Source organism: Macaca mulatta, chromosome 16 (assembly GCF_049350105.2).
Source record: "Macaca mulatta isolate MMU2019108-1 chromosome 16, T2T-MMU8v2.0, whole genome shotgun sequence".
In the NCBI taxonomy this organism is placed as follows: domain Eukaryota; kingdom Metazoa; phylum Chordata; class Mammalia; order Primates; family Cercopithecidae; genus Macaca; species Macaca mulatta.
In genome coordinates this window covers 22,412,545-22,484,633 of record NC_133421.1, presented here as the reverse complement: position 1 = coordinate 22,484,633, position 72,089 = coordinate 22,412,545, and the positions used below count along the sequence as shown (strand labels likewise).

Below are 72,089 nucleotides of genomic sequence, written 5' to 3'. Positions count from 1 at the left end.
GGTTTCAGGCTTCAGGTCAACAGTAGTTAAGTTTTGGGAGAGTCAAAGATTAAACCTGAATTTTCAACTGCATGGGAGTAGGTGTCCCTAACTCACATGTTGTTCAAAGGTCAACTGTATTTAGTTTTAACATATGAAATCTTATTAGATAATATGAACAGGAGATAGCTTAAAAGCCCTTGTATTCTGAAAGCTACATGGATTTGATGTGCCATTTTAATAATAGGTAAATTGAATGTTTTGGATTTCTGTCTCTAAAACAAAACCAATGCAACTAGTAGTTGAGATGCTTTGTATTTGCATATGGCCCTTGACAGACCCCCCAACCCCTCATCCCCAGACACACTCCTCAGAAGTTGACCCTAATCGAAGTTCTCACCCTATTTTAGGGCACATGTCTATGCAGTGTGTACTATGAGAGCGCACTTAGTGCAGTTAGATTATGTAGTCTTCTGGGACAGTTTGGCCATTCCAAGGGGCTTTGCCATACAATAAAAACCATTAGCACTGAACTTCAAAGACATTAGATGAAGTGAAAGAAGCCAGACACAAAAGACTATTGTATGATTCCATTTGTATAAAATGCCCAGAAAAGGCATATCTATACAGACAGAAGGTAAATTAGTGGTTACCTGGGGTGGGAGAGAGAAATAACTGCAAATGGACACTGCAGGGTTTTGGTGGGGTGAGGGGATAGAAATGTTCTAAAATTAGATTATTCCTATTGTGGCACAATTCTATAAATAGATTCAAAAACTATCCAATTGTACTGGTAAAACAGATGCATTCATTGATATGTAAATTATACCTCAATAAAGCTACTTAAAAATAGCAAATAACCAAAAAATTAGCACTAAATATTTCTCCACCTTAAAATAAGCTCTTTCACCCTCATCCTTTTCCAGTAATATCCGGTGAAGAGGAAGGAGCAAAATGGTTTTAACGCAGACTCACTTATTTAAGAAAAGTATATATTCCCATTGCCGGTGGTGGTCGTTACCATTTTTATTTGCTTTCGAGTATTCTGAGGTCTGGCAAGGCAAGGAAAGGAGGGAGAGGGGGGAAAAGGAGGAAAATTTGAAAAGAAATAAAAGCTATCGGACTTTTTTTGTTTGTTTGTTTGTTTTTGAGACGGAGTTTCGCTCTTGAATCTGGGAGGCGGACATTTTTAAAACAGCTGCCTGGGGAAGCGGCCGGACGCAGGGGAAGGCAGCGCTGCTGGAAGGTGTTAACCCCACGGGCGCAGACATCTGGCGGGAGCGAGGGCTTTGGCAGAGCCCGGGCCGCCCTTACTAGTCTGTACAGGGGAGCTGTCCCACCTGCTGATTTATCATTCCCTAATGTCACGGGGATGGGATGTTGAAATTGTGGCTAGAATGTGAAATACGAAAACCACGAAGACTATAGTTTAGCGTCTGGGGAAGATCAGCTTTAACCTGCAGAACATCTTGTAAACGGGAGGCATCCTTGGCCCTCGCCTGTAGGTTTTTTACTCCAACACTCAAGCTGGGGATCTGGGCGGGCAGAACGTTCTTGGGTTAGAGCAGACAGAGGCAAGAGTGGAATTAATAAAAGCAAAACCACTTCTGTGCTGCTATGGGGATAGTGCGAGCGAGCGCCGGGAGGACCAAAGTAAATTTTAATTAAACAGAGACCTGATGTTGAAGGATAAATAAAACAACGTGGGGTGTAAACAGCTTAAATCAGGGATTCAAATGACACCTGCGGGTGACTAGACACGAGGTGGATCCTGATAATTTGTAGTCTCGGAGAAGATGCAGATGAGTAGGATAATATCCACAAATTTTGCTCCTTAAAAGAAATAATAGCTTGAATTTTAAGGAGGTACTAAATAAGAGAACTAAGTGGGAGAATGATTTTAACAGTTATCTGTGGAGGAAAAGGTAAGTTAGCAAAGGAAACACAAAACTACATGTGTGTAAATCTTGCATCAAAAAAAGTAAAAGATCAATGCTTTGTGTGATTTCTTTCTTTCCTCCTAGGATTTACATAGTGTGTTGAAGTTTTTCCTTTTCTTTTTCTTTTTTTCTTTTTTATATTTCCACCATTCAGCATGCTCCTATTTACAGGGAAAAATGCAGTTTCCACATTGTTTGTTGGGTTATCAAAATAAGCGTTGACCACCGTTCCCGCAATGCTTACGGTTTGTTTTAATTACTTCCTGTCATACCAAATGCATCTACCATATGGATTTTAAGAATTGGCCTCAAGATATGGGCGTGCTGTGTTGAAAAATAGGACAACTTGACTACTGAATCTTCAGGTTCATTCATTTGTTCATTTATTCATTCATCCAGAAAAACGACCGCCCCTGGCACTGTACAGAAATGAACAAGTCTGCCTGCCTTCACATAGCACGCTATCTGCTCAATGGGATGATACAAAAAGTGTGTGTGTGTGTGTGTGTGTGTGTGCGTGCGTGTGTAGCTGGTACCCAGCTAGAGTACGGAGTCCATTTTGCAACAGTAGGCGGAAATATATATAAAGGAGTTCTTTTTCTGTCCAGCAATATCAGGCAGTGGAACTTTGCCAGAAGTCAGTAGTTCAGGTAACTGAAGGTAATCATTCTTAAGAACCAATTAAAAAATTGTAAAAGAATGTTTGCTGGGAATCACTCTAAAATATAGCACTTACTCCTTTGCCTTCCTTTCATTTGGTCATGATGACCCTTGATTACAGTTGCTTTAATACAGGGAGTCAGGGGCCTGGGAGGTTTTTGTTTACTTGTGTGTTTATTATATGTCACAGTTTCATCCTTATTGCTGTGTGATTTGGGGCCATTAACCTCACTAGTTGTGCTTCTTCATCTGTAAAAGGAGGGGATGGACCTCACTAGAAGTTCTTTAAAGGCCTGTTCTAGTTTTGATGTTCGTTGCTTACGTTGTGCCATTAGAAAAGTCCCAGTGCCTTTACACCATGGACGGTAGCACGCCCCTTTGGAAAATGCCCGTAGTATGTGAGGACTTGGGACGCTTGTTAGGATCAAGGCTGTGCTTGTTAGAATTGTGTCCAAGGTACCTGTGAACATGTTCTGAGGGAGGCTATGTGAAGCTCTTGGAGGTTTCAGGTCATGAACTTGACAGCCTTTGTGAACTTGTCAGGATGCTCACAGGTTTCTTTTTGTTTTATTTCTCTCTTATTCCTATTTATTTATTTGGCTTGTTTCTGCTTTCAGTCATAGTCTGGAAAATTGAGGGCACTTTAAACCTTATCTCTAGATAAATGGAGTATAACTACACATATACACCTTCCAATTGTGCTATTTCAAGGCAGAGGGAAATTTTTCCTACTGTGCATCTCTAAATTTCCAGAACAATGGCACAAAATACATTCCACTTTTCTGTGCATCAACTTAAGTTAGCTTCTTCTCTGAAACTGCTATCAAGGAATTTAGCAAACATTTAGTAAATAGGCACCTTCTCTGCTCCAGCCCTGGGAGAGTTGCTGAAAACAGAGAGATGAAAAGCCTGATCCCTAACAGGGTGAAGTTCCCTGGTATATGTAGCTCACTGGCATAATGTCATGACACAGCCCTGCATGGCCCGCAGGTCTCACCACACTCTCTCATGGGTTTGTAATTCAGATGCATTTGTATGTTTTGCCCCAGATAAAGACCTAAAAAGTGCAAGTGAAATCCCACTGTTCTGTTAAAATAGAAAACATGTTTGATGTTGCCTATATTTATGCCTTCTCCACATATTTGATAATTAAAGGGTTATTTTCTATCCTAACAATCGATGTAATACATGATTATTATGGAAATCTTAGAAAATACAGAAAACTTGGAAAAAGGGAATAAAAATCTGCATGAGTTGCTCCACTTAGAGGCAACTACTGGCAACACTCTGGCCTATTTCCTTCAGGTCTATATTCTTACTTACTGACACTTTGCCAGGCACTGTGCTAGTGACACTATAATCAATGACTGCATCCTCCCCTCAGAGCTCACGGCTTAGAGACCTTGTGTTAAGTGTGATGACCTGGAAGTACAAAAAGAAAGTAGGAGGGGCTTGACCTCAGGGCACTTCCATGGACTCTGGGTTTAGGAAAGGGTTTCCAGAGGGAGAGGCATTTAAGTTGAGACCTTGGGGCACTTGCATGGACTCTGGGTTTAGGGAAGGGTTTCCAGAGGGAGAGATATTTAAGTTGAGACCTAACGAATCAAGGGAAGTGGTCCAGGAGATGGGAAGGGTGGCAATGGGGGGAAGTTGTGAGTGAAACATGGCACTGGGGTGACTGGAGGGCAGAGGGCTGAGGCCTCCAGGAGGAGGAGAGATAAGAGATGGTGCTGCAGAGGTAAGCCAGGCCCCAGGCAGGGAGCTCATCAACCCAGTTATTACTATTCTGTAGCAACAACTTTGGGTCCTGAGTCTTTCTGGTTTTATTTCATTTTAGATTCTGCACTAAATACCGTAGCATAATCTTGTTTTATATTAATATAAATTATTTTAATGGATATATAATATTCCCCCAATGGATGAGGCATCATTGACTTAACTGTGCCCCTTTTGTTGAAGATGAATCTAACAAGAATTTAAAACAAAAAAGAGACTTTTTTTTCTTCATATTCCACTCCCCTGTAGTTCTCCAGTCTCCAGATAATGGTAAAACTGGAACATTCTAAACAAGGTAGATATATTCATGCTTTTTTACCCCAAATCAGAGCTTGAACCATCAACTAGAATCCACTGCCTCAGGACTCCTGGCAGCAGCTGTTAAATTCCCTTCCAGAAGCAGAATCAACACAGCTTTTATTTCTTCCTCTAAGCAGCCTACTCCTGCATCCAAAGAAAGATCAATGCACAGAACCAGTTTCTAGGTAATACCAAATCCCCTCTTCCTTCCTCCACTCGTCTCCCCCTCCTCCCCCTACTCTGAAGAAACTAGGATCAGAATCAGTTGACAAAAATATCAACCTTTTATTACAGAAAACACTTTAGAAGGAAGAATCATCACAGACAAAAATCGTGTATGACAAAACACACCCTTTCATCCCTCTTAACCCAGGAAAGTTACGAGCACTCATTCGTACCTTCATTCATTGGTTTATTCAACAAGTACTTATTTGGTGTTAGGCCACCCTCTGAGTATAGAGTAAGGGCCAAAACCAACCTGGCTGCTGCCTTGCAGCTGAGAAAAGAGTCTGACATCACCTGTTATCATTGGCCCCTGAAATTCTCTGCTGGAGTCTCCAGAGACACTTCCTCTTTCCAGACTTTGCCATGTTCTTTAGTAACTCTAGGCCTTCATCTGTTCATTTATTCATTGATTCATTTGCTCATATGTTCAGTTAGTATGTGTCATTGGTGGGCAGGACTATTTGGTTTTCACAGAAAAAAAAAAGTCAGTACATCAACAAACAGTGGCCGGTGAAATAGGGACTGTGCTGGGACAGGGGAACAAATACCTAATCCATGGGGTCAAAAAAGACCTCCCTGAAGAGGAGCCATTTAAACTGAGATCTGAAGAATGTGTAGGCATCAGCCAGGTGAAAAGAATCAGAAGGATGTTTTACCAGAAGAGGCAGGATGTACGAAATCCTGGGAGTGAAAGCCGCTGTGATGAAGCTCGAAAAACCAAAATGAGTGCAGCAAAACTTGAGTAGAAAATGCCAAGGAAGAACAGTAACAACTGAGGCTTCAGAGGTGGGTAGGGCCAGGCCCTAGAGCCTTGTAAGCCATCCTGCGCAGTTTCAGAAGCTATTGAAGAGCATTCGGTGGAGGGGATTGACACAGATTTGCATATTAGAAACATCATTCAGACTTGTAGGGAATATGTATTGGAGGAGGAGAAGGAAGAGGAGGACAAACAATGGAATAGGGAGACTTGAGACATCTGGAAGCTGATATAATATTCTAGGTGCAGTGGCTCACACCTGTAATCCCAGCACTTTGGGAGGCCTAGGTGGGCGGATCACGAGGTCAGGAGTTCGAGAGCAGTCTGGTCAACATGGCGAAACCCTGTCTCTACTAAAAATACAAAAATTAGCCAGGTGCGATGGCACACGCCTTAGTCCCAGCACTCCGGAGGCTGAGGCAGGAGAATCACTTGAACCCGGGAGGCGGAGGTTGCAGTGAGCCAAGACCGCGCCATTGCACTCCAGCCTGGGTGACAAAGTGAGACTCTGTCTAAACAAAAAAGAAAAAATTCTAGCCAAGAGATAATGGAACCCTGGGAGATATGGATAAATTTTAGAGCTATTTAGTAGGAGACATACAAAAACTCAATGAATGATTAGATGTGGAGGGTTGGGGTCAGCCAGGAACATTTCTAGGTTTCTGGTTTAGGCAACTGGCTGAAGAGTGAGTCTCTTGCTACTGTGGTGTTCACTGTTTATTCCCAGAGAATGGGAACTATCTATTAAATGAATCAATGAATGAATGGAAGAATACAGACAATCATTTTAAAAGGAGATGAAATGATACGTTCTGTTTTGGACGTGGTGGGCTTAAGGCATCTGTGGGATATCTGAGTGGAGAAATGTCCATGAGACCGTTGTATCTGCAGGTCTGAGCTCCAGAGAGAGGTTTTGGGCACAGCCTTTGCAGTGCTATGCCCTGTGTAGAGTGGGAATAACAGCCCCTCCTCTGCTTCAGATCACCATGAGAATCAAATGAGGGAAGACAACAGTGGTGCTCTGAAAATAGTCATATATTGGAGGAAAGGGATTAGGTTTCCAACCAGCCAAACCTGATTTTAATCTGTACTTACCTCTTTATGAGCTGTGCATTCTTGGGTAAGTCAATTAATGTCTCTGAGCCTTGGGTTTTCATCCACAAAATGGAGTAGATATCACCTCTCTCCTAAGGTTACCATGAAGCTTAGGTTAACTAAGCTTCCTTCAAATCTGGTGCTATATAAAGGCTCAAAATGGTGTCATCACCATTATTGTTTCACAATGTGTAGTAATGTCCTTAGTCCTGTCCTTTTTAATTATTTTGAGGAGCTGTAACTTTGAGTCTATCTACCCTCCACCCACTCAAAATGTCACACACACCTGTTTCATGAATCTTCTTACCTTTCTCCATCACATTGTAGCTCTACACTGTGTCTTCCTCCATAGGCCAACTAGACCAAAAATGGTAACATGTATGTGAGCTTCATACTGATACCCCCATGAGGAAGAGATACAAAGCTTAGGTTCTAAAATAAAAAGAACTTGCTTCAAACACCCAACTTCACCACTTGTAGGTGGGTGACCTTGGGCACATCATTTAAACTCTCTAAAACTCGGTTTCCTTGTCTGTAAAATGAAAATAATAATAGTGCTTACCTCACAGCTCATAGGAAGAAACAGAGAAAACTGAGAAAGTGGCTCACCAAGGAGTCTCAACTCACTGAGGGTGAATATTGTTTTATCTGTATTAGCCTGGTCTCATACTGCTAATAAAGACATACCTGAGACTAGGTAACTTATAAAGGGAAAAGGTTTAATTGACTCACAGTTCCACATGGCTAGGGAGTCCTCAAAATCATAGTGGAAGGCAGAGGAGCAAAGTCACATCTTGAATGGCAGCAGGCAAGCAAGAGAGAGTATGTGCAGGGGAACTCCCCTTTATAAAACCATCAGATCACGTGAGACTTATTCACTATAACAGGAACAGCAGGAAAAGACCCGCCCTCATGATCCAATTACCTCCCACCGAGTCCCTCCCATGACACGTGGGAATTATGGGAGCTACAGTTCGATATTTGGGTGGGGACACAGCCAAAGCACATATCAGTATCTAAAACCTGCCACTAATTATGTTCCATCAAACCTCCTTTCCTGTTAGATAGTAGCACCCTTAATGGTATTTCATTCTGGTTCTATAACTCGCTTGGCCATTTTTTGTTTTCTCATTTTTATTGTTGTTTTTGTTGTTGTTTTAAGTAGCTTTATTTCAATCCTTTGGATTAATTCTTATTCAGTGAAAACCTACAGATTCTGAAAGCTGGCTGCCTGGATTGGAATCCCAGCTCTGCCACTTACTAACTGAGAGCTTTGGGCATGTTACTCAACCTCTGTGCCCCAGTTTCCTCATCTGTAAAATGGGGATAATGATAGTAGCTACCTCATAGGAAAATTGCCAGGGTTAAATGAGTCAATATGATTAAGGTGCTTAGAAGAGTGCCAGGCACAGGAAGTAAGTGCTATGAAAGTTTTGCTATTAGTATACCAAACTCGAAGTCCTCATCCTCTTCACCAGGCAAGATTAGACCTGAGCTTTGTCTCCTTACAGTTCTGGTGTTCACTTCCATCATCCTTTCTTCTCCCTCAATATTACCAGAATGAGACCAGTATTGGGGTCTGAGGAAGAAGTAAAAGACAGTTGTTGTCCCATTTGACCCAGCAAGGAGACATTCTCTCCTATCCAGCAGTAATGCACTATGCATGGGCTTGATGCTGACCAGTGGTGCTTCCATAGGCCCTCTAAGGAGAGCCCCCTCCTGTGTACCTCCCATAGCCATTGATTGTCCTTTCAGACTCTTGGCTTGTATCTTCCTGCCCCAGCTCACAGCATCCTGCTACATGCCTCAGATGTTCCATTCAGCAGTGGTCACAGGCTCCTGAACTCACCTATTTTTGGTAGCAAACTATTAGGACCATGGGCCTATGCAGAATCAATTTTATGTCCCAGCTGGGACTGAAACTCCAGGTCAGGGGACACGAAGATGGGTCTTGCCCTCTCTCTACCCACAGCCCTCACCAAGTAGCTCACCCCAGGGCTGTTCACCGACACCCTGGACACTGCGGCATCCAACTGAATTAAAGGGCTCACTGGTTCTTAAACAAGCCAGGAGCTTATAGAGCCCACATCCTGCCACCTCGACAAGGGTTTCCCAGAGGCCTGCCTCCCTTGGCTTGAAAAAGGGAAGCAGCTCCCTCGGCTCCCACAACAGGCCAGATTGGTCTTCCTCTAGGCCTTTCCTTATAGCCAGCATTGTGGGGTTGGGGCTGGAGGAGAGATGCCCACACATTCTGAAAAAGTGGTTCCCCCAGTAGCCCCATGCCACAGTTCCCTGACGCTAGAAAGTAGGGTTCTTGACCAGGTGCGGTTGCTCATGCCTGTTATTCCGGGACTTTGGGAGGCTGAGGCGGGGGGATCACCTGAGGTCAGAAGTTCCAGACCAGCCTGGCCAACATGGTAAACCCCATCTCTACAAATAATATAAAAAGTAGCTGGGCGTGGTGGTGACACATGCCTGTAATCCCAGCTACTTGGGAGGCTGAGGCAAGAGAATCACTTGAACCAGGAAGGCAGAGGTTGCAGTGAGCCAAAATTGTGCCATTGCACTCCAGCCTGCAAGACAAGAGTGAAATTCCATCTCAAAAGGAATGAGAGAAAGAAAGAAAGAAAGAAAGAAAGAAGGAAGGAAAGAAAGAAAGAAAGAAAGAAAGAAAGAAAGAAAGAAAGAAAGAAAGAAAGAAAGAAAGAAAGAAAGAAAGAAAGAAGAAGAGAAGAGAAGAGAAGAGAAGAGAAGAGAAGAGAAGAGAAGAGAAGAGAAGAGAAGAAAAGAAAAGAGAAAAGAAAAGAAAAGGAAAAGGAAGGGTCCTTGATCCCTTTCTTAGCTGCAGGCTTTGGTTACCAATTTATGTACATGACATACAACACCATCCTGTGACATATAATTTTTTTTAAAAAAAAGAATTTGCACATTGTTTTCAAAGCATATTTGAATGAGTAAATGAATGAAAACCAGTCATATTATAAACCCATATTATAAATATAATAATAAACTCATCAATTAAGTGACAACAATAATAAACTATAATATTATAAATATGATCATTGTATAATAATATTTAAAGGCCAGGTGTGTTGGCTCATGCCTGTAATCCCAGCACTTTAGGAGGCCAAAGTGGGCAGATCACAAGGTCAAGGGATGGAGACCATCCTGGCCAACATGGTAAAACCCTGTCTCTACTAAAAATACAAAAATTAACTGGGCATGGTGGCACACACCTATCATCCCAGCTACTTGGGAGGCTGAGGCAAGAGAATCGCTTGAACCTGGGGGGCGGAGGTTGCACTGTGCCAAGACTGTGTCACTGCACTCCAGCCAGTGCCACAGAGTGAGACTCCATCTCAAAAAAAAAGAAAAAGGAAAAACAACATACAAATTGTGTGACTAATGAATATGAACATATTTCTTTCTTTTTATAAAATGTTTTGAATCTTGGTGTTTGATTATGAAATATTCTATTTATGTACATACTTCTTATACAAACTTGAATACAATTTTCATTAAAATGTTTCCGTTACTTCTGCCTTTTTTTCATCTTCCTTCTGCTTGTCCATGACTTCATGTTTTCCAGAGGAACTTACGAGTCCTCAGTAAATGACATCTTAAACATATTTTTGGATTTTTCTGTCTATCGTCTGCATTATAATCCTGTTGAAAGTAAGATCCATGTTTTATTTTTCTGATCAGTAGTTTGAGAACTCATGAGATGCTGTTAAATCTATGAATTTTTTGTGTGGAAATATTGACCAGTTCTTTTTTCTTTTCTTTTCTTTCTTTTTATTTTTTTCTTTGAGACATAGTCTCGTTCTGTCACCCAGGCTGGAGTGCAGTGGTGCAATCTGGGCTCACTACAACCTCCATCTCCTGGGTTCAAGTGATTCTCCTGCCGCAGCCTCTTAGGTAGCTGGGACTACAGGCATGAGCCACCACACCTGCTAATTTTTTGTATTTTTAGTTGAGACGGGGTTTCGCCATGTTGGCCAGGCTGGTCTCAAACTCTTGGCCCCAAAGTGCTGGGATTACAGGTGTGAGCCACCATGCCCAGCCATTCAATTATTATTTCATATGAACATCTTTAAGCATAAGAAGTGCTGAAAGAGCAGTAAAACAATCTCTTATGTACCCATCATGTGGATACAATAATTAATATTTTGCCATGCTTTTATATGTCCGTATCCATGCGTTTATTTTTTGTGCTGAGACATCATGATGTTTCACTCCTAAGAAATTAAATATGTATTTTCTACCAAAAAAAGGAGCTCCCGGTCAGGCGTAGTGTCTCATGCCTCTAATCCCAGAACCTTGTGAGGTGGAGGAGGGCAGATCACCAGATGTCAGGAGTTGGAGACAAGCCTGGCCAACATAGTGAAACCCCGTCTCTACTAAAAATACAAACATTAGTCAGGTGTGGTGGCGCATGCCTGTAATGCCAGCTACTTGGGAGGCTGAGGCAGGAGAATCACTTGAATCCAGGGGTCAAGGTTGCAGTGAGTTGAGATCGCAGCACTGCACTCCAGCTTGGGCAACAGAGCGAGACTCTGTCTCAAAAAGAAAAAAAAAAAAAAAAGGTGCTCCCCGTATAACGAAATGCCATTATCACACCTTAGAAGATTAACCATATTGTCCTAATATTATAGATGATCCAGTCTTTGTTCACGTGTTTCCAATTGTCCCCAGAATGCCTTTCATCATTTTTAAAATTCCAGGATATAATCAAGTTTCAAGCTTTGCATCTGGTTGCTATATCTTAAAAATCTAAACTTTTCTTTCTGGTCAGGTGTGGTGGCTCACACTTGTAATCTCAGCACTTTGAGAGGTCAAGGCGGGCAGATCATCAGAGGTCAGGAGTTCAAGACCACCCTGGCCAACATGGCAAAACCCCATCTCTACTAAAAATACAAAAATTGGCTGGCCGGGGTGACATGCACCTGTAATCCCAGCTACTTGGGAGACTGAGGCAGGAGAATCACCTGATCCTGGGAGGTGGAGGTTGCAGTGAGCTGAAATGGTGCCACTGCATTCCAGCCTGGGGGACAGAGCAAGACTCCATCTCTGAAATAAAGAGAGCACATTCTGGGAGCCACTTCCAGGAAGATGTATAGATTCTAAAAATGTTAAAAGATAAGCACCAGGTATATCAGCTCACACCTGAAATCCCAGCATTTAGGTAGATGGGGAGGTAGGAGGATTGCTTGATTTGAGGTTGGGAGTTGGAGACTAGCCTGGGTCACATAATGAGACCCCCATCTATACGAAAAGTTTTTAAAAATAGTAGGGTGTGGTGGCCTATGCCTATGTTCCTAGCTACTCAGGAACCTGGGGTAGAAGTATCACTTTGAGCCCAGGAATTCAATGCTATACTGAGCTATGACTGTGCCACTGTGCTCCAACCTGGGCAACAGTGAGACCCTGTCTCTTAAAAAGTAAATTAAAAAAATCATAGGAGGGGGTCAGGCTAAGCCAAAGAAGGACATGAAGGACATCATATTTGATAAGTATCAGTGTCACTGAGGCTCAGCAGGATCTTCTTCTGGGCCTGTGAATTTGTTTAATTTCTACTTAGAAAGTTTTTCCTCCAGGCCACGTGTGGTGGCTCACACCTGTAATCCCAGCACTTTGGGAGGCCAAGGCGGATGGATACCTGAGGTCAGGAGCTCGAGACCAGCCTGACCAACATGGTGAAATCCCATCTCTACTAAAAATACAAAAGTACCTGGGCGTGGTGGCATACGCCCGTAATCCCAACAACTCAGGAGAGTAGCTGAGACAGGAGAATCGCTTGAACCCGGTGGTGTGTGCCTGTAATCCCGGTTACTTGAGAGAGTAGCTGAGGCAGGAGAATCACTTGAACCCGGGAGGTGGAGGTTGCGATGAGCCAAGATGGTGCTATTGTACTACAGCCTGGGCAACAAGAGCAAAATTCTGTCAAAAAAAAAAAAAAAAGAAAGAGAGAGAGAGAGAGAGAAAGAAAGAAAGAAAGAAGAAAGAAAGAAAGAAAGAAAGAAAGAAAGAAAGAAAGAAAGAAAGAAAGAAAGAAAGAAAGAAAGAAAGAAAGAAAGAAAGAAAAAGAAAGAAAGAAAGAAGACAAAAGAAAGTTCTCTCCCCATATACCTGTAAGGATCATTATCTTAATTTCATTATCTTAATGTCTTGACATGATTCTTGCCTTGTCAGAGATCATCCTATCTGAAATTGAAACTATTTACCACTTCCCTAATTTTTTTTCCATAGCACTTAAAACTTTTTTTTTTTTTATTTGAAATGGAGTCTCACTCTGTCACCCAGGCTGGAGTGCACTGGTGTGATCTCAGCTCACTGCAACCTCCCCCTCCAGGGTTCAAGTGATTCTCCTGCCTTAGCCTCCCAGGTAGCTGGGATTACAGGCACCTGCCACAAAGACCAGCTTTTTTTTTTTTTTTTTTTTAGTAGAGATGGGGTTCACCATGTTGGCCAGGCTGGTCTTGAACTCCTTACCTCAGGTGATCCGCCCACCTCAGCCTCCCAAAGCATTGGGATTACAGGCACGAGCACCGCACCTTGCCATGGCTAATTTTTTATTTTTAGTGGAGACAGGGTTTCACTACGTTGGCCTGGCTGGTCTCAAACTCCTGACCTCAAGTGATCTGTCTGCTTCATCTTCCCAAAGTGTTGGGATTAGATGCGGGAGCCACTATACCTGGATTGCTTTTTAACAAACCATCTCTATTCTTATTTCCACTAGAATGTAAACTTGATGACAGCAGAAGATACCAATGTTGTTCAATACTGTTTATCCCTAGAGCCTAGAACTGTGCTATGCACATGGTAAGGAGACGAGTATTTGCTGAATGAATATTTTGAGCAGCTGTTCTTAGACTGTTTGGTCTCAGAAACTCTACTTTTTTTTTCTGTAGAGATGGGGTCTCACTATGTTGTCAAGCCTGGTCTTAAATTCCTGGGCTCAAGAGATTCTCCCACCTTGGCCTCCAAAAGTGTTGGGATTGCAGGTGTGAGCCACCATGTCCAGCCTTGTTCTTTCTTTCTGAGAACATTTATAACCTCCATATTTTCTGTTTTGAAATGTATGGTAATGTGTCTAGGTATGGGTCTTATTCTCACTCAAGTGGGCCCTTTGACTTACAGTAGAGGCAGTTTTTTTGTTCTTTGAATATTTCCTCCAATGAGTTTTCTTTTCTTTGTTTTTTTTGTTTTGTTTTGTGTTTTGGAACTTCTTTTACTCAGCTTTTTGTTTCCTTGGTGTATCCTCTGAATTTGTCATTGAAACTTCTACCATAAATGACACTTATCATTTGTGATCCTATTTTATTGGCCAAGTGAGCACCTAGCCATGACTGAGTTTGCTAGGGTGAGGCAGGCTATGCCTTCTGGAACAAGGTGCCTTCTTATTGGTGAATGTGGATACGCTCCACTTTATCTTTTTTTTTTTTTTTTTTTTTTTTTTTTTGTCCCTCTCTCACAGTCTTAATTTCTAAGGGAGCTTTCCTTTCCATTTCTTGCTTACAAAATCCTGTTATTGTTTAACTGACAAAATATCTTTTACCTATTCCTGATTGGTTTTAGTGTTGTTTGCTGGGCCTTGCCTTTATTTCCTCATAGTTTTCTTCTCTTGATTTTGATGTCTTTCATGTTAGTGGAATTAGTGGAATATTTGTTAACAGCTCACTAAAAGGTGATCATAAGCTCTTTCGTACCTGGATGCTCATATCTGGTAGGCTTCAGTGACTGAAAAGTGAAATGCTTAGTGAACCATTTGTCTCTGGAACAAGAAGGCACCTTGTTCCAGAAGGCATAGCCTGCCTCACCCTAGCAAACTCAGTCATGGCTAGGTGCTCGCTTGGCCAATAAAATAGGATCACAAATGAAAAGTGTCATTTCATGGTAGAAGTTTCAATGACAAATTCAGAGGATACACCAAGGAAACAAAAAGCTGAGTAAAAGAAGTTCTAAAAACAAAACAAAAAATAAAACAAAGAAAAGAAAACTCATTGGAGGAAATATTCAAAGAACAACAACAAAAAAAATTGGTCTCCGTCTTGCAGAAGGATTATACTGTCTGACTCCAGTGAACTCAGCCATGGCCAAGTCCTTTGTTTTAGCCAATGAAATATGAATAAAAGTGGCATTTTTCATCTTGGAGGGGCATATTAATGAGGTTTTATTTGTTTGTTTTGTTTTGTTTTTGTAAGTCTTGCTGTGTCACCCAGGCTGGAGTTGGAGTGCAATGGTGTGATCTCAGCTCACTGCAACCTCTGCCTCCCAGATTCAAGCAATTCTCATGTCTCAGCCTCCCAAGCAGCTGGGACTACACATGCACACCACCACCCCAGGCTAATTTTTTGTATTTTTAGTAGAGATGGGTTTTCACCATGTTGGCCAGGCTGCTAATGAGGTTCATTGTGGGCTTTTCAGTTTCTCCAGAGAAGGATCCTCTTATATCCTGCCCGTAGGTGTATACACCTCATTGCCAGCATCTTTTGTCTTCATCTGCAGAATGGTGCTGCAGGTCTTACCATATATGTAGGTTTAATCTCTGATTTCCGTATAGAAGCTCATTCCTGTCATCTCATTTCCTGAATGCTCCTGAGCTCTGATTAAATTTCTGCAAGGATAAACTTCCATTTCGTATAAACGTGTGATCAGTCCTTTTTTCTCATGAGAGGACATTGCGTGTTCAACTGCTCCTTACACTTTTTTTCAGCCACCATCTTTTATTCCTTTTGAAAAACCTAATTCCCTTCATTTTCTGAGTCTTTCTGATATTTTGTGGTACAAATCACTGGCGTTCTCTTCCGCAGTACATTTTCATTATTTGAGTTTCCTCAGATAACTCTGCTGTGCACTGAAATCTTCCATATCCTTTCCATTATTGAAAAATCTGTTAATATCTGTTGTTGTGTACCAGTGTCTCTTCTGTATTTTTTTTTCTTGTGTGTTTGTACCACTTTCCCCTTTCTTATCATTTTCATGGGGTTTTGGGAGGAAGCACTTGTTGGTTGGTCTATTCTCTTTCTTTTAAATATGAGCATTATTTAACCAGGTGTGGTGATGCATGCCTGCAATCCCAGTTACATGGGAGGCTGAGGCAGGAGAATGGCTTGAACCCAGGAGGCGGAGGTTGCAGTGAGCCGAGATCGCACCACTGTACTTCAGCATGGGTAACGAGCGAAATTCTGTCTCATAAATAAATAAGTAAATAAATAAATAAATAGAAATATGAGCAGTATTTTTCTTCTTTGGCATCCCAGGTGGACTTTCTAATATTTATGTAGTCATCTTTTTCTTCTATTTAACAATTCTTCATTATTTGTTATGCAACTTGCTAAATTCTGAAATAGAAAGGTTATTTTTCAAGAGTACTCTCAGCTTTGTGGACCCATTTATGTTATTTTTCTACCTAGATCACCTGAAGTAGGGTTCCCTTCTCATGATTTAGTTGGAAGCATTAATAATATAAATGCTTTTCATATTGGGAAATGGGCTACCAGAGTTAATCTCAAAAAAGCACAGTCTGATGTTTTATTGCTTGTAATGGGAAATTTCACAAATAAAAGTGATGGCAGTACAAAGGCAAGATGAAGGGCTTACCATGTGCCAGCCATGGTTCTGGGCAGTTTATGAATTAACTCCTTTGTGCTATGGTTCTTTATATTCCATTTTAGAAGAAGCCCGAGAAGATGATGAAGAGATAGACAGGCACAAGGACTTGGGGGGCATGTTGATCCATTTCCAGTAAAGACTGAGGAAAAGAGCTTTGAATATACGAAAAAATACTTCCTCTATTCTCAGACCTTATTTCTTTTAAGGCCACACCTTTTTGAAGTTTTGAGTTTGAATCACAACTTGGACTGAAATCATGAGGGAGCTTGTGTAGGAAAGAATCATCAAGGGAGTTAGTTGGGAGCTTCTCTACCACAGCTTACTCCTTATGGTATTAACCCCCTTTAAGTGCAAATACCTTTGGTTTAAACATTTGTACCTCATCTGATACCAGAGTGTTCATACTGGAGAGAAGCCCTATGAATTTACTGAATGTGGGGGAACTTTTACTCAGATGTCCACATTGCATTGAACGTAGAAGTCATGCTGAAGAGAAACCCTGTGCATCTAAGGAATATTGACAAGCCCTTAGCTAGAGGACAAACCTCACTGAGAAGCAGCAAATTCATGCTGGAGAGAAACCAGTGAAGGTAGCAATACTTTACTGAATATGAGAAAATTTTTCTGGAGAGAAAGCATTGAATGTACTGAGTGTGATAACATTTCCTCTCAAACCGTATCCCTTACTCTGCATTTAGGAGGTCACACACAGAGAAGCCTCATAAATGTAAGAGATGTGGAAATATCTTAAGCCAAAAGTCCATCCTCATTCATCAAGAAATTTGTACTGGAGAGAAACCTTGTGAATATGGGAAAGCTTCCATTCAGATGTCACACCTCAGCGGGCAGAGAATTTACAGTGGGGAAAACCCGTTTGTCTGTAAGGTATGTTATTTGAAAGTCTTCAGCCACAAGTCAAACCTCACTGAGCATGAGCATTTTCACATGAGAGAGAAACCTTTTGAATGTAACAAGTGTGGAAAAGCCTTTAGCCAAAAGGAGTATGTCAGTAAACATCAGAACACCCATGCCGGTGAGAAGCTTTTCGAATGTATTGAATGTGGAAAATCCTTTAGCCAGAAGGAAAACCTCCTTATGCACCAGAAAATTCACATTGGAGAAAAATCTTTTGAGTGTAAAGATTGCAGGAAAGCTTTCATTCAGAAGACAAACCTCATCAGACACCAGAGAACTCACACAGGAGAGAAGCCCTATGTATGTAAGGAGTGTAGAAAAACCTTAGTGACAAATCCAACCTTACTGAGCATGACAAAATGCAAATTGGAGAGAAGCCTTTTAAACATAGTGAATGTGGAACAACCTTTGTTTAGAAGAAGTACCTCATACAACATCAGAACATTCACAGTGGAGAGAAACGCTATGAATGTAACGAATGTGGAAAAGCCTTCTCTCAGCGAACATCACTTATTCTACATGTGAGAATTCATCCAGGTGATAAACCTCATGAATGCAATGCTTGTGGAAAAGGCTTCTCTCAGAGCTCATCTCTCACGGTGCATGTGAGAAGCCATACTGGTGAGAAGTCCTATGGTTGTAATGAATGTGGGAAAGTTTTCTCTCAGTTCTCAACCCTTGCTGTGCATTTGAGAATACACACAGGTAAGAAGCCTTATCAGTGGAGTGGCTGTGGGAAAGCTTTCAGCAAGAAATCACATGACATTAGACACTAGAAAATTCATACTCACTAAAAACCCCATGAACACCTAGAAAGTAGGAAAGCTTTCATCAGAAATTTGCACCTCATCATGCACCAGAAATAATCTTTCTGAAGCAAAGCACCACAAATGAGGTTAACTTTAACAACTAAAAACTCAAGGGACACCAGAAAATTTGTACAGAAGACAAAGACACGCATATAATAAAGAGCCTGTGTCCAACAAAGAAACCTGCAGCAGAGATAATGGTAAAAGTTTAGGCACATTTTCACTAAAAATTGCAACACAAAATGGACGCCTGTTTTTTATTGCTACACCATAGATCTGGAGATCTTCACCAATAACAAGAAAAATGAGTGTAAATATTGGAAAGGAACAGACAAAAATAGATAACATGGTCATCTACAACTAATATTAAGACTCCTGTGGTATTGATTCAACAGAGCAGAAGAGATTTCAGAAAAAGACCCATGCACTTATTAGAATTTGGAATATGATACAAACAGCATCAGGAAGTGAGGAAATAATGGAACTATTATTTTAAGTAGAGGTAACTTGTTCTCCAAGGGGGAAAAAATACATCATGAACTATACACAAAAGTGAATCCAGAGGTTAGAAACAGAAATATGAAAAAGCTATATACTAAAATACTTATGACCTTGGGAATAGGGAAACATTCCTTGTAACAACTTCAGAAATACTTAGCAGTTCTACTTGTGAGTATGAATGCTCAGGAAACATATATTAGGATGTTTACTGTGGCTTGATTTGTAGTAGCCAAAAATTAGAAACAACTGAAAAAGTCCATCATGAACAATATGGGAAATTCTTATGGAATGCTATGTATCTGTAAAATGCAACAAATGAAATCCACTTGTATTAACAGAAAGATCCCAAAGTTGTTGATGGGGGATCAAGTTGCAGCGCCATGCAGCTAGTACAATGACATTTTGTAAATTTGAATTAAAAGTTCCCTCACAAAACTCAGTACTATCTATTGGTAATGGATGCATATATGTATGTACATGTTTTTGAAATGGATTGCAAGGATACAGACCAAACTCTCGATAGTGGTCACTTGTCAAGAGTGGAGAAGGGAAAGTAATGAGCGTGGGAGGTGCGGTGGGTATTGGTTAAAGGGGACTTCCATTTTGTATATAAACATCCACTTCTCTTTCAAAAGACTTCAAGTAAATATGAGAAGATACTGATTGATTCTGGATTGTGGTATATGGATATCTTGTCTTATTTTTTGTACTTTTCTGTATTTTTAACATTTCTCAAAATTAGTAAGAATGGGAGTGAGGATGTGAATGCTATCTGTGGAAGTCATATTATACTGGATTCATTTCCAATCAAATACAAAACATTTTATAGAAAGTATTTCTAAAATTTTATCACAGATGAGTGGATGGATTTGCTCTCTATGTAATATGAAATTAATCTATTTTATTAAAATTTAAAAGGACAGTACAATCTAAATCTGTTGTAATTATTTTACCATGTTATACACACTATATCAGGGTCCCCAACTCCCCCCCAGCTGCATGGCAGGAGGTGAGTGGCAGGTAAGTGAATATTGCCACATGAGCTCCACCTCCTGCCAGATTAACGGTGGCATTAGATTCTCATAGGAGCATGAACCCTATTGGTAACTGTGCATGTGAGGAATCTAGGTTGTGCGCTTCTTATGAGAATCTAATGCCTGATGATCTGAGGTGGAACAGTTTCATCCTGAAAATGTCCCATCCCCATTCCCCTAGCCCCACAAACCATCCGTGGAAAAATTGTCTTCCATGGAACTGATCCCTGGTACCAAAAATGTTGGAGACTGCTGCACTATATGATCTTTTTCTTTGTGTTTCTAACATTTTGCAAAATGAGCTTAGAAAATTTCAACTTTTTGTTAAACAGACATGTGCAGACGTCATATAATTAGTCTCTTTCAGTTATGCTAATTTTGGAATGTCAATTTTCCTGTCCTGCATATTTCCATGGGACACATGTGCATTAAATATTAAATTTTTGATAAAATCTTGTTTTTTGGGGTTTTTTTTTTTTTTTTGGTCTTGCTCTGTTGCCCAGGCCAGAATACAATGGCAGGACCTTGGCTCACTGCAATCTCCTTCACCTACTGGGCTCAAGCAATCCTCCCACCTCAGCCCCCCAAGTAGCTGGGTCTACAGGCACGCACCACCATGCTGTGCTAGTTTAAAAAAAATAAAATAAAATTTGTAACCATGGGGTCTCCATATATTGCCCATATATAAACTCCTGGGCACAAGTGATCCTGCTGTGGCCTCCTAAAGTGATGCCATTACAGGTTTGAGTCACCATGCCTGGCTAATTTTATTTTTAAAAGCAGAAAATAGCTTCCCAGAACTTCCACAGTTCAGTGCATTAGATGTCAACACCTGCATGTCAGTCTTAACCTGCGAGCTATGTCACTCCTCCCACTGATGTTACGGAGAGAGAATGGGATGGGTATGAGAAACATGGCAAAGACCCTAGAGAGAGTTCCATTTTGTAAACCAGCCCTTCCTGAAGAATTTTTTAATCCTTCATCAGTGTAATATAAAGAGTGTTATGAAAGGTTTTCTTAAATAGTGGTGGATGTCAACAACACACAGCATTTGAGCTTGATTTTGAAACCTTAAAGAAAAAAACTCATTAAATGCCACTGCATCACTGTATCTTTAGGCTTTTAGGAGGAATTAGATAGTTAAATATCGAAATGAATTTGTATTTTCTAAGATGACATACCCCATCTTTTTCTCTGCTTTCCCTCTTTGCACATATATTTCACATTTTAAGGTGTTCTCTTTATGATACAGTTGGCCCTCTTTGTCCATGGATTCTGCATCCATTAATCATTGAACCCTGGATGGAGAGTATTAAAATATACAACAATTTTAAAAATACAAATGTTAATATACAACTATTTGGATAGCATTTACATTGTATTAAGTATTATGAGTAATCTAGAGATGATTCAAAGAATATAAGAGGATGTGTTTAGGCTGTATGTAAATGTTGTGCCATTTTATATGAGGATCTGGAGCATCCATGAATTTAGGTGTCTCTGGGGGTGTCCTGGAACCACTTCCCCTTGGATACCAGAAGGATGACAGTATTAAGAAAAAACACAAGCTGTTTGATGAAAAATCTGGCATGGGAATTTTGCCTATTGACCACTGCTCAATAGCAAGGTTAAACATGACTTTGTCATACAAGGCAATGATAACATATTTTGGCATTTATTTAGCCTCTAGTTCCCTCCCCCACATCCCCCTGCAGAATGTTTTTATCTAAATTCGTGGTTCTTCAGTGTACATTAAAATCACCTAGATAATTTGTTGCTGGGCCCTTCTCCAGGGTTTCTGATTCAGTAAATCAGGTCAGGGCTAGAATTTGCATTTCTGAGAAGTTCCCAGAGCATGCTGATGCTACTGTACCAGGGACGACAGTTTGGAAACCCCTGTTCTAACCATTTTATCTTCAGGAAAGTTTTGTTGGATAGTAGCATGCATCCAATTATTTTCCCATTGTATATCTAGGGAAAGAAGAAGGCTGGGTGCGGTGGCTCATGCCTGTAATCCCAGCACTTTGGGAGGCTGAGGTGGACAGATTACTTGAGCCCAGGAGTTGGAGACCAGCCTGGCCAACATAGTAAAACCCAGTCTCTATAAAAATACAAAAATTAGCTGGATGTGGTGGCACATAACTGTAGTCCTAGCTACGTGGAGGGATGAGGCAGGAGGATAACTTGAGCACAGCAGGTAGAGGCTGCAGTGAGCTGTGATTGTGCCACTGTGCTGTAGCCTGGGTGACAGAGTGAGACCCAGTGTCACAAAAGGAAAAACAAAACAATACTTTCATGTCTACTTAGGGAGAGAGCCAAGACTAAAGCAAGTTTTGACTTCTGACTATTTCAGTGCAATAGATAGGTGAGAAAGCTCCTGTACATTTTTTGAGAAGTATTTGCCTAAGGCTTTTATGCCAGTTTGGTTCATCTTTGTGTGTGTGTGTGTGTGTGTGTTAATTGCTATAAATGAATACTTGAAACTGTATAATTTATATGGAAAAGAATTTTATTTTGGCTCAGGGTCCCTGCAGACTGTACAGTAAGCATGGTGCTGGCATTTGCTCTAGGTGAGGCCTCAGGGAGCTTACAATCATAGTGGAAGAAGGGGATGTCACAATTCACATGGCAAGAGAGGGAGGGAGACAGGGTAGGTGTCACACTCTTAAACAATCAGATCTCTCCTGAACCACCAGAATGATAATTCACTGATCACCAAGCATTAAGCCATTTATGAGGGATCCGCCTCCATAATCCAAACACCTCCCACCAGGCCCCACCTCTGGGGTGACAGAGTGAGACCCCATCTGAAAACAAAACAGCCAACAACCAGAGTGAATGTGGAGATAGGAAGGGGTGATAGTGTGTAGACTACTCTTTTTTTTTTTTTTTTTTTTTTGAGATGGAGTCTCACTCTGTTGCCCAGGCTGGAGTGCAGTGGCCAGATCTCAGCTCACTGCAAGCTCTGCCTCCCGGGTTTACGCTATTCTCCTGCCTCAGCCTCCCAAGTAGCTGGGACTACAGGCGCTCGCCACCTCGCCCGGCTAGTTTTTTGTATTTTTTAGTAGCGACGGGGTTTCACGTGTAGACTACTCCTGAAATGTTTTGCTGGAAGGCCAGATGTGGGTCAGTAGCTTGAGGCAGATGCAAGATTTAGGAAGGGGTTTTGTTTCTTCCTAAAGATGGAAGATACAGAGGATGTTTGTAACCTGATGGTAGTGACCTAGTAAGAAAACTGCAGGACAAGGCCGGGTGCCGGTGGCTCATGCCGGTAATCCCAGCACTTTGGGAGGCTGAGGCAGGCGGATCACCTGAGGTCAGGAGTTTGAGACCAACCTGGCCAACATGGTGAAACCCCGTCTCTATCAAACAATACAAAAATTAGCCGGGCATGGTGGCAGGCGCCTGTAATCTCAGCTACTCGGGAGGTTGAGGCACAAGATTAGCTTGAACCCAGGAGGCAGAGGTTACAGTGAGACAAGATCATGCCACTGCACTCCAGCCTGGGTGACAGAGCAAGACTCAGTCTGGAAAAAAAAAAAAAAAAAGGAGAGGAAAAAGAGAAAGAAAACTGCAGGACAAAAGTATTTGAGAGGCTGCGAGAAGACCAGCCTGTTGGCCCAGTTAGTGTTTAATAGGAACTGGGATACTTCCTCTTTGGAGGGGAGGGAAGAGATTATGAAGGTGCCAATTCACGCAGATCTGAGAATCTGATAGTAGGGGAACTAAAAGTAGTTCCTATCTGGTTAGTTGTATTTTCTGAGTAAAACGTCAGCTGGATAAAAGGGAAGATGTTGTTTGTTTGTTTATTTATTTATTTATTATTTTTGAGACGGTGTCTTGCTCTGTCGCCCAGGCTGGAGTGCAGTGGCACAAAAGGGAATATGTTATACTTCAGTTGAAGCATGCTCATAGGCCCCAATACAATGTATTTTGATTAAAGCTCTGAAATTTTTCAGTTAAGTTCCCTTTTTTCTTTTTCTCTTTCCTTGCTTTTTCTTTTCTTTTTTTTTTTTTTTTTTTTTGTTTTGGCGTGGGGGCTGTGGGGGAGATACAGGGTCTTCCTCTGTCTCCCAGTCTGGAGTGCAATGGTGTGATCTCGGCTCACTGCAACTTCCACCTCCCGGGTTCAGGCAATTCTTCTGCTTCAGTCTCCTCCCCAGTAGCTGGGATTACAGGTGTGCATCACCACTCCTGGCTAATATTTTTTTTGTATAAAGTAACTTTTTCTCTCATCAGGCAGCCTTCATTTCAGACATCCCTGAGAGGTGTCTAACAGAACACATCCGGGGTTATGTGGAACTGACTTAGAACACGCTAATATTCCAAGCAACATTAGAAGACTTTCCCTCTGATTATTTTTCTGCTTTCAGCTGAATAGCAAACTTGAGAGACGTATTCAGATGTCCTGCCACATGAAGGGAACGTTATGAGTGTGATCGAATGAAAATTGCACTATAAAATGAAACCATCATTAAACTGAAGAGAAAATACAGGTGGTTTGAGGAGTGGTAAATTAACTTCAAGGCAAGTCTGCATTGCTTGGTATAAATATTACATGGACCTAGGGAATTTCCGGCACTGTTATGTCAGCCCTGAGGCTCCCCCTCCACCGGTGGAAGTCGGCTCAAGGAGGTCCTGAAGACAGGACTCTTGGGGGTTTGGCCCTGGGATGCCGCGGCCTCCTCTCCCACGCTGCCCCCTACTGGACCCCGGATCCAGCCGCCGCAACAGTTGCAGCAGGAGATCCCCCGCCGCTGCACAGCCGCCATTGTTTAAAGCGGAGGCAGGCTGACTACCAGGAGGCGAGCGCGAGTCGGCCCCTCCAATGCGCATGCGGGAGGCGCGAGCCTATGCTCCCCTCACAGTGATTCCCACGGTTGTCTTAGACACCGGTGCCTGAGGCTTGGCAAAACAGGAGACCTCAGAGGCAGTGCTTGGGTGTCGAGGCAAGAGGCTCCTGCTAGACATCTCCACGGGATCGACAGGAACGCCTCTGGCTGCCAGGAGTCGCCAAGGGCCGACCAGGATGACGGAACCACCAGTCCAGTCCGAGGGAAGCGGCGCTGAAACCCCACCTCAGGCCTGCCCAGAAGGTGTTCGGGTGAGCCTTCCCAAAAGTTGTGCCCCCGTGATCTCGAAGACAGGTCTGCCTGCGTGCCCGTGGGCTGCTCTCTCACCCAAGGGTCATTCTCGTGGACAGCAGAATGCCACAGCCTCAGGGGTTTCCTGGAGAGGTGGGGGGGTTGTATTTCGGTGCCGCTGCTGTATGACTGTGTGTGTGTGTGTGTGTGTGTGTGTGTGTGTGTGTGTGTGTGTCTCAAATTCTCTCCTCTCTCTCTGTCTCTCACCCTCTGTTTCTTTCCCTCTCTCCGTCGGTTTGCGTGCGTGTGTGGGTGCCCGTGTGCGTGTGTGTGTTTTTAACGAATGTGCGCTGGGCGCCAGAAAGCGATGTCTTTCTTGCATGTTGGCCGGTCTTCGGTGAGCCTCTTTCTGCGTCTCTGCCTGGGTCACGTGGCCGGTTGTCAATTGTTTTCCCAGCCGTTCCGCTTCAGCTTCACGAAGGCCTCCACCACGGGAGGAGATACGTTGCTCCCGGAGCAATTGAAATCTCATCTCCATCCTCAGTGTCCTCTTTTTGAAGATCAAGATGACCACACTCCAGCCAAGGACAAAAGTCTGGCAGGAGCTCATCATTCTGCAGGAGAGGAGCAGACCCACGTCAAAGAAGATGGTGGTGTTTTTTCACGGCTCTTCTCGGAGAAATGAAGCCACACCCACGTTACAGTCTTGAAGAGGAGGCCAGGAATGGGAGATGGCAACAATCCCTGTCCCTGGAACGCTGGCCTCTCGGGACAAGTCACCCGTTTGGCACCCCGCCCCTTCATGCCCGTGGCGGTGGCACGGTGCTGCATCCTGCCTGGGCTCTGGCCCCTGCTCTGTCCTCCCTCTTGCTCTGTCTCCCCTGTTTCTGAGGGGCCTAGCTGCTTCTTGGTCTGGCTGACTGTCTTCCACGAAGATCACTTCCCAGTCTATCAGGGAGACACTTCGTGGAGATCCGTTTCATGATTGTTTCTCTCTCCAAACCTGTTTCTGCTTGATTGGGCAGGTCTGACGACCCTGGAGCTCGTGTCTCAGACAGGGAAGCTACTTTGGTCTCCATGTTTCACCTCACGGGTGGGTGGATTGCCGAAAATGAGCGGTAGGCGGCTGTGACTGGCCTTGTCTCCTAGGACATGCGCAGTGTTGCGTTTACTCTGCACCTCCTGCCTCATCCTTGAGGGACATCCTCTCCCCTGCTCCTGGGTGGACTGACTCCCTGAGTCTTTCGGCTGTAACGAATGTCAGGGAACCAACGGGACTGCGCTGGGACTGGGGCTCGGTGCAGGCGAGGTTGTGTCAAGGCTGCCTTGGCATTGGAGGTTTGAGGGTGCATGAAACTTTTCAGAAACCTCTTTGTTCCTCCAGCAGGCTTTTCAGAATGTGGCTTGCAAAAATTTAGGTTTTGAAAGGGCCCCTTTCTCATTGGTACTCTGGGTAACATCGCTTTGGCACAATCATATGAAAGAGAAGCCTTATCAATTTTGCTGTCCCTCAGGGCTCTTATAAATGCTTGATAAATGTTTAGGGAAAAAAGAAAATTATTGAGGAAGGAAGAAAGTCAAACACTTGCCCCAGAATAATCATAGATATGTTTGGATACTTATTCATTATTTTCCCCAGATAGAAAATGTTCTTAATCAAAAGGCAAAAGTTATAATGAGGATAATGATATTGCCTGGGGCAATGTTGAGACAAGTAAGATGAAGAGCAAACAAAGGTCCTGAGTCCTTTGTCCCAAATCCCTGCTGGGGACCCAAATACTTTTGATACAGCATCTTGCTACCTGAGGAATGTAAGGAGAATAATACTCCTAAGTAAAGGGGCTCTGTTTTCCCATAGGACTGACTGTAACTATGTGAGGAACTGCTACATATTCTACAGTGCTTGATAGGCCATTCCCATCTAACAGGAGCTGTTTGGCTTGTGGATAGCAGTTCCAAGATGAACAAATGACATTGTGTTTGACAATCACTGCTCTTATTAAAGAAGAGTCAAGCAAATGTTTTTATGTTGAGTTATTTATGGCTTAGAAGAATTGGGCAAAGTGTGTTTTTGTGAGCAACTTTATTTTTCTCTAGGTTATCCAAAATTTGAAAGGTATGAGTATTCTGATTAGTTGACAATATAGTTATTTGCTTAAGTAAGTGTATCTTTGATTGTAAAATGGGACAAATGGAGACACTGGTTATTTTACCCAGGCTTTGACTAGAATAACTTAATTTTAGGTAAAATTCCAACAAACCCAACTTAACAGGAGCCTGTATGGCCAAGTAATTGTTTCTGCACTTTACATGAATACTCAGGCTGTACTAGTCCCTTCTCACACTACTATAAAGATATTACCTGAGACTGGGTAATTTATAAGCCAAAGAGGTTTAATTGACAGTTCTGCATAGCTGGGGAGGCCTCAGAAAACTTACAGTGAAGATGGAAAGGAAAGTAGGCACCTTCTTCACAATGTGGCAGGAGAGACTTTGTGTGTGTGTAAAGGATACAATGTCAAACACTTATACAATCATCAGATTTCATGATAACTCACTATCATGAAAACAGCATGCGTGACACAATTCCCATGATACAATCACCTCCCACCAGGAGGGATTACAATTCGAGATGAGATTTGGGTGAGGACACAGGGTCAAGCCATATCACAAGCCAACCATAAGCCTAAAATTTATTTTTCATACAAATTGTTCTTACTATGACTTCTCTTTAATAAAAAAGGAGAGCTAGAGAGAGAGAGAAAGAGAGAGAGAGAGATTGTTTCAAGGGAAAACGTTAATACTTGTTACTAAATGTCAGCTCTGGCTTTTATTTTCTTGAGTACAAACTGAATCATAAAATTCTTCTATGTTATTTTATTTTACTTTAAGTTCCAGAATACGTGTGCAGAATGTGCAGGTTTGTTAAATAGATATACACGTGCCATGGTGGTTTGCTGTACCTATTGACCCATCCTCTAAGTTCCCTCCCCTTACCCCCAACAGCTCAACAGGCCCTGATGTGTGCTTTTCTGTTTCCTATGTCCATGTGTTCTCACTGTTCAACTTCCACTTAGGAGTGAAAACATGTGGTGTTTGGTTTTCTGTTCCTGTTTTAGTTTGCTAAGGATAATGGCTTCCAACTTCATCCATGTCCCTGAAAAGGGCATGATCTCATTCCTTGTATGACTGCATAGTATTCCATGATGTATATGTTCTACATTTTGTTCATCCAGTCTATCATTGATGGGCATTTGGACTAGTTTCATGACTTTGCTATTGTAGATAGTGCTGCAATAAACATATGTGTGCGTATGTCTTTATAGTAGAATAATTTATATTCTTTTGGGTATATATCCAGTAATGGGATTGCTGGGTCAAATAGTATTTCTGGTTTTAGATCCTTGAGGAATCATCATACTGTCTTCCATAATGGTTGAACCAATTTATGTGCCCACCTACAGTGTAAAAGCATTCCTATTTCTCCACAGCCTGGTCAGCTTCTACTGTTTCTTCATTTCTTAATAATCACCATCCTGACTGGTGTGAGATGGTATCTCATTGTAGTTTTGATTTGCATTTCTCAAATAATCAGTGATGTTGAGCTTTTTAAAATATGTTTGTTTGCCATGTAAATATCTTCTTTGGAGAAGTGTCTGTTCATGTCCTTTGCCCATTTTTTTAATTGGGTTGTTTGTTTTCTTCTTGTAAATGTGTTTAATTTCCTTGTAAATTCTGGATATTAGACCTTTGTCAGATGGGTAGATTGCAAAACTAGACCTTTGTCAGATGGGTAGATTGCAAAACTTTTCTCCCTTCTGTTGTTTGCCTATTCACCCTGATGATAGTTTCTTTTGTTGTGCAGAAGCTCTTTAGTTTAATTAGATCTCATTTGTCAATCTTGGTTTCGGTTGCAGTTGCTTTTTGCATTTTCATCATAAATTCTTCACTCATACCTATGTCCTGAATGGTATTGCCTAGGTTTTCTTCTAGGGTTTTTATGGTTTGGGGCTTGACATTTAAGTCTTACGTTTGAGGTTTTAAGTCTTAAGTCATGGATAGGAAAAATCAATACTATAAAAATGGCCATAATCCCCAAAGTAATTTATAGATTCAATACTATTCCCATCAAACTACCACTGTCATTCTTCACAGAATTAAAAAATATATACTTTAAATTTCATACAGAATCAAAGAAGACCCTGTATAGCCAAGATAATCCTGACAGTCCTGAAAGTTTTCATAGTTACAATAATCTTCTAATGAGTATAAGATTATCATATTTTTCATATTTTCAGTTGCTGACCTAATGAAATAGGGTATTTTTTCTCTTTTGACACACAAATACTCTTCTGATGGTCAAAATATTAACGTTATTTATCTCTCCTTGTCTCACTTCAAATGCAACAAGAATCATGGCGTTGTGAAGACTAGAAATGCGAATCTCCCTCGTTTGGCATCCCACTGGACCTGATCTGTTTTTCATTGCAAATGTCCTACTGCTACGACTATGCAAGGACCCTCCCTCTAGGCCCAGAGACTGTTGCAGAAGAGACGAGTGCATGAGATTGTAAGGGCTGGTTTTGAGGGACACAGTTAGCTCAGACCCTCCAAATCAAGGAGGGTACACAGGTGCCTAAACAGCTTGTAAAACAAACAACTTTGCTTTCTCAGCTATTATGTGGCACCTTTTTATCCACCCCAACCATACAAAATGTACTGCTTCCTGGAATTAAAAGAAAATAATTATTAAGAGGATAAAGTTACCTCATGACCAAGCCTCCTGGGTATACTACTCCCAGTTATAAGTTTTACAGATAAATATATTTAGATATATAAAATTATTTTTTAGAAAAATGCTTATGTTTTATATAGTTAATCACCATAAGTCTGTAATTAAAACCAAGATTATAGTAGCTCAATGCATAGAAGTTAAAGAAAAGTCAATTTTTGTAAACTCACCATTGGCTTTGTGCTTTTGGATCTTTACTTTAAATAAATCTTTTAAGGGGTAATGAATGCCTGTCCAAGTCCATTCCTATCCGGCCTAGAACACTTACTTGTCTATAAGTCTTTTCACTTTAAGTCCCTCCACCATAGGGAGTCTCACTGAAGGACAGGATGGACACAGGGCAGGCAGCCATGCCACCCAAGCAGTGCTGTGGGAAAAAAAATTAGTAGCCATTGATGTTGACTCTGGCAAATATTAGCCATAAGGGGAAGCATCTAAACCAAAAATAAAATTCTCAACCATCTGAATGTACCCCTCCTCTCACGCATAGGGATTCCGGAGTGAACCTGAAAATCTAGTTCAGGCCGTGATGGAAGAGAGCGTTGGACAGGCCTATTATATTTCTCCAGCATTAACATCAACGCAGACCTGAAGACATCAACACCAGACATAAGAGTCTGATCAGAAACCTTTAACATCTATTTTCAGCCAGGCGCAGTGACTCATGCCTATAATCCCAGCACTTTGGGAGGCTGAGATGGGCAGATCACCTGAGGTCAGGAGTTCGAGACTAGCTTGGCCAACATGGAGAAATGCTGTCTCTACTATAAAATACAAAATTAGCCAGCCATGATGGCACATGCCTGTAATCCCAGCTACTCAGGAGGCTGAGGCAGGAGAATCGCTTGAACCAGGGAGGTGGAGGTTGCGGTAAGCCAAGATCATGCCATAGCACTGGGCAAAAAGAGCAAGACTCCACCTCAAAAGAGAAAAAAAAAAAATCTATTTTCTCTGAAGCCTGCTACCTGGAGGCTTTATCTGCATGATAATATCTAGGTTTCTCCAACCCCTTATCTTAACCCAGACATTCCTTTCTACTGATAATAACTCTTTCAACCAATTGCCAATCAGAAAATTTAAAAATCTACCTACAACCTGGAAGTCCCCACCTAGAGTTGTCCTGCCCTTCCGGACCGAAACAATATATACCTTACATGTATTGACTGATGTTTCATGTCTCCCTAAAATGTGTAAAACTAGGCTGTGCCCTGACCATCTTGGGCACATGTCCTCCTCAGGGTCTCCTGAGGGCTGTGTCATGGGCCATTGGTCCCTTATATTTGGCTCAGAATAAATCTCTTCAAATATTTTAGAGTTTGACTCTTTTTGTTGACCAGTCACCCCCTAGTAAGTTTAGGAACAGGGATCTGACAGCAACCAAATCGTGCTCAGAAACAGCATTCTCTCATCCACTGTCCCTAGGCTCTGCAGAATTTGGTCAGGGTCCTGTTATCCATAACCCAAGGAAATGGGAAGGAGTCATGAGCTCTTGGGCTTTCTCATTCTCTGAAAATGGGCAATTGAAAACTAGCCTTGATTTTGTTTATAAGTATAAATAAATGTCACATTTCTAAGCAAAATCAAGTCTAGTTTCAAATGTGTGAAAGGAAAATAGAAACTTGGGACCCCATTTCACTCTGCCAGAAGGAGAAAGTTAAGCTGAAAGCTGAGTCAAGAGAGAAGCTGACTTTGCTTTTGCTCCTAAGCACACAGCTCCAGATAGAAGGTTAAATATCCCCACAGGCAGGCCGGGTGCGGTGGCTCAAGCCTGTAATCCCGGCACTTTGGGAGGCCGAGACGGGCGGATCACGAGGTCAGGAGATCGAGACCATCCTGGCTAACACCATGAAACCCCGTCTCTACTAAAAATACAAAAAACTAGCCGGGCGAGGTGGCGGGCGCCTGTAGTCCCAGCTACTCTGGAGGCTGAGGCAGGAGAATGGCGTAAACCCGGGAGGCGGAGCTTGCAGTGAGCTGAGATCCCGCCACTGCACTCCAGCCCGGGCTACAGAGCAAGACTCCGTCTCAAAAAAAAAAAAAAAAAAAAAAATATCCCCACAGGTAGCTGCTCTGTCCTCATCTTACCTTTTGTGAAGTGCTGACTTACTGAGCATAAGATGAATACAAAATTGACTATTCCCCTGCCTTATCCTTTTCTCATGCAATGTGTGGATTCAGTAATGTGACCACACCCTTCCTCTTTCCCCTCCAGCACTCTCTTCCCCTTTAAATATTGAAGCCTCAACATTATCTTTGGAGAAAGGCACAGACTACAGATTGTTTCTATGATTCTGTGTTTTTTCCTTCCAACTGTCCCTAACCTTGGCAAAATACACTTCTAAATTGATTGAGACCTGTTTCAGATACTTACTGGTTTATGAATATTAGAAGCAGTTTGTGTTCTCATCATGTGTGTTTTTACAGCTATCCTTTGTTATCCAAACTTTTACTATCATGTTCAATAATTGAATAAAATCAGATAACTTTTTAGGTGAGTTCCTGTCTGTATAAACTCTTGCTATTCATACTGGAGCTACATTCATTTGGATAGTGCTCTCCCTCCTGAGTCAAGCTCGGTGCTTGACTCTCCCTATCCAAATCAGAAGCCAACTAGACTTGGAAGGTTCCGGCAGTCAGTGTCCACAAAACACGCACCAAGCTTTTTGTTTAGCCATCTCTAGTTATCTCTAGTGGGTGTAATAACGAGAGACGTTTACTTTTCAAACACATTGCTGTGGTGTTTTAAGTTTTACAAGCATGTTTACATAACTAATTTTTATAAAATACACCTGTTGCTGATACCGCTTGTCCCTGTCTTGATAACCATCACCCAGATTTGCAAAGGAGGCCGTGCTCAAATATTTGGAAACTTATGCCCTCAGAGAGATGTCCACCAGCCTTGTTCCTCTCGTTCCTGTTTAAAGATTGTGATGTCACTGGATCTTTCCCTAGGGTGGTCCCTGGTTTGCCAGGCTGGACACTCTTGTGTTGAAGATGCATCAACCCATGTACAGCATAAATGTTTTAGATTTTACTGTGAAGCAAACAATTCACTCCTCAGACCCTCAGTCACCTAAGTCCACATCTCAACTTGAGGTTCGGCTTCTCTGGTCCTAACTGGGACTTATCTGACCCTGACGGGAGATAACTTCAGTAGGAACTTTCCCTAATAGCGAGCATGCACGCTTCAAATTGGCTTGCCCTAAAGGTAACATTTACTCATTATAATGGTAAAAAACATACCCCTGGGTGGCGATTTCAGACATTAATAAGACATGTGAATCATGTACTAGCATGTATCACCATAGAGCATGTGCGCCCAGGAGACCACCCAAAACATGCTTGCTAGTAACACCCCTTCACAACCCCTTTCATGAATAATCATACAAGACCCTCATAAGGGAGCTTCCCCAGCCAATCAGCGCTGTCTCTTTTCCCAAGCAGTCCTCTCTGACTTGGCTTTCAGAGTGTACTGTCTCTTTAAATGAACTCTGCAGCTGCTTCACTGTCACTGCTTACTTCTTGGCTGAATTCTTTCCTCCAAGAAGACAAGAACTGAAGACCCCACACCAATGGTAACATTACCAACTCTTTCTCCTTTTTCTCTGGAGCTGGTGCTCAGATGGTGAGAGCCCTGTGCTAATGGTCCCAGGGTGGGAGCCCGTTTGCCCCTGTCTGGTCCTCAGCAACATCCTTGGTCAGCTGCCTGGCAACAGCTGTCGATTACCAGAGGGAACAAGTGATCAGCACCAGAGTCGATCACTTCACAGAGGAACTGAAGTGGCCAGGGTCAGCTCAGGCCTCCCGGACCAGGGCAGGAATATTCCATGATGGCAGGTCAGTGTCTTCACTACCTTGGAGGCACCTCTTCCTAGACTGCAGGGATCACTAGGTAAAAATACAGCCTGTTGATTTTTACACCTTGCTGAAAATCTTTGCTGATAGCAATCTGTTAACTGTGACAGTTACATTGTTTTTTATTTTCCGTTTTGTTGCTTATTACTGAAGATATTCTACAGAGCTTTAAAGCCTCCTGCAGTAAGAAACTAGTAAAGAAACATACTGTTTGGAGAAAGGAAAATTACCCACAATTCTTGTACTCTAAGGTGCGTGGTTATCATTCCAACAGCCGTTCTCAGCAATGAACTGAGCTTAGATGTGTTTCATTCCCTTAGTATTTTAATCCTCTCCTCCGCTCTCAATTGCCACTTTTCCCATGAATGGGGGAAGAGGGGTTTGGAGGGATGTCTCCCGTCTTGGGCCCACAGATTTTGAAGTTCAAGTCAGAAGCTCCAGTGATTGCCTGTGTGTAGTAGTCAGGGGGTGAGACAGATGTGGGGTTAGTAGTCTTTCCTCCTCTGTACCTCTGGCAGCCTCTCTCCTCAAGTTGGGGCTTCATGGAGTCCCAGAACTTTGAACCTGAAGTAGTGTCAGCAGCCATGCTGCAGCTGGAGTCAGGCCAAATGTTGATCTTTCTCCCTCGTGACTGGGATGCTTCGAAAAGCCAAACGGGCAGGCTTGGAGAGCGTGTATTTGTGCAACTCAAGGGTATCTTGAATCATTTCATTACATTGTGTGTGTGTGTGGGTGTGTACGCACGCACGTGTGTGTTGGGAGGACACATAACAGCCTCAATGAGAGGTGATTGACATATAGTAGAAGGACCTGTGCACCTGTGAAACCATCACCGTTATCAAGACAGCGAGCATGTCCATCCCCCATAGATTTTCTTGTGCTCCTTTGTGATCCCTTCCTCCTGCCTTTCCTGCCATGCTCCACCCCAAGTAACCACTGATCTGCTTTCCATCACAATATATAGATTGGCAAACTACTTATAATACCAGTTCTAATCTCATCAGGTGTGGGAGAAAGAAAGAGATCAGACTGTGACTGTGCCTACGTAGAAAGAAGTAGACATAAGAGACTCCATTTTGTTCTGTACTAAGAGAAATTCTTCTGCCTTGAGATGCTGTTAATCTGCAACCCTAGCCCAAACTCTGTGCTTGCAGAGACATGTGCTGTGTTGACTCAAGGTTTAATGGATTTAGGGCTGTGCAGGATGTGCTTTGTTAAAAAAGTGCTTGAAGGCAGTATGCTTGTTAAAAGTCATCACCATTCTCTAATCTCAAGTACCCAGGGACACAATACACTGCAGAACGCAGCAGGGACCTCTGTCTAAGAAAGCCAGGTATTGTCCAAGGTTTCTCCCCATGTGATAGCCTGAGATATGGCCTTATGGGAAGGGAAAGACCTAACCGTCCCCCAGCCTAACACCCATAAAGGGTCTGTGCTGAGGAGGATTAGTAAAAGAGGAAAGACTTTTTGCAGTTGAGATAAGACGAAGCCATCTGTCTCCTGCTCATCCCTGGGAATGGCATGTCTTGGTGTAAAACCTGATCATACGTTCTGTTTACTGAGATAGGAGAAAACTGCCTTATGGCTGGAGGTGAGACATGCTGACGGCAATACTGCTCCTTAATGCACTGAGATGTTTGTGTAAAGTCAAACATAAATCTGGCCTACATGCACATCAAGGCACAGCACCTTTCCTTAAGCTTATTTATGACACAGAGATCTTTGCTCACATGTTTTCCTGCTGTCCCTTTCCCCACCATTACCCTATAGTCCTGCCACATCCCTCTCTCCAAGATGGTAGAAATAGTGATCAATAAATCCTGGAGGAACTCAGAGACCAGTGCCAGTGCGGGTCCACCGTATGCTGAGTGCCGGTCCCCTGGGCCCACTTTTCTTTTTCTATACTTTGTCTCTGTCTTATTTCTTTACTCAGTCTCTCCTCCCACCTGATGAGAAACACCCACAGGTGTGGAGGGGCAGGCCACCCCTTCAATCAGGCAAATACTTTCTTTTTGTAAGTTGGGCTTTTCATTGTGTGTTCAACATTTTTGATTCAGAAAGAGTGAGAGAGAAAGGCTGGTGTGGGCCCTTCCTGGGAGGCCTGACCCTATCCACAGCTCCAGCGTGGCTCACATGCCCTAGAGCCCTTGCCCACAGGACAGCCCTGACTGCCCATCCACAAGCTTTGCGGTGTCTGCCATTCCTGGGCAGGCTCTGTACAGTTCAGAACTTTCTCCCAGTCCTTGCACCAAAATAACAAATGCCAGAGATAGTACATTTTGAGCCAGTGGCTCTGCCCTCACCTCTAGATGTCCGTAATACTGAGCTGCTAAGCAAAAGGTCCCTCCCTTCTTGCCCTTTTCTTGGGGCCTCACCCTTCATGCTCTGCTCTTCCTCACACAGGATCTCTCTTCTATCTGCTCCTCTCCCACCTCCTGCAGTCTCTGGACCCCCATGGCAATACAAACAGACGATTCTATATCCTCAGTCCATTGCAGGACCACAGCTCTGACCTGGCTCTCCTCCGTTTTTGAAGCCCCGCACCTGTGGAGTTGGGAATTACCACCCACTTGACCCCATTGTTGCGTCAGGCCCACCCTCCCCAATGCAGGAAGAGCTCTCGATGTTGGGGAGCTATGGCATTATCCTGCACACATATCGTGTCCTGGCCTGGGAAAATGATGATGATATTTTCTCACAAAATAGACAATAACATCATGAAAGTGCCTAGCTCTTTTTCTAGCATAAAATATATATCAATTTTCTGGTTGGTCTTTAGCAAGACCAACATTTGGCCTGACTCCAGCTACAGGGGTTTAGTAAGCATATGTAGATTTTAAAAGCTCCTCAGAAGGCAGGTAAAGATTTCTTCAATAGAAAAAAATCATTACCCCAAAAGGAGAAGATCAATACATTGGATGATAGTAAAATTAAGAAATTCAATAAGAGAGCGAAAAGATAAGTCACAAATGGGAAATACATTTGTCACAAATATAACAGGCAAAGGACTCATGTCCAGAGTGTAAGGAGAATTTCTACAAATAAAAGAAAGAATCCAACAGACAAATGAACAAGAGAAAGGAATAGGAACTTCATTTTTTAAAAAAAGAAAGAAAAGACCCCGTCTCTACTAAAAAAAATACAAAAAACTAGCCGAGCGAGGTGGTGGGCGCCTGTAGTCCCAGCTACTCGGGAGGCTGAGGCAGGAGAATGGCGGGAACCCGGGAGGCGGAGCTTGCAGTGAGCTGAGATCCGCCACTGCACTCCAGCCTGGGCGACAGAGCGAGACTCCGTCTCAAAAAAAAGAAAAAAGAAAAGAAAAGAAAAAAGAAAAAGGAAGTAAGGAAAGACAAATGATCATCCAAATGGCTAGAAAGCATATAAAAATGCCCAACCTCATAAACTATCAGACAAATGTTATCCACAATGAGAAGCCAATACACACTGACCAGCATGGCTAAAATTAAGAAGACTGTTAATACCAAGTGTTGGTGAGAATGTGAAGTATCTGAAACATTTATACAGTGCTGGTGGAAATGTGAAATAGCACAAGTACTTTGGAAAATTCTTTGGGAACACTGCTAAAGGTGAGCACCCCTATGATCCTGAATTCCCACTCCGATGTGAAAACCCAAAAGAAATGCATCCTGATAGAGGTATACTTCATAATAGCATAGTGTTAATCACAGAAGAATGGACAAATATATATTATACCATGGAATTTTTATGGTAATGAAAATAGTTTAATAACTGCCACACACAGTTGGTGAATTTCACCAACATAATGTTGAGTGAAAGAAGCCTGATACAAATGAATGTGTGCTGCACTATTTCATTTCCATGAAGCTCCAAAACCAGCAAAACAAACCTATAGTGTTACAAGTCAGCATAGTGATTATCTTAGTGTTTGCATGGGAGCTCTGGTAATATTTTATTTCTTGATCTAAGAGCTGGTGTCCCAAATATATTCACTTTGTGATAATTCATCAATCTGTTTTCTTGGGATTTGTGGCTTATCTGTACAGATAAACTTCAATTAAAGAAATCATTCAACTCAATGACAACAACAAAAAAACTTGATATTTTAACATTTTGTGGAGTGTTTATTATGATCCAGTCAGGGTACTAAGTACACTATTTTATTTGATCCTTATAATAACTTAAACAACTTGATTTAAATATGGGCAAAGGACTTGAGAAGACATTTTTCCAAAGAAGATACACAAAAAGCACATGGAAAGACCCTTGACATCATTAGTCATCAGGGAATGCAAATCTAAACCATGATGTTATACCACTTCACACATGTTAGAATGACTATTATCCACGAATAAAACAAAACAGAAAATAATAAGCATTGGCAAGGATGTGGAGAAATTGAAACTCCCAGGCATTGTTGGTGGGAATGTAAAATGGTACAGCCACTGTGGAAAAGTTTGATGGCTCCTCAGAAAACTATACACAGAATTAACATAGGATGCAGCAATGCCACTTTCGGGTATATACCCAAAACAATAGACATAAAGAGACATGTTCATAGCAGTATTATTCAGAATAACCAAAAGGTGGAAGCCATGTTAAGTGTTCATTGACAGATGAATGGATAAGCAAAATGTGGTATATCCATACAATGGGATATTATTCAGTTTTTAAAACGAAGGAAAGTTGATATATGCAACAACATGGATGAATCTTCAGGATATTGTGTTCAGTGAAATAAACCGGTCACAAAAAGACAAATACTACAATATTCCAGTTACATGGATACCCAGAATAATCAAATTCATACAGACAGAAAGTAAAATGGTTGTTGCCAGGCCCCAAAGCCAACATAAAGCAGTGGTTGTGGACAGCTTCATTTTCAGCTGAACTTGACTGTATGTTATACTGAAACCAGGGTAATCTGATGTCCAATACTCAGAGCCAGTTAAGACTTTTGCTTCTGGTGACCTGAGGAACTTATGGTGCTTTTCAGGCACACCAGGGATAACTCTTATTTCTCAAATGGATTGGCAGATTGTTGTGGGTTCCAGGTCTTTGATGAAATGGATTTAGACACAAATAAATAGCCTGCTGGGATTTTGATTGAGATTGTAGTGAATCTATATTGAATTTGTGTTTTAAGAATATAACATCTTAACAATATTGAGTCTTCTCACTCATGAACAAGATGTATCTCCCCATTTATTTATGGCTTCTTTAATTTATCAAAGCAGTATTTTGTAGTTTTCAGTGTACAGGTCTTTTACATTTTTGTCAGATTTGTTCCTAAGTACTTTACATTTTTCATGTTATTGTAAATGTTGCTAATTTTTTATTTTAATTTCTTTATTTTATTTTTTACTTCAGAAACAGAAATTTTATCTATTCATAGTATACAATATGATATTTTTCAATATGTATACATTTTGGGATGGCTAAATCCAACCAATAATATACACATTACATTTTAATTTTGAGTTACAAATCTTTCATTAAACGATTTTTGTACCTTAATTTATGCTGAAACCTCGATAAACCCACTTAATAACTTATTGTAGATTCTATTGAGTATCCTACATAGACAATGATGTCATCCATGAATAACAGCCATTTATGTCTTTCTTTCCAACCTGAATGTCCTTTATTTTTGTTTCTTGGCTGAGAGCACAGTCTAGAGCCTCCAATACAGTGCTGGATAGAGGTGGTGAGGGCAGGCAACCCTAGTTTGTTCCTGATGTGAAGGGGAAAGTATTCAGTCTTCCACAATCAGATGTGATGCTAGCTGAAAGATTTTTGGAATTGCCCTTTATCAGCTTGAGGGAGTTCCCTCTATTCCTAGTTTTCCTCAGTTTTTATCAAAAATGGATGTTGGATTTTGCCAAATGCTTTTTCTGTATTGACTACAGTGATCATATAATTTTTTAGTTTATTTATATGGCAAATTACATTGATTTATTTTTTATTCTTAAATCAACCCCTCATTCCTAGGATAAATACTACTTGATTATGATGTATTACCTTTCTATTATATTTAGGATTTCATTTGCTAAACTTTTGCATAGAATTCTTGCCCTATGTTCATGAGGAATATTAGTCTGTAGTTTTCTTTTCTTCTAATATCCTCGTCTGACCAGGGTACAAGGATAATTTTGGTATCAGCGTAATGCTGATTTCACAGAACGAGTTGGGAAGTATTTCCTCCTCTTCAGTTTTTTGGAAGAGTTTGTGAAGTATTGTTATTATTTCTTCCCTAAATATTGGGTAAAATTCACTACTATCACCATCTGGGCCTGAATTTCTTTATAGGGAGGTTTTCTTGTTATTCTTTTTTTTTTTTTTTTTTTTGATACAGAGTCTCACTCTGTCGCCTGGGCTGGAGTGCAGTGGCACAATGTCAGCTCACTGCAGTCTCTACCTCCCAGGTTCAAGCAATTTTCCTACATCAGCCTCCCAAGTAGCTGGTAGCTCCCAAGTAGTGGCACATGCCACCACTCCTGGATAATTTTTTGTATTTTTGGTAGAGACGGGGTTTCACTGTGTTAGCCAGGATGGTCTCTATCTCCTCTTCCTGACCTCGTGATCCACCTGCCTCAGCCTCCCAAAGTGCTGGGATTACATGTGTGAGCCATGGATCCCGGCCCCCCCCCTTTTTTTTTTTTTTAGGGAGAGTCTCCTTCTGTCGCCCAGGTTGGAGTACAGAGATGTGACCTCAGCTCACTGCAACCTCCCCATCACAGGTTCAAGCAATTTTTGCCTCAGTCTCCCAAGTAGCTGGGGTTATAGGTGCCTGCCACCACACCCAGCTAATTTTTATATTTTTAGTAGAGATGGGGTTTCACCATGTTGACCAAGCTGGTCTCGAACTCCTGACCTCAAGTGATCTACCCGCATCAGCCTCCCAAGGTGCTGGGATTACAGGAATAAGCCACTGTGCCTACCCTATAGGGAGGTTTTAAAACAACAGTTTTCATCACTTCTAGGCCTTTTACCTAAGATCAAGTGTAAAAACAAATTTCAGTTTCTTTAATAGATACAGGGCTATTCAGGTTATCTATTTCTTCTTGGGTGAACTTTAGTAATTTGTGTCTTTCAAGGAATTTGTCAATTTTATTCATGGTGCTGAATGTAATTGGCATAAAAGTATTCCTGACGTTATTTTACTATCCCTTTATACCTCATGGTGCTGAATGTAATTGGCATAAAAGTATTCCTGATGTTATTTTACTATCCCTTTATACCTGTAGAATCTTTAGTGATGTCACCTCTCTCATACCTTCTACTGGTAATTTTCTCTCTCTTTTTTCCCTGATTGATCTGGCTGAAAATGTGTCAATGTTATTGATTTTCCCAAAGAACAAGCTTTGGGATTCATTGATTTTCCTCTAACCTATTTTCTTTCATTGATTCCCACTTTGATCTTTATTATTCCATTTTTCTGCTTACTTTGGATTTAATTTGCTTTTCTTTTTCCATCTTTAAGTGAAAACTGAAGTCACTGATTTGAGACCTCTCTTCTTTTCTAATATAATATTTAATGACAAAAATTTTCCTCTAGGCACTGTTTTAGTGACAGCCCACCATATATTCTATGTTGTTTTCTGTTTTCATTCACTTCAAATTTCTTTCTAATTTCCCTTTAGATTTCTCCTTTGACCTATGGGTTATTTAGAAGCGTATTAGATGTTGGATATTTGGGGATTTTCAAGGGTCTTTCTGCCACTGATCTCTAATTTAATTCTAATTTGTCACATGTAGTATGTTCCGCAGAGAACATACTGTGCATGATAAATACTTTTGAATTTATTGAGACTTTAAAAAATGGGCCACAATGTGGTCTAGCTTCATAAATGTTCCATGTGCACTTGGAAAAAATCTGTATTCTGCTATCGTAGAGTGAAGTGTTCTACAAATATCAATCAAATCAAGTTAGCTGATAGTGTTTTCCAAATCTACTATATTCTTTTTTTTGTTTTTTGTTTGTTTGTTTGTTTGTTTTTTTGAGATGGAGTCTCACTCTGTAGCCCAGCTTAGACTGCAGTGGTGCAATCTTGGCTCACTGTAACCTCTGCCTCCTGGGTTCAAGGAATTCTCCCTGCCTCAGCCCCCCAAGTACCTGGGATTACAGGGACTTGCCCCATGCCCGGCTAATTTTTGTATTTTTAATAGAGACAGGGTTTTGCCATGTTGGCCAGGCTGGTCTCGAACTCCTGACCTCAGGTGATCTGCCCACCTCGGCCTCCCAAAGTGCTGGGATTACAGGCATGAGCCACTGCACCCAGCCAAATCTACTGTATTCTTACTGATTTTCTGCCCACTTGTTCTATTAATTATTGAGAGAGGGCTTTTAAAATCTCTGATAGTTGTGCATTTGTCTATTTCTCTTTGATGTTTCATTAGTTTTTCTTTTATTCATTTTGAAGCCTTATTAGGTACAAAAACATTTAGGATTGTTGTATCTTCTTCACTGACCACATTGTCAGTATGAAATAACCTTTAATTCCTAGAAATAATTCTTTGCTCTGAAATCTATTTTGATATTAATATAGCCACTCTAAATTTCTTTTGACTAGTGTTAGCATGGTATATCTTTCTCCATCTTTATACTTTTAACCTATTTGTATCTTTATACTTATAGTGCATTGCTTACAGGCAGAATATAGTTGGGTCTTAGTTTTTCAATGTAATCTGACACTCTGCCTTTTAGTTGGGGTATTTAGACTATTTACATTTAATGTGATTACTGATATGATTAGGTTGAGCCACTCATCTTGCATATGTTTGCTATTCATTTCATCTATTTTTATTTCCTTTTTCCATTTTCCTTTGAATTAATCAAATATTTTTATCATACCATTTTATCTCATTTTATCTCTCTTGTTAAACAGCTACAGTTGTTTTGTTTTGTTTTTTTTTTTGAGACAGAATCTCGCTCTGTTGCCCAGGCCAGAGTGCAGTGGCACAATCTCGGCTCACTGCAAGCTCTACCTCCCAATTTCACACCATTCTCCTGCCTCAGCCTCCCGAATAGCTGGGACTACAGGCACCCGCCACCACACCTGGCTAATTTTTTGTATTTTTAGTAGAGACAGGGTTTCACCGTGTTAGCTAGGATGGTCTCAATCTCCTGATCTCATGATCCGCCTGCCTTGACCTCCCAAAGTGCAGGGATTACAGGCATGAGCCACTGCGCCCGACCTACAATTCTTTTTTTTTAATTGTGAACCTTAAGATAATACATTTTATTTGAAGAAAGGTGCTGAAGATGTGTTATTTGTGTAGGGTTAAATAATGGTAAGCTATGAGAAAGGGGAAAAGGGCTTTGAGGCTAAGGAGTTAGTATGAAAAAAAAAAAAAAAACAGACCAGTACACATGGGAATGTTGGTGTAGTTTTGTACTGGGATTTGCAGTCGCTGAAGCTAAGTATGTAGGCAGAGAATGAATGAGAGATGAATCTGGAATGGCAAGTTCAAATTAGTCATTGGAAGACCTCAAACAATCCCTTCTACAACCCCAATTCTGTAGATATAGAGAGAATGGTGGACCAGGGGCCTGCTCTCTCTGAACTTGACTCCTTACTTCCCTATGAAAGCTGGCTTTGCTGTGTGCCCTGTGATATATATCTGTTTGTCCTCACTTTACAAATGTATGAACCTTGTCTCTGGTTCACCTCCAGTGCCTAAAAAAATATGTGGCAGAACACATGCTTCAGTAAATATTCTTTTTTTTTTTTTTTTTTTTTTTTTTTTGAGACGGAGTCTCGCTCTGTCGCCCAGACTGGAGTGCAGTGGCGCGATCTCGGCTCACTGCAAGCTCCGCCTCCCGGGTTCACGCCATTCTCCTGCCTCAGCCTCCGGAGTAGCTGGGACTACAGGCGCCCGCCACCACGCCCGGCTAATTTCTTTTTGTATTTTTAGTAGAGACGGGGTTTCACCGTGTTAGCCAGGATGGTCTCGATCTCCTGACCTCGTGATCCGCCCGCCTCGGCCTCCCAAAGTGCTGGGATTACAGGCTTGAGCCACCGCGCCCGGCTAGTAAATATTCTTTTAACCACTGAATATTTTAAGAATTCCACATAATTCTATATGACATTATTAACTATTGTAAATTTTTAAGTGGAGAAAAAGTACCATGTTGCCTTTATTTCATGAAAGCAAACTTAAGAGTTGTCATGAACACATCTATCCATCTACTTGTATTTGTGCTCATATACTCATATCCCAATTACTATGGATGAATGGAATGATCTATCATCTGAAGTCATTATTTCTTTTTCATAACTTCCAATCCAAGGACATTATTCCAGAAATACTTCCTTGTATTTCCTACATTATCAATTTTGCCCTCTCTATGGATGATTTCTATTGGCATGCAAACATGTTATTATTTTTTCTCATCTTATAAAATATTAAACACAGCGATTTTGACTCTACTTCCTCTATAACTACTTACCTTTTCTCTATTCCTTTTTTGAGTGAAGCTTCTTGAAATTGTTGTCTGTGCTTACTGCATTCAACCCCTCTACTTTGTTCTCTCAGAAATCCCTTTCAGTCGAGCTTTCTCCTTATCACTTCACTCAAAGGACTCTTGTGAGGTCATCAGGGCTAGTCACTTTACTAAATCCAATGGCTGATTATCAGGTCTCATTTTATGTCAACTTTCAGCAACATTTGATAAAGTTGGCCACCATTTTCTTGAAATAATGTTTTCCTTTGGCTTTGTGAACATGATACTCTCCTTTACTGGTTGCTTTTCAATTTCTTTTTCTGGTTCCTCTTTACCCTTCTTTATTTCAATAGGTTTTTGTGGGGAACAGGCGGTGTTTGGTATATGAATAAGATTTTTAGTGGCAATATCTGAGATTTTTGTGCATCCATCACCAGAGCAGTGTACACTGTACCTAATGTGTAGTCTTTTATCCTCGACCCCTCCCACCCTTTGCCCCAAGTCCAAAGTCCATTGTATCATTCTTATGCCTTTGCATCCTCATAGCTTAGCTCCCACTTGTGAGTAAGAACATACGATGTTTGGTTTTCCATTCCAGAGTTACTTCACTTGGAATAATGGTCTCCAATTCCATCTAGGTTGCTGCAAATGCCATTATTTCATTCCTTTTTATGGCTAAGTAGTATTCCATGGTGTAGAATTATCTTTATTCACGTTTTCTTTATTCACTCATTGATCAATGAGCATTTGGGCTGGTTCCTTATTTTTGCAATTGTGAACTGTGCTGCTATAAACATGCATGTGCAAGTATCTTTTTCGTGTAATGATTTCTTTTCCTCTGGGTAGATAACCGGAAGTGGGATTGCTGGATCAAATGGTAGATCTACTTTTAGTTCTTCAAGGAATCTCCACACTGTTTTCCATAGTGGTTGTATTAGTTTACATTCCTACCAACAGGGTAAAAGTGTTCCCTTTTCACCACATTCACACCAACATGTATTTTAATTTTTTGATTTTTTTATTATGGCTATTCTTGCAGGTTTTTAAGGTCATATCATGTTGTGGTTATGATTTGCATTTCCCTGATAATTAGTAAGGTCGAGTATTTTTTCATATGTTTGTTGGCCATTAGTATATCTTCTTTTGAGATATACCTAGTGTAAATGATGAGTTAATGGGTGCAGCACACCAACATGGCACATGTATACATATGTAACAAACCTGCACGTTGTGCACATGTACCCTAGAACTTAAAGTATAATAATAAAAAAGAGAAAATTGTCTATTCATGTCCTTAGCCCACTTTTTATGAGATTGTTTGTTTTTGCCTGAACAGCTACAATTCTTTGGTTTGTTATTTTAGTGGTTGCTTTAGGGTTTATAGTGCATGTCTTTAACTGATCACAGTCAACCTTCAAGTGGTAATATATGACTTTAGTATAAGAAACTTACATCAGTATACTTCTTCCCTTCTAGTCTTTAAGCCATCACTGTCATCCATTTTATTTTACATATGTCATAAATTCCATATTACTCTATTATTTTTGTTTAAACAATTATATTTTAAAGAGGCTTAAGTAACAATAACAAATCATATATTTGTCCGTGTTGTTACTATTTCCAGTGCTCTTCATTCCTTTGTGCAGATCTAGATTTCAATATGGTATCCTTCTTACCGCCTAAAAGACATCCTTTAATTTTTCTTGTAGAGCAGATCTCCAGGTAAGAAAGTCCTAAGTCTTTACACATCTAAAAATGTATTTATTTCTTCATATCCATTATTCTCTTTTTGGTAGTATCTAGTTGGCTGTGACTCTAATCCATTAAACTTTCCATTTTGATTACGGTATTTTTCAAATCTAGATTTCTATTTGGTACTTTTTCCCAATCTACTTGATTATTTCCATACTCATGCTCTTTAATCCCCTTGTTTCTTTATGTGCAAGACACACTTTATGTGATGTTTGGTGACTCTAATATCTTAAGCCTCTGTAGGTTGTTTCCTCTGTCCATTGTTTCTGCTGGCTCTTGCCCATTATACATGTTTATAATTTTTGATTAAGAACTTACATTCCTTGAAGCTGTCTTCCATTTTGCTTTTGCCAGGCACCTGGAAGGCATTAAAAACCTCATGTTACTTTACATTTGCAGCTTGAGACTTTTTAGATTATACAGCTTGTGTGTGAAGCCACCAGTGGAAGGGCTGCCCATGGTTATATGTTAATGTATACCCACTCTCAGGAGAGGTGTTTTCCCTCAGGATGGACAATCCTGCTGCTGTTCCAGGGGCTGCAGGGACTGAGCGGGCAGGAGACAGGGGAGGCAGACAGGTTGATTCACAGTTCCCTCCTACACTAAGCCTATCTTTTTGGTGTCCTACTTTTTGAGGTCTTCTCCTAACCCTCCTAGCTTGGACAGGATCTAAACTCCGTCTAGCTATTCTGCTGCCCCATCCTCATCCCAGACTATGAAAAAAGAGTTTCAGTACGACACTTGGCAACTATCTTAAGGGTGAAAAATGGCATCTAATTACTTCTTTGGGTTTCTACTTTCACTTTTTAATTTTGATTTTTTTTTTTTTTGCTTGTGAGAACTCTTATTTTGCAGCTCATTGATACATTTTTTTAAATGGTTCTTGATATGTATGCCAGAAGTTTTTGTTGTTTTCTGGTCCTTGTCAGCCCATGTTGCCGGAAATAAAATTCTTTCAACTTGTTCTTTAACAATTTACAGTACCCATATAGTCCTTCCTGTTCCAGAGGCAATAGAGTGAGAACACACACTTAGGAGCCAAGCTGGCCTGAGATCAAGTAAGATCCACCAGCAATGTGACCTCAGTAGCCTATTTACATTCTGAGCCTCAGTTTCTCATAGCGTTGGTGTGTGAATTAAATGAGGTAATATATGAGGTAATATATGAATAACACTTAAAACAGAGACTGACACTGGTAAGGATGGACTTTCTTGTTATTATTATCTGAAAATTTTGAAAACTTGTGAGCCTGAGTAACAGTTATACATCTTACCCAATGGTTCACTAACCTCTGGTCCCTGGCTACCCCAGCCCCTTCTAGCATGCAGTCACCCACACCCAGGCTTATACTGATGGAGAGGAGTCAACTATGAGCTATTCACTGGATGACAGGCCCAGCTACTCTCACAGATGCACCCAAAGTCCAGGACAGAATGCTCACAGATGGCTGCTGGTCTGAGAAATGTCCTCATCATACAAGCCTGAGTGAAAACACAGCCCCTTTACTACTAAAAAATCTGAAAACAAACAAACATAAACAAACATAATTTTAAATTTGGTATTTTTTATGATGTCATTTGTCCCAACAGCCATTTGACATCAATAGTCCTGATTACTAAAAATCTCAATGTTATAGAAATGTTCTCCTCCTTTTGGAAAACCATGTTTACTTTTCCCGAACAATACAGGGCTATCTGCAAACCCCTGAACTGATAACATAGCTCAGGGGCTACCTCTGTCTTAGCAGAGTAGCAGCTGAAAAAAGCAGACAATTCTTAACAAACAGGTAGATCAGGAATGCTCACTACTAAAAACATTATTTATTCGGGGCAAGTGGTATTTCTGATGTGCAAATGAAGCTTAAACTTCAGCTTTAATTTGTAAGAATTAGAAAATGCAGATTAAATCTCTGATGCCATATTGTGAATTCAGTAAAAGTTAACTAATCTACCAGGGAAAGACAAACTTTAGCTATCCTACGCTTATTATTCTGGAAATTTAGTGAAAATTAAACAAGAAGACTCACAGAGTATAAGAATTGTCCCCCCGCCTTAACAGTGCTGTTTTCAGCTTCGGTTGCCTGAAACACTGCAGAATAATTCAGATTTTTTGTGACCTCACCTTTTTATTGAGTAAAACCAAAGTACTAAACTATAAATGTGAAAAAGGATGTTGGGTTTAAAAAGAAAAAGCCTCAAGACATCGAGCCTCTTAGATATTTTAAAAGTGAAGACTGAGAAGGAACTCACTGTTGCTAAATAGAATTATAGGATTATGGTCAATTTATAATCTTTTCAATACGGGATTTGAATGTTCTGATATTACATACGATGTACATACTTCATTTATATAGTACCTCCAGAGAAGAAAAAAAGTCAATATTTGTTTATACAGCATTTGGCATGTTATTCACATATGCAGTGATGTATACCATGTCAGAGCTAGAAAATACCTTAGATGCGATTTGGATTCAGCGCTGGGCGAGCCCGCCCCCGCTGAGCCCACCCCGTCCCCTCCCACCCCGCCACGCCTCTCCCCGCCCTCTCCGCCCCCTGCCCCTCCGCCCCCTCCCTTTAGTCCCCCCCCGCCCCTCCGCCCCGCCCCCTCTCCGCCCCCTCCATCCAGCCCCGCCCCCTTCGCCCTGCCCCGCCCCTCCCCCCACTCCTCCCGGCCGAGCTCTGTCCCGCCCCCTCCACCTCGCCTAGTCCCCTCCGCCCGGCACCGCCCCCTGAGGCATGCGCAGTGCGCCTGCCCCGCGGGGCTGCATGTTTGAGGACTGCGCGTGGGTCTCCGAGACCGGTGTCTGAAGTCGTCAGTTTACTGCTTGTAACGAACATAGCGATCACCGGGAACCTGGAAGTAGAGACTCCTTTCCACCGTCCTTCCTTCCCTAGGGCTGCTGCTAATCCGCCCGCCGGCATCCAGGACCCCAGGCTGGCTGAACGCCGGCACCCATCTCGCGCCCCAGGGCCCGCTACGCGCCTGGCATAATGGGAAAAAAATCACCACGGAAAGGTCCAACCCCTCACCATGCAGACAGGAAGCTCGGCCACACGTGTAAGGACTCTTACGCCCCTTGGGGTTTCACCCCCGCTTCGCTGGTTCCAAAAGCCTGGATCGGGGCCTCCTTGTCCTGTGGGGGCCTCTCAGCCGCAAAAACACAGGCCCGAGCCCGCGGGCCTCCCACGCGCCGTGCATAGGCTGCGCTTCTGCGCCTCAGCACTGCGGCTGCGGGACCACCTGGCTCACTTTTCCATTCGGATGATGTCCCTGTACTTCGTGGCTGCAGGCTCCTCAAGCCCCAGGTCTGTGCGGGGACGAGCAAAGCAGCAGAATATCCATGCTACATCTTTCTGGAGCACCCATTTTACTACCAGAGTTGGAAGGAACGAAGTTAAGTAATTTCCAAGGCAAGTAATTAAAATTTTACGGTGAAAAGCCTGGAAACTCTTCTGCCGGTAATAACTGTCAGACATATCTGTGGCTGAAATGTCAGACTTTCTCTGAGAAAAAAAACTGAGAACTTGTTTCCCATTATTTAAAATAGGAAAAATTATAGGGCACAGCAAGTCAATAGAAAAAACCTACCAATTTCCTAACTCACAGTGTGGCAGTAGGTTTAAGTTGCACATAAGTTAGGATGTAAAATACTTAAATGTTGCCACTTGGTCACCCACATTTGATATGGTTGTTACCATGCAGTTGCCTTGTATGCAGTAGCAGTGGCTTGAGACCAGCAGTATCACTCATTTGTCAACACACCAAAGCTTTTCGAAGTCACCGTCATGATCCTGGTGGTCAACCAGTTGTTTCTGGAAGCAACATGTGGCTTTTCCAGCAAACTAGTTTAAAATGTTGTATTTCTTGAAAGCTCAAACTTTATCTCTACAACCATCAGCCAAAAAATTTGAGACAGATTCTTGTCTTTTGCCCAAACTGCACCATGATAGGGGCTCCAGGGATCCACCTGCTTCAGCCTCCCCAGTAGCTGTGACCACAAGTGTGCACCACCATGCCTGTTAATTTTTAATATTTTTGTAAAAACTACGTCTCCCCACATTGCCCAGGCTGGTCTCGAACTTCTAGGCTCAAGCAATTTTCCTGCCTTGGCCTCCCAAAGTGCTGGAATTACAGCGGTGAGCCACCGACTGAGCTAGGAGTTAGAGACCAGCCTGGGCAACATGATGAAACCCCATCTCTACAAAAAATTTAAAAATTAGCTGGGAGTGGTGGCACTGCCGATAGTCCCAGCTACTCAGGAGGCTGAGGTGGGAGGATTCTTGAGCCCGGGAGATTCAGGCTGCAGTGAGCCGTGATTGCACCACTGTACTTCAGCCGGGGCAACAGTGCCAGACCCTACCCCCTCCCCCAAAAGAAAGAAAACTATTAGTTCATAATGCAGTTGATGAAATAATGTACATCCACAAAGAAAGGAGCAATCATAATATGTATATACTCAGTATTAAAATATTGTATATAGTATTACATATATAATATTGAATGCCTATAATGAATGGGGCACTGTTTTAAGCACTTTATTTATTTATTTATTTATTTATTTACGGCACCTGTGGGAGTTTATTAGGGGGAGAATTTCCTTAAATGTGCAGGGACCAGAAAGGCAGGGGTGGGAGGGGTCCGCAGCCAGGCTCCGTGAGGTGTGGTCTCCCCATGGACTCAGGTTGAGGGGTGCTCCTCCTCGGGCCCAGGCCATCCCTCTTCAGCAAGCGCATTTTCTGCTGGTGCTGCCGGACAAAGTCTCGCACACAGGTATCCAACATGGCCTTGGTGAGGACCCCATCCTCAGAGGCATACGCCGTGGCCTGACAGGACACAACCAGCTGTGCGATCTTCCGGCCCGACATGCCCTCCTTCAGCCAAGCGATCTCCACGCACTTCCTCCCATAGTCAAACTGGGCCAGCTTCAGGTGCTGCTTTCCTTCTGTGGCCGGCTTAAGAACATACTTGTCAAGATACATTCTCAGCAGGAGCTCCTGCTCCTCCTGCCGCGGCAGGTCGAAGTGAAACACCAAGTCGATGCAGTTGCGGATGTCCCAGTGGAACTGCTCGGGATGGCGGCTGGCCAGGACCAGCATGAATTTGTTGCTGCGCTGACTCGTGTGGCTTAGGAAGGCGTTCTGGGTGGCTCTGAGGTCCTCGTTTATCTCCTCAGTGGCTCTCTTCGGAAGGAAGGCGTCCGCGTCGTCTACTAAGAGCAGAAGGCCGCGCCGGCTGGTATTGGCCCAGTCAAACAGCTTGTGCATGGCGGTCACGCCTTCCCGCCCCATGGGGGCCACGTCCCCGCCTGTCATGATGGTGTAGTCCATGCCCGAGTGCACGGCGAGTTTCTTGGCAAACAGCGTCTTCCTGGTGCCTGGTGGCCCGTACAGCAGGACGTTCAGCTCGCACAGCAGGACGTTCAGCCCGTACAGCTGCAGTTCTTCTTCCTGTTCCTTGTTGCTATGGCAATGTCGCGCACCTGCGCTTCCAGGCTGGGATTCAGCACGACACCCTCCAGCACGTCCTGGGGCCAACTGAGGAGCCGCCGGCTGACCTGGAGGGGGTGCTGCAGCGCTTCCAGCACCGTGATGCGGGACTTCTTGCTCACCAGGAATGGCTTCAACAGCCCAGCCTCGATGAAGCGGGCCCCGGCGGCTGTCGCATTCTTGGCTGATTTTACCCCGACAGCCAGCAGCGTCAGCCCAACCACCGTGGCTGTCACTGTGTCCCGGTCTGTCACAAAGGCACGGAATCTTTCCCCAAACATGGTGACAGCCGTCCTGATGGACGCCAAGAAGGTCTGATGGTGCTTCCGCAGGGACACCTCTTGCTTCCCTAAGTTCTTCTCATTGACAAGTTGTTTGAGCTTGGACTGTTGCTCCAGCTTCAAAGCCTGCTCCTTCATCTGCACCAGATTCAGGGCATCCTTCGACATGGCCCAAAGGCACGGAGGCCACTGACATCTATCCCTTACGTGGTACCCAACGGACAGCCAAAGTGCATGACGGGACCACACTTATTTAAAGATGGTTCCTCCCAGGTGATTCAAGGATAAAGATACAATGGGTAATCAGTAACTAACAGGAAAAACTCTTGTGGAAACAGAGTTAAGAGGCCGGGCTCTGTGGCTCACACCTGTAATCCCTGCGCTCTGGGAGGCTGAGGCAGGTGCATCACCTGAGGTTAGGAGTTCGAGAGCAGCCTGGTCAACAGGGTGAAACCCTGCCTCTACCAAAAATACAAAAATTAGCTGGGCGTAGTGCGAGCCCCTGTAATCCCAGCTACTCGGGAGGCTGAAGCAGGAGAATCACTTAAACGTGGGAGGTGGAGGTTGCAGTGAGCTGAGATCACACCATTGCACTCCAGCCTGGGTGACAGACACTCTGTCTCAAAAAATAAAAAATAAAAAATAAAAAAATAGAGTGGGCCAGGCGCGGTGGCATACACCTGTAATTCCAGCATTTTGGGAGGCCAAGGCGGGCGGATCACAAGGTCAGTGAAGGGGTGGCCTGCCCCTCCACACCTGTGGGCATTTCTCGTTAGGTGGAACCAGAGACTTGAGAAAAGAAATGAGACACAGAGACAAAGTATAGAAAAAGAAAAAGTGGGCCCAGGGGACCAGCGCTCAGCATACAGGGGACTGGCGCCGGCCTAAGCACTTTATACTCATTATCCCACAAGGATTCTCTCTCGAGTAGGTCTGAGTATATTCAATTTAAAGACTAATTAGTAAGCAATACATAGAATTGAACAGGAAACTATTTAAAACATAGAAGGCTCTCAAAAATACAGTGTGGAATGAGTAATGCAAGTTACAGAGATACATAGCACATTTATAGAAAGTGTAAAAACTTACAAAGTTAAACAGTATATTATTTAGAGAAACGATATATTATTTAGAGCTATTATTATGTAATAAAAGTATAATGAAAGTCAGGGAAATAATACTTTTTGTAAAACTTCAGATGAATGATTGTCCTAGATGGGGAGGCAAAGGGTTATATTAAGGAAGGGCCAACCATGCAGATGGCTTCAAATGTAGTGGTGTAAGTGATGGCTACAATGTATTTATTTTACTTTTATGTGAGTCGGTGTGTGTGTGTGTGTGTGTGTGTGTGTATGCATGTGTAGTTTTGTATGTATAAAATAGCTCATAATAATTTTTTTTTTTGAGTTGGGGTGTTTCTCTGTCTCCCAGGCTGGAGTGCAGTGGCATGATCCCGGCTCACTACAGCCTCCAACTCTCAGGCTCAAGTGATCCTCCCACCTCAGCCTCCTGAGTACCTGGGATTACAAGTGCACACCACCATGCTTGGCTAAATTGTTTAAATCTTTGGTTGAGATGGGGTCTCACTCTGTTGTCCAGGCTGGACTTGAACTCCTGGTCTCAAACAATCTTCCTGCCTCTGCCTCCCCAAGTGCTGGTATTACAGGGTGAGTTGCTGTGACCAGCCTAATTTTTTTTTTTTTTTTTAAACAGCTTTATTGAGGAAAAATTCACGTACCTTATGATCCACTAAAGTTTACTATAATCACAGTTATGTGAAACCAACACCATGGTTAAGTTTAGAACATTTTTATCAGTCCTGTACCCTTTAGCTATCACCCTGTTATTCCCCCCAGCCCCTACCCCAGCTGTAAGCAACCACAAATCTAGTTGCCATCTCAATAGATTTGTCTTCTCTGGGCATTTCATATAAATCGATCCATATAAGTGTTTTTTCATGTCTGGCTTCTTCACATTTGTCTCATTCCAGAAGGTGACTGAATTGTTCCACAACTGGGAATACTAAGCTGTGGGGTGAATGTTTGGTTCCCAAGTGAATGTGAATGAGGCAGAGTGGAAGGAGAGTTCTTTTACTGAGGGAAAGGGGCAAGAACCAATGAAAGAAAGAGATCCAGCAGGAGGGGAGGGAGGAAGTGGGATGGAGAGCTGCTGAAAGCAAATGAACAGAGCTCTGGACCTTGACAGCAGAATAGAAGGTACAATGCAGCGGCGTGCAGGTCCTGAGGGGGAGGGAAGGGGAATGTGGAAAACAGCAGGTCATAAACTCTGAATTCCAGATGCTGAAGATGTGGGTCGCAGGGGTCTGGTCATCCCCTCACAGGCAGGGGCTGGAAAGTGGGGCTCTGCTCAGGTCCAGGAAGGAAGTGGGTACACAGGTGGTGTGGACATGTGCGTGGAAGCCCACAATGTTAGGTGCAGAACTTCAGGGAGAACCTGCATTTGGGCTCCAGGCTAGTTGGAAGTATTCTTTCATTCAGCAGCCTTCCCATTAAGTGCCTGCTGTGTGACAGACATTGTAGAGTGCAGAGATGCAATCTTAGCTGTCCCAGCCTTCCAGGGACTTCCCTAGAAGACTGGGACATGGTTATTTTCCATCTCCCCACGGTTCATGGAACTGTATTCTGCATAGAATGGGCAAAGTACAACTATCATGGATTAGTACTTGAAGAAATGAAGTTTTTACCTTCATGTTTTTTACGAAAGGCAGTATCTGAGATGTAGCATTCTATATCTTTGGCTTCTTTAATGTTAGCTATACAGACAAAATAGAAAATGAAAAAAATTTCCAATATTAAATATTCACATTGATGTGTGTATTAGTCTATTTTGTGTTGCTATAAAAGAACACCCGAGGCTGGGTAATTTATGAAGAAAAGAGGTTTATTTGGCTCATGATTCTGCAGGCTGTACCAGCCTGGCACCAGCATCTGTTTCTGGTGAGGACCCTGGGAAGCCTCCAGTCATGGTGGAGGGGGAAGTGGAGCGAGGAAGAAAGGAGGTGGGTGCCATGTGCTTTCAAACAACCAGCTCTCATGTTTCATAGAGGAAGGACTCACTCACTACAACCGGGACAGCACCAAACCGTTCCTGAAGGATCTGACCCCAAGACCCAAACACCTGTCACTAGGCCCCACTTTCTTTTTTTTCTTTCTTTTTTTTTTGAGACAGAGTCTCACTCTCCCACCCAGACTGGAGTGCAGTGGCATGATCTCAGCTCACTGCAAGCTCCACCTCCCAGGTTCATGCCATTCTCCTGCCTCAGCCTCCCGAGTAGCTGGGACTACAGGTGCACACAACCATGCCTGGTTAATTTTTTGTTTTAGTAGAGACGGGGTTTCACCGTGTTAACCAGGATGATCTCAATCTGCTGACCTTGTGATCTGCCTGCCTTGGCCTCCCAAAGTGCTGGGATTATAGGGGCGCACCACCGTGCCCAGCCTAGGCCCCACTTTCAACATTGGGAATCAAATTTCTTTTTTGTTTTGTTTTGTTAAGGAGATAATCTCACTCTGTCACCCAGGGTGGAGTGCAGTAGTGCAGTTGTAGCTCACTATAGAAGCCATGGCTGAGCTGAGCCATAGCTTACTGTGGCATCCAACTCCTGGGGCTCCAGAGATCCTCCCACCTCCGCCTCCTGAGTAGCTGGGATAACAGGCTCAATCCACCATGCCCAACTAATTTTTTTATTTTTTGTAGAGACAGGGTCTCACTAGGAGATCAAATTTCAACATGAGATTTGGAGAGGACAAATTTTCAAACTGTATCAATGTCAATAGGTTTTTTTTCACTCATAAAGAGTATCTATGTGTTAGGAACTTTAGATGTTTAAAAAGTGGTGGCAGGGGAGAAATATATAATAACGGGCACACACTGTATAATTTCCTCACATTTTAAATTACTCTGATAACTAATACATACATGGATTTATGGGTCTGGAATTTTTTCAGTGAGACATTTGTTTATAATTAAAATGTGGATTTTATCTCCTTATCCCTTTTTAATTCAGTCCCAGGCCTGAGCCACCATCCAAACATTCCTACATTGAAGCTGGGGTTTTTCCCTGAAAACGTTGCTTGTTAGGAAAACAGGATACAGTTGCCTTGAGCCAGCTGGCCTTGGCCGCCAGGCCGCTCTCACGGGGAGTGTTATTCAGTGGGAAGTCGTGCTCCCTGCATGGCACCGCAGCCCCTCAGCTCTGAACTCAGCAAACACTGTCCCATTTTGCCCCCAGTAACAAGCACAGGGGCACCACCACAGGCTAGTACCCAGTGGGAACCAAGTCTTGGGAACTTACTGGAATTGTTGAAAGATATGTCCCTTTTTAGTAATGCATATGGCCCTAAATATTAGGTACAATCTGACTTCAGACTCAAGTCATCATGTGTTTTGGCTCAGCTGTGGCCTGCATATGGTATTGTTGATATTAGAAATGAAAATGCTGGTGAGCCACAGAAAGAAAAATCCTGTGTTTTCTGAAACTTTCAAACACCTTTGGCCTTGTTCGTTAATCACCTGGAAGGAAGAGAACCTATAAAAACTGGAAACGCAGTGGCCAGCAGCCAGCCCTTGAGAGGCTTGCTGAGCTGTGAGGGTCTGGAGGAGGATGCAGCTCTGCATTGCTTCTGCAGCCCCAGTGCAAAGCAATGTTGAATTCCAGCGTGATATCGAAATGAATGTATTTTACTGTAATGTTACATCTTACATTTTTTATTAAATCCTTTGTTCATAAATGGAAACAACAAAATGACAAATTATTTAACATTTTCATATTTTATAACCTTCCTGGCCTCTAGCAAAAAAAAAAAAGAAAGAAGGAAAAAGAAATTTGATTCCAATGTTGAAAGCAGACCGTAGTGAGAGGTGTTTGGGTGTTGGGGGCAGATCCTGCAGGAACGGCTTGGTGCTGTCCTGGCGTTAGTGAGTGAGTCCTTGCTCTATGAAACATGAGAGCTGGTTGTTTGAAAGCACCTGGCACCCACCTCCTTTCTTCATTGCTCCACTTTGCCTTCCATCATGACTGGAGGCAGCCTGAGCTTCAGAAGGAAGGCCGTCCTCTAAGATAGCCTGTCCAATATAAATATGACCTAGGCCTGTCTGGAGTTTTAAATTTTCTACTAGCCAGGTTAAAAAAACTAAAGAGAAACAGGTGGAATTGATTTGTGATAATATAATTTATTTGACCCAATATATCCAAAATATCATTATAATGTGTGATCAGTATAAAATTATTAATGAAACATTTTACATTTCTTTGTCCTGAATCTTTAAAACTCACCCCATATTTTACACTTCTAGCATATCCCAGTTCGGAGCAGCCACATTCCTGATGTTCTGAGGGCTCTGACTCCCTGACCTCAGGAAGGTGAAGGGCCTGAACCGAATTTCTCTGCCAGGAGCCAGGGAGCTCCCCCTCCCTACCCACATCTCTTTTCGGTCCCAAAGGAAGAGAGAGTGCCCTAAGAGGGCAGGGGCTGCCAGCAGGAGGTGGCCACAGGTACAACACTGCTACCCATCTGCTGCTTGGTGGGGCCATTCTCCCTCCAGAGATCAGAGGATAGCGGGGTCCCAGGAGGTAGGCCCTGTCCACAGCCTTGACCTCCAGAGATTAGATTTGGAGGGAATAGATTCCAGACAAATGCTTTACCTTGCTATTTGGCCTTGGCCCTAGTGGTCAGGCTGTCATCTGTTTCCTCCTGTGTTGTGTGATACTGTGTGAGTTTTAAGCACATACGTGTCTACATGCATTTCTTTATAATTCAAGGGACCCAACTTCTAATAAGGGGAAAAGGAATTAGGTACCACGATGGTTCCTACTGTTTGCCAGCTAACTTGTAATCAGCATGTTGTTAATCCTGGCATCCTGTCTGCTCTGGGTATGTTAGTTCACTGTTACTGTGTAATAAGCCGTCCCAAAACTTATTTAGCTCATAATTGAGCAGGTCAGCAATTTATGGCAGGCTCCTGCCATGAATGAATTGTGATACCTGTAAAACCTGCCATACCTTTATCAGGCATAGCAATCTTCATGTGTGTGTATGGGAGAAGGGCGTCAGCTGCTGGTGACCAGGCAGCTCTGCTGTTGAGAGTGAGTTGGCTGTGGACTGGCCAACTTCGGTTCTCTTCCCCAAAATGTTTCATCCTCTAGCAGGCTAACCTGGGCTTGTTGTCATGGAGATGGCAGGGTTCTGAAAGAAAAGGAAGAATCATTCAAGACCTTTTGAGACTGGACCCAAAACTGCCAGCTGGATCCAAGTCTTTGGGAAACAGATTCTACCTCTGGATGGGAGCAGCTGTAAAAGCACGTTGCAAAGGGTGCAGATACAGGGAGGGATGAAGAATTGCTGTTGCTTTTGCAGTTAGCATCACTATGCCTTTTCTTGCAGACAAGATTTATATAACTGTCCAAGTCAAGGAACTTGTCCAAAGCCCCACAGCTACTAAGCGGGCTGTGCTGGGCCTCAGGATCTGCTCGGCCTGACTCCGGAACACATCCACCGCCATGGCCGCACTATCACACGGGTTCCCTGGGCCTTCCAGGTTCCGGAGGGTGACTCTTCTGCAATAGAGGCAGGATTCCTGCAAGATTCTCATCCTTGTAGTATTCTTCTCCGTTAGGAATATTCCTCTCCAGATAATGATTGGGAAGCGTCTTGGAATAACTTGGAATAATTTTGGGGAAATGGTTGAAGGCTGAGTTAAGAAATCAAGGCACTAGCACTATATTTTTCATTTCTAATCATAGGAGAAATTTGAAAACACGTATAAAGCACTCCACATGTTTGGAAATTCTTTTCATCCCATCTTGGCATTTGGAGGCTATTACTGGTCTTCGACACAGACTAAATCAAAATGCTGTGCCCAAAACAACCTCTTCCTCTGAAAGCACCCGATGTAAAGATAGACCTGCTGAGAAGACATTTCCTCCTGCTGCAATTTAGTCAAGCAGCTGAGCATGTCTTGAAGCCGTCCTTTGATTTTAACAGGACAGAGCTGTTTTCTAAGACTGCCCGCCACCCCTCCCTGTAAAGCTGAGATGCTGCAATGAGGCAAATCCCCACAGCACACAAGGAAATCAGGCACAGCCAATGCATCCTTTAGCACAGCTAAGGTTCTCACCCTTGATGCACCTTACAATTACCTGGGTGGCAGGGGGCTTTTAAAATTCCCAAAACTGAAGTTGCAACAGACCAGTGAAATCAGAATCCCTGGGGCAGGATCCAGACACCCTTGCTGTTTAAAGCTCTCCAACTGGTTACGGTGTGTGGCCAGCGTTGAGAACCACTGCTTGAAACCAACATCTTTTGATGAACTAGTAGCAAATGGTTTCTCAAATGAATGTAAAGTCTTTGCTGCTGAGCTATAGCCTTTCAGTCTTACTTGCGTTATTTACATACTGTCTTTTGCAGGACCTGACCTCTGCTACTCATTTTGTTTGACTCAACTCAATTTCACAAGTACTGAGTGCATATGATGTGCAGAGCACCATGCTAGTTATTGTGTCCTTGGTTTGGGGAGGACTTTGCTGGGAAATAAAATCACATCGTCAGAAATAAGAGTCTTGCTACTTATCAAATTGAGGCAAAAATGGGAAGACCTAGGGGGTCTCACCCAAGGGTTGGGACATTAATAGATACATCAGAATATGACAGTTCATCTGATGATGCTGTGGGTAGAAGTGTCCCACTTTGAAACAAAACAAAACACTGCTGTTACTCTGAGATACTAAATTATGTGTGCAAATATGTGGTATTTAAATATTTTGTTGATACATAGCATGCATACAGAAATATGGGCATAAAGCGTTCACTTATGCTCGACATATATTATGACAAAGTTAATACACGTGGGTAACCACGAAATAGAAGCAGCCTCACTCATGTGGTCCACAAGCGCTTTCTCCCTCCCTCCTCCTCAAAGGTACCAGTGTCTTAACAGCTGACATTATAGATCAGTTTCGTCTTTCTGTGCAAGGTGTTTCATTACAGAAAAGTTTAAATATATGCAAAATGAACAAAACTGTATAATAGACCCGTGACCCAGCTTCAACAGCTAGTAATCATGTGCCATTTTTGTTTCTTCTGTACCTCAGCCCTTTCCCTACCCCTCACTTTATGTATTTTTTTAGTTCTTTTTTGGTGAGGTAAGATATACATGCATTGAAAGGCACAAATCTTAATTGTACAGCTTTGAAAAATAAATAACACCCATATAACCATCACCCCTTTTCAGAATGGAATATTTCCATCATCCCCAGAAACCTCCCTCATGCTCATTCCTAGGCAATTTTTAACTCCCCCAGAGGAAAGTACTGTTGTGGGGGTTTTTTAACCATTAAGTTCATTTTGCTTGAAATCATACAATATACATTTTTATGTCCAGCTGTCTCAGCATAATGCTTGTGAGACACCTCCATAGTGTGTATTTTAGTTTATTCCTTTGAATTGCTGAATAGTATTCTGCTGTATAAATGCACTGTGGTTTGTTCATACATTTTTCTGTTGATGAATATTTGGGCTATTTCCTGCTTTGGGCTATCATATTAGTAAAGATCTATGAATATCCTTATACAAGTACTTTTTTGTATTGTTTTATTCCTTTATTAGCATTGAAGTGACACATATTTTCATTTTTTAGCAGTTGCTCCAGGGATTACAATGTGCATCATTAACATTCTCACAGTCTAGAGTTAATATTGTACTATTACAGTGAGTGTAAAACAGAAAAACTTACTACAGAATAGCAACATTTATCTCCTATCCTTTGTGCTGTTGTTGCCATAAATTTTATATCTGTACATGTCAAAAACCCCACAACACAGTATTATATTTGCTTTAGTCATAGATCTTTAGATGAAATTAAGAGGGAAAAAAAGAAAAATATATTAATAAATATTTGGAGGGAGATATTTTGAGGCCACAGAAACATACTGTTTCTTCTTTAAGTTTCATCCAATTTTTGCATTCATTGATGACTCTTTCCTGCAGTAATGATTACTGTAGTGTTCTAGTGGTAGTTTTCTATTTGTGCTATCCTTCAACATTTATTACTTGGAATTCTTCTGTGAGGAAGATTTGTCTTTCCTTCCTGATTGATTTAATCTTTTCTATATCAGTATGGACTTGTGGCTATTTCTTTTATGTTCTGGGTTATAATTTAGTGCTGTCATAATAATTTGCCACTCACATTGTTCCACCTTGAGTCACAGAAAGCTCTTCCAGGTTGGCTTCTTTTGACATGTCTCCACCCTTTTATGTTTTTTAAAAGCACTTTTTTATTTTCTGGCACTGCAAGATGCTCTAGTCTCATCTTGTGTTTTTCATGGCAGGCCTAGAATTAGTCTTTTCTCCAAGAAGCCCGGGTTTCTTTTATAGGAGAATGGTATATAGAAACTAAGATCTGGGTACTGGGTGTGCTCATTAATACTGGGATATCACTGCTTCTAGGCTCTCTCAGCATAGTTTGGAAACATTCACATGTTTCCAAACATGTATGCATGAATACAAACTCAGCATCTACCTATCTATATCTGTCTATCTAAACAGATACATTAAAATAGACAAAGGTTCATACTGACATTCCTAACTCCAGTGCAGCACCTCAGGATTTATTCTAGCATTCTCCCTTTGCTTATTTGTAACTCTTTCACCTACAGAGAGAAACTGGGATCTAATTCTCTGAAATATATTTGCTAACATGGAAAATCATTTCAGAATTGCTAACCCATACCCTGAAACAAATTTGCCAACAGTATATTTGTGTACAGTTCTTGAGTCTTACAGTATGCAGTCAAAACAGTATTTTCCAAGGTTACTTAGGTGAAGACTTTTTTTCCCCACACTCTTCAATATGGGTTAGTCATAATTTGTAATGCAGTAAGATTCATTTGTCACCCACTGCATTCCATCTGACCCCCTCACCATCTTTGTTGATTTTTAAATTTACGTAGAATAAAACCTGTAGCAGACGCTTTTTCTACATCAGTTGAGATAATCATGATTTGCCACTCCATTCTGTTAATGCAGTGATGTTTGAATGTTCAACCATCCTTGCATTCCAGGAATAAATTCTTCTTGGTCATAGTGTATAATTATTTTAATATGCTGCTGAATTTAGTTTGTTGGTATTTTGTTGAGGATTTCTGCATTGGTATGCATCAGGGAAGTGATATGGATCTCTAGTTTTCTTGTCTACTTTTTTTTTTCTGGCTTCGGTACAGGGTAATTCTGACCTCATAGAATGTCATAGAATGAGTTTAGAAATGTTCTCTCATTTTCAATTTTTTAGAAGAGTTGTATTAGTGTTATTTAAATGTTTGGTAAGATTCACCAGTGAAACCATCTGGTTCAGGGCCTTTCTTTGTCAGAAAGTTTTTGATGACGGATTCAATCTTAGTAGTTACGGGGTCTATTCTAATTTTCTGTTTTTTCATTATTCAGTCCTAGTAGGTTTTGTATACCTAAGAATTTGTCTATTTTATCTAGACTGTCCTATTTGTTGGCAAACAGTTGTTTATAGTACACCTCTTATAATTCTTTATTTCTGTAGAATTCATAATAATGTCCCACTGTCATTTCTGGCTTTGAGTCTCTTTTTCTTAGTCAATCTAGCTAAAGTTTTGTGAGTTTTGTTCATCTTTTCAAAAACCAACTTTTGGTTTTGTTTATTTACTGATAAGGAGGGATTTATTTCTGTCATATACTGTTTGTTGTTTATATGCCTTACAGCTTTTTTGTTCTTCATTTCCTACATACTGTCTTCTTTTGTATTTAATTGATTTTTGGTAATGAAATGTTTTAATTTCCTCATTTCCTTTAGTATATATTCTATTTTGTGTGTGTGTGTGTATGTGTATGTGTGTGTCATCATGGGTATTACATTTAACTTGCAAGTTTCATTTTATTCAGTTGTATAAACATACTGTAATTTATTTATCCATTCTACCCTTTATGGTCCTTTGGATTTTAATTATTGGACTTTTTGTTAGAGCAGTTTTAGATTTACATGAAAAAATGAGTCAGGGAATTCCCATATACCCAGTCTCCTGCCCACATGCTCTGTTGTTACCCTTACAGCCTTGCCTTGTGGTACATTTGTTACAGTTGATGAACAATGTAGAAACATTATTATTAACTAAAATTCATTAGACATCACTCTTTGTGTTGTACCTTCTATAATTTTGAGAAATGTGTAATGACATGACATGTATCCATCATTAATGCAGCATACAGAATAGTTTCACTGTCTTAAAATATCCCTTGTGCCTCAGCTATTTGTTTCTTTCTTTCACCCTCCCCTTCCCACAACCCTGATAACTATTGCTCTCTTTACTGTTTCCATAGAATATCATGTGGAATTTTACAGAATATCGTATGGTTGGAATTCTATAGTACATAGCATTCAAATGGGCTCCTTTCACTTGCCAATATGCATTTAAGTTTCCTGTGTGTCTTTTCATGGCTTGTGAGCTCAGTTTTAAATCAAGGAATAATAATTTATTGTGTGAATCCACAACAGTTTATCCATTCACCTACTGAAAGGCATCTTGATTGCCTCCAAGTTTTAGCAATTATGAATAAAGCTGTCATAAACATTTACGTGGAAGTTTTTGTGTGAATATAAGTTGTCAGCTTATATATAAGGGTATACTTAGCTTTATAAGGAACTGCCAGGCCAGGCACAGTAACTCATGTCTGTAATCCCAGCACTTTGGAAGGTTGAGGTGGAAGGATTGCTTGAGCCCAGGAGTTCATGACCAGCCTGGGCAATATAATGAGACCTTGTCTCTACAAAATAAATTTAAAAATTAACCAGGCATGGTGGCGCCTGTTGGTGTTAATATCATTGTTATGCAACCTGCTCTAGGAAGTGACGATCCTGTGTTCTCTAAGATGAACGTAATGAGCATCACTCAAGTCAGTAGTCACAACCCATCATTAGCAGAAGCTCAGAAAATAAGATGTTAAATGCCTGGCCATTAAGTTTTCTTATCTTTGTTCATTTCTACAGAATCATCTCCCCTGCCCCACAAACGTGAAAGAAAAGACAAGAGAAGCACCCGAGAAGAGGAGGGGAGAAGTGCCCCAGAAAAAAGTCATCCAGTCTCTGAAGCTTCGCCCAGGTGGGCACAGGCCAGCCAGCCTCTCCTCTGCTTGCCCAGCCAGCTGCAGGCTGTCATATAACCTTCCACCCGGCGTGCTTTTGAGTGTGTGGAAGTGCTGTATGCCCTCTTCTTTGAAAACCTGTTGAGCAAATGCCTCCGCATTTTATGCCCCTTCAACCTCCACCTCCAAGGGCCCCCAAGACCAAACATGCTGTGCACACACAGCAGCTCTTTGTGTCCCGCTCCTGGCCGATCTCCTGCATCATCTCGTTGAGCTCCACTGAACTCCGCAGTCTGCATACTCTGTGGAACTCAGGGTCTTCTTGCTCCATGGAACTCAGGGTCTTCATTTTCCATGGAACTCAAAGTCTTCTTGCTCTGTGGAACTTGAGGTCTCCTGGCTCCATGGAACTCAGGGTCCTTGTGCTCTGTGGTACTCGGGGTCTGTGTGCTCCATGTAACTCGGGGACTGCATGCTCCGTGGAAAGCACTGGGACACACTTGACCCCCCACACCCACACATACATCCTTCATTTTAATCCTGCCCCTCACCTGTCCACCCTGTGAGGCTTCTTCACCCCCACTCTGCTTTGAGCTCACGCCGGGTCTTTCGGGCTGGCCTGAAGCATGGGTGTTGGTAGGAGGAAGTGGCTGAGGTCACACGTTCAGGCAAATTCTGCTGGTGTTGCACCTGATGGAGCTGCCTGGAGAGGATATTTCCTTGGAGGACGTGCCCTGGTGGCCACTGGCTTCTTATGCTGCCCACACCACTGCTGATTCCATGGAGGAGCCACAGGGCCACACTGGGGGCTGTTCTGGAATTGGTGGTTTTCATCTGCACGTTAGGTAAGAACTGGCAGGCACCTTGGCTGTCCTTGTGGCCTCTGCCCTGCCCCTGGCCCTCCCCAGGTTGCTGATTTTCTGAGCTGCTGCTCTTCCAGGAGGAATTAAAGGTGGGAATGGCTGAAACCTGTGCTTTGGATTAGCAGAGACCCTAGGCTGTGTCATGCAGAAAAGGGAAGGATTGCAGATGGTGGCGGGATCAGCCGAAGGCAGGGGCTTCACTGTGATGCTGGAGCCCTCCATGTTGGGATGTTTGCATGCAGCCCAGGTTCAGTTAGGTGGCCCATCAGCGAGTCCTGGATCTGGTCTCACTCACAAGCCATGGACAACATGAGCTCAATTTGCCAGGGCTCCCTGGGAGGGGATTGGAGAGCCTGAGAAAGAGGCTGGGCTGCCTGTTACGCCCACCCCACACCCTGCCTCCTGTAACCCCTTAGGAGGTCAGCCAGAGACAGTAACTCAAAACCTCGGCTGTGGGCAGCCAGATGCCCAGAAATGAGGGAGAGGGCAGGCCTAGACACCAAAATAAAAGTCTATATATTTTAATATAAATACCAGAGGTGTTTGAACCAGAGCAACTCCATCTTGAATAGGTCCTGGGTAATTTAGGCCCCACCCTTAAGCCTGGAGAATCTTGAATGAGGCTGAGACCTACTGGGCTGCATTCCCAGGAAGGCAGGCATTCTAAGTCACAGGATGAGATAGGAGGTTGGCACAAGATACAGGTCACAAAGACCTTGCTGATAAAACAGGTTGCGGTAAAGAAGCCAGCCACAACCAAGATGGTGATGAAAGTGATGTCTGGTTGTCCTCACTGCTCATTGTATGCTAATTATGATGCATTAGCATGCTAAAAGACACTCCCACGAGCATCATGACAGTTTAGGAATGCCATGGCAATGTCAGGAAGTTACCCTATATGGTCTAAAAGGGGGACAAACCCTCAATTCCAGGAATTGCCCACACCTTTCCTGGAAGACTCATGGATAATCCACCCCTTGTTTAGTATATAATCAAAAAGTAACAATAAGTACAAGCAGTTGAGCACCCCATGCCACTGCTCTGCCTATGGAGTGGCCATTCTTTCTCTCCTTTATTTTCTCTAATAAACTTGCTTTCACTTTATGGATTCACCTCGAATTCTTTCTTGCACGAGATCCAAGAATTCTCTGTTGGGGTCTGGATCAGGACCCCTTCCCAGTAACATAAATATGTAATGAAACAAAGGTCCATAACTTGACCCAATTGGAAACACAAAATTTACTATAAGGATTTATATAACAAAGAGATAAAAGGAGCCCTGATTGTCTTTTGTGCCTGTACAGCATGGGCTCCACATTAACAAATGCTAAAATGCACCAATTGACAAAGCTTCATGAACTTAGTCAATGCTGGGACTCAAGTTACAGTTATACCTGGGATGAACACTGCAATGCCTGTAATCCTGGCAAAATAACTATAGAGGAAAAATAGGCATGCTTTATTTTAACTGTAGCTTTGCCTAAATTTCGCATAGGCATAATACTCATTGCCCTAAAATATGCTCTAACACAGTGAATAATAAATATGATTCAATTAAGTCTTTGGCACTTATAAATTGGCTTGGACCTTGGAGGTCCCCAGTGAAAATAGTTAATATGACTATGACTATGAGACAAATTGGACCTTGCAGATCCCCAGTTAAAATAGTTAATACGACTCTGTAAGTTATAGCCAGATATGTTAGTTTGCTAGGGCTACCAGAGCCTGGGTGACTTTAACAATACAAATGTATTTCCTCACTGTTCTGGAGGCTGGAATTCCAAGACTGAGGTATGGGGGATTTGGTTTCTCTGAGGCCTCACTCCTGACCTGAGATGACCCTTCCTATGAGCACACCCAGCACTGAGGTCTCTCTATGTCTCCAGATTTCTTCTTTTATAGCGACACCTGTCATGTTGGATTAGGGCCCACCTTAATGGTCTCATTTTAACTTACTCACATCCTTTAAAGGCTGTATCTGTAAATATGGGCACATTCTGAGGTACTGGGGGTAAGGGCTTCAACATGTAATTTTGGGAGAGACACAATTCCGATGTACAGGACCTTCAAGTTTAAAACTTAATATATGAAACCTAATTAATAAAAGGGTGATTCTGTCCACTGTTTCTCCATTTGACAGCTCAGTCTTGCCTGTGCTTAAGCCTGGAAGAAATAAGTGGTGCTTCACAGTAGAGTCCTACAACCTTAATATTGTAATCCTTTCATTAAGGCCCCTATACCCAATAGCCAGTATTAAAGAACTTACTGACCCCATCCAATCAACAACTGGTAAAGATTTTGCTATTATAGATTCAGCTATCATGTTCTGTTCAGTGCCTACTTCAATAGCCTCTCTGCCCTAATTCACCTTCACCTGCAATGAGACATGGTACTTCTTTTCTAGGCTACCCATGGGGTACCCCAACATCATTGCCACCACATATAGTCTTCATAGAGTGCTTAAGTACACCCAGCTTTCTCCAGGAGCTCAGGTTACCCCAGACCCTCATCCGAGACAGCATTGCCCTGGAGCTCATAGCTGGAGATGACATCCCCCAGGGAGTTTGATCTCTACAGGGAAATCAAACTCAGGGAAAACTTTGATCTCTACAAACCATGACATGTAGAGAGGCTCACACATCTGATTCAACAGTCCCTGATCCAGTGGTCCATGGACACATTTGCCCACAAGGAATAACCTAGAATCTCTCTCTGGTGGGGGTCAGGGGCTGAGTAGAACTTAGTTTTTAATCATTAGACATAGGCAAGGTGTTTAAGTTACTACACTTTCAAGCAGTATGGCCCTCACTCAAAGTGAGGTAAATATTGCTGCAAAGGAGCAACAGCTGCATTGTTGGAGTTTTGCTTTTGAGGGCTGTGTGTGTGTGCGCGTGCATGTGCATTGATTTCTTTCACAAAATACATTTTCAAATATTTCCTTACTCCAATCAACATTGCCCCTTCCTTTTAAATAAAGTTTTTGAAAACTAATAAGCCTATTTTTTTATTTACATTTTTTACTTACATTTCTTTACAAACTGTTTGCTATTAGTCTACAGTGAAAAGTCAACACTTTATAAAATAAGATTGGCATTTAAAAGCTTGTCAATTCTAATACTTTGAAAGGCTATACCCATTTTCAGAAAGTCTGGGCTATTCAAAATATTTTACAAAATTCTGAAACTTTGAAAAGTTGCAAGATTTGGGGACAGCAAGATGAGGTGTTTTCTCTAACAGCCAGTTTTGTTCACTGTATTATGAAATAAGTACTTTTTAAATTAACACCTTGAATTCCAAATTATATTTTTGAAAATCAATAATGATTTTTGTAAAAATAGAAAGTCTGTTGTACCTTTATCTTAAAATTCATTTCTTATCTATTTTCTAGATTTGATGTTTTGCCATTTTAAAGGATACTAGACAAGAGGATCTCAATTTGGATCATTATCTTGGGCTCCTAATATCCTAATATAATTTTAAATCATCCCAAACAATGCATTATTACCATATATATCAACAATTCCCAAACTGCTATAAGCTATGTATACTATTGATATTTTTCAGCTAAAATATACTTATAAATACATAAAAATATAAAAATATTTTTAACTATGTGTTGTTATGCAATAATGCACTTTTCAAAAAGAAACGATATACCAGTCTCAAGAATACCTGGAAGCTGCATGAAAATTCTTGATTCCTTTTAAATATAGTGACAGAAAAAGATGTAAATCTAACAATTGGCTGTTTTTATTGTATAAAGTTTTTTCTATAAGTACATGTGAATTAAGCATTTGTTAATCCACATTTCCCATATCACCAGCGCTGTGTGCCCATGGCACGGCTATTCTAACACTGCAGCTGCAGGGCTGAGGGTGGCAGACCGGGCACTTGCACTGAGCTGCATTCGTCACACAGTTGGACCAGCCCTGAGCCGGGGGCGGAAGTATCCTGACGTGAAAAGCTGTTTGCCAAGTACAATGACCACACATTTCGTCTATTTTGAATCCACCATCACAACAAAATCTACACTTGACAGATAAGACAGGCAGATATGATCTTTGAACACGAGTGAGAAAGATGTTCACACAGACTCCCATCCTCCCTCACATGACGGGAGGATTAAAATGGCAGTGGAGGAGTGGATGTTCAGCTCAGGGGTAGATCAGTGACACTGTCACAGCTATTTTAGGACCTGAAATATTTATATGAGCCTATTCCAAACCCTAATAATACATAAATAATGAACTCAGAACTGTACACAAAGGGAAACAAAAAACCACTCTGATGGTGTCCAGGTCCCTCATCAACTCCCCAGCAGTCAAGGAGGTCAAGGCTGGTCTCAAACTCCTGGGCTCAAGTGATCCGCCCACCTTGGTTTCCCAAAGCTCTGGGATTACGGGCATAAGCGACCACACACGGCCTAGTAAGTTCTTTCCATATGTTTGGAATGAATGTGTTTCCAAGGATAAAAGCTTACAATGACATCTTTCTTACCTGTAAGATACCCGAAGAGCAGAGCCAACCCAGGCTGGCTAAGCATCCGGAACACTGGGGGAGCTTTAAAAACACAGATACAAATGATTGTGCCTCTCCCCTTACTTACTGAGTCACAATCCCAGGGATAGAAGCACCCAGAGATCTGTCTTTTCAGAACTTCTCCGGCTCTCCAGGTGGTGCTGACGATCAGGCAGATTGAGAGCCAGTGCTGCAGGCAGCCCGTCCCAGACATCGGGAGCAGGAGAGTCACGCAGGGCTAAGTCAGACTGAAGGTTCTGGTGCACCAGGGGTGGGGAGGGGCTTGAGAGCTGGCCTTTCCAACAAGCTTCCCAGAGAGGCTGGTTTGCTGATCCTCAGACCAGGCTTTGAGGGTGCGCAGCACTCTTCCTCTACGTGTGTGTCCACACACCTGGCACCTTTGTTGTTGCATTGCCCCAGGTATAAAGTGCAGGGTGCCCCCTCTATGCCTTCAGCCCCGCTCTCTCCCCTGCTGACCCCCAAATCGCTGGGGTTTGGACTTGCCTTTATAAAGGGAGCTGTCAGCTCAGGCATGAAGTGCAGGGTGCCCCCTCTATGCCTTCAGCCCTGCTCTCTCCCCTGCTGACCCCCAAAACGCTGGGGTTTGGACTTGCCTTTATAAAGGGAGCTCTCAGCTCAGGGGTGGGACCTCCCTGCTGGCCCCCTCTTCCCAAGGCCCAGCATCAGCAGGAGCTGCTCCAGCAATTCATCCTGAGAGGTCTATGTGGTGTGAAAGGCTCAGGGAGACTGCTCTGTTTATTGTCAAGGGCCAGGAAACAAAGCCTGGGAACAAAGTGCTCAACCGAGTGGTGTTGATTGACAAGATAGGGCGGGGTGCGGAGGAGACTTCCACACACAGCAGGACTGAGTGAGCACCAATTCTTCCTTCTAACACTGGCACCAAGGAGAGACCGCAGTCCCTTCCCATAAAGGCCGTGAACAAAAGGAAGCATCGCTTGGTGTGCCAGCTCCTCTGGGGCAGGAGAACAAGAGGTGACTTGAAGCGGGGTCGGGAGCCCCATCCCAAGCACAGTGGATGCTGAAGGGGGTCCCAGGCTCCCCAGGTCCTGGGCTTCTCTTGATTCTCAATGTTAAGCTTGTTGATTGAATATAGTTGGTTAATGTGGACCCCAAGGCAAGGAAAAGACACAGGCCAAGAACCAGGGGCTTCAGTCAGCTCTGAAAAGTCAGGAAGAGCTTTTTTTTTTTTTTTTTTTTGAGACGGAGTCTCACTGTGTTGCCCAGGCTGGAGTGCAGTGGTGTGATCTCCACTCACTGCAAGCTCCCCCTCCTGGGTTCACGCCATTCTCCTGCCTCAACCTCCCGAGTAGCTGGGACTACAGGCACCTGCTACCACACTCGGCTAATTTTTTGTATTTTTAGTAGAGACGGTGTTTCACCGTGTTAGCCAGGAAGGTCTCGATCTCCTGACCTTGTGATCTGCCCACCTCGGCCTCCCAAAGTGCTGGGATTACAGGTGTGAGCCACTGCGCCCCGCGAGGAAGAGCATTTCTAACATCCAAATGCAAACGTCTGCCACCCCGGGCTGCTCCCCTCTGGAAACTGCACTGCAGGGTACAACAGGTCCCAGGTTTGCCTTTCCTAATTCCCTGCACCACCCAGCTCCCGCCTCCCTCACTGTGCGGGATGAGAGGTCCACACACCCTTTCCTTCTCACCTTTGAAATGGCAGTGGTGGCTGCAACCTGGGAGCTGAGGGTGTCCTGAGCTGGTGAGACCCCCACCAGGGGCCCTGGGTGCCTGCCGGCCACAGGCTGAGCCATCCAGTCTGTGCACAGCCAAGCCTCAGCTACCAGGATTTCCTTCCTGTGGAACTGGGCCTTCCATCCAGAGAGGCTTGCAGCAAAGAGCAGAAATGGGCTTTCTCAGTCAGGAGTGGTGGCTCACGCCTGTAATCCCAGCACTTTGGGAGGCTGAGGCAGGTAGATCACGAGGTCAGGAGATCCAGACCATATTGGCTAACACAGTGAAACCCCGTCTCTATAAAAATACAAAAAATTAGCCAGGTGTGCTGGTGGGAGAATGTAGTCCCAGCTACTCGGGAGGCTGAGGCAGGAGAATGGTGTGAACCCGGGAGGTGGAGCTTGCAGTGAGCCGAGATAGCGCCACTGCACTCCAGCCTGGGTGACGAGTGAGACCCTGTCTCAAAAAAAAAAAAAAAAAAAAAAAAGTGGGCTTTCTCTCTGCTGGTGTAGGAAAGCCATGGCAGGAAGGCGGTACCAACAACACACAACTGCCTGTCCCATATGGGGTCCCAGACCTCCTGCCTCCCGGCTTTCCTGCCCCTTTCCTTTGTAAGTGTGCTCTTTAATTAAGTGTCCTCTTTATAATTGTGTCCAAATGTTCACACTGTCTCAAGTGATGCTGGAGCCACAGCCTGGGGCCACTGCAGGTCCCTCCTCTGGAGCAAAGGGTCTTCGTCACAGTGTTTCTCTAAAAGCATATCCATCCTGAGTGACACTTATTTTAGAAACAGATACAACTGGTGAAGAAAGGGTTGAGCATTAGAAAATGTCTCTGGATTTCAAAGAAGTTGGCCACTATCTATGGGAAATTGGGGGTAAGTAACTGCTCTTTAAGTAAATGAGGACAGGCCAGGCATGGTGGTTCACGCCTGTAATTTCAACACTTTGGGAGGCTGATGCGGGTGGATCACTTGAGGTCAAGAGTATGAGACCAGCCTGGCCAACATGGCAAAACCCCATCTCTACTAAAAATACAAAAATTAGCTGGGCATGGTGGCGTGCACCTGTAATCCCAGCTATTCAGGAGGCTGAGGCAGGAGAGTTGCTTTAACCCAGGAGACAGAGGTTGCAGTGAGCCGAGATTGCACCACTGCACTCCAGCCTGGGTGACAGAGCAAGACTCCATCTCAAAAAAAAGTAAATGAGAACAAAATCCCAAAGGCTAGAGCCACCGCCCAGCGCATGCTCAGGATCGAAATGCTCCTGTGGGTCCCTTCCCACCTGAATGCTCTATTTTAAAATGAAGGTCCAGGAAAAGGGGAGAGCATGTCATTACTAAGGTTCAGAGTTAAATAGAGACACTCTTCCACCAATGACAGCCATGATGGGCCACCTGAGCTTTCTTTGGTTTTCCCTGTCATTTGCATGGTACTCGACTGCACTTGAATGAGGAGTCCTGAGGGTGCTCACAGCATGGTCTATGGACCAGCAGTACTGGGGTTACCTGAAGCTTGTGTGAAACGCAGCATCCCAGGATGCTGTGATGCCAGGAGAGGGTGAAAGAAGAGACAAGAGCAGCTGCCTCAGCTAAAAAGAAA

At 42.6% G+C, this 72,089-nt stretch overlaps 1 long non-coding RNA gene and 2 pseudogenes across 3 annotated transcripts; 2 read left to right on the top strand and 1 right to left on the bottom strand.

Annotated features, from left to right (window-relative positions):
* Positions 1–16,927: 16,927 nt before the first annotated feature.
* On the top strand, positions 16,928–18,056 carry LOC713957 (uncharacterized; annotated as a pseudogene). The gene has a single exon (XR_013406766.1). The product of XR_013406766.1 is annotated as an uncharacterized LOC713957 (transcript).
* Positions 18,057–48,251: 30,195 nt separating this feature from the next.
* LINC02693 (long intergenic non-protein coding RNA 2693) lies at positions 48,252–65,372 on the top strand. The gene is made up of 2 exons (XR_003723665.2): positions 48,252–48,926; positions 63,311–65,372. It is a non-coding gene; the product is annotated as a long intergenic non-protein coding RNA 2693 (long non-coding RNA).
* Positions 48,286–58,947, bottom strand: LOC713780 (ATPase family AAA domain-containing protein 3C pseudogene; annotated as a pseudogene). The gene has a single exon (XR_013406188.1). The product of XR_013406188.1 is annotated as an ATPase family AAA domain-containing protein 3C pseudogene (transcript).
* Positions 65,373–72,089: the final 6,717 nt, after the last annotated feature.